Genomic DNA, 57,106 nt, shown 5'->3' with positions numbered 1-57,106 from the left:
GGTAACATCAAGAGTAGTAGATGAGGTGTGGCTTTTGGGACGGATATTATGGAGAATGAGGTGGAGGATTACTTGAGCAGGGGTATTCATGTCATGCTTATGGGCTTTGATGGGTTGCCCATTTGGGTTACGTTCATAGGTCTTCCCCTCTCGAAATATACCCTGTGCAATCTCCTCATGGTTCCAATCTCCCTTGGTCTGCTTCTCATGAAAGGCACACAACTGGTTATCTGGGAGATTGAGTGGGTTGCCTAAGTATGCATTAATTGCATTTCTATCAAAGCGGATTGTCCTTCCACGGACAAAAGTGGTGAAAGAAAAGTCTTCATCTGGGTCAGTTGGAATGGAGTTAGCATAGAACTCTCGGATTATATCATAATTCAGAAGTGTAGGAGGATTCACCAAAATTTCCCATTTCCTTGTGCAAATTATTTGAGCTATTCCCCTATACTGCCCATTCTTTTTAATTTGAAAAACTTTTTCTGACCAAAATGTCCGCTCTAGTAAGTCCTTATATCTCTGTTGTTGATAAGGACCTTTGAATCTGAGAGAGTCAAATGGTTCTTGTACCCTCGACCTCGAAGAACTTGCAACAGTCTTCTGTTTCTTGCTTGCGGCACGTGAGGAAGTGTTGGTCTTTTTCGGTCCCATTCCTACAAAACATAAGAAACACAACCAAATATACAATGCAAAACAATTAGATCAAGTAAGAATGGATTAGAAATATGTCAGAATAGGCTAAGTAAAACATAAAACAGCTTCAGATTTAAGTGAAAGAATTTTTGTTTTCTTTTTCTGTAGCTGTCATGGTGGCTTGGCCAGCACATAAGTGGCTTAGCCACGGAACTCAAAATTTTCAGGATTTTCCCTACATTAAACTGTGTTGGCATAAACATTTTGACTCACTACATTTTGGCTCAAAGCATTTGATTAGGGTGGGAACATATATATATATTCTAAAATCCATTTCAATTACCATACCTATAGCACTACTTCTGAGATACCACTAATGCCAAAAACACTACTCATCAATGTTAAATTCTGGAAGAAACACATGCTACTATTTTTATATGAATTTACCCATAGTTGTGAAACACAAAAATGACATCTTACAAACCCACTCTTCATGATATTAGTGACATGCATGATGCACAATTATATTACTCACATAATGATCAAAATATTCTCAAAAATACCCAAATTGAGAGTACACACAAGTAACATTCAGATACACACAAAACACAATCAAATTCTTTCCTTAACAAATAGGGATTGTAAAGTCCAAATAAGATCATAGTGCATGAATTAGAATCACAAGAACTGCATCACTTTGTGGATTTTTCTTCATTAAAACCCTTTTATTCAAAAATTTACAAATGGGTCATTGCAAAAGAAAGAATATAATTCAAAAATGGTTGTGATTCTAAGTTGTCCAAAGACAAAATTAAGTCACCCAACATACAATTCAACCTAATTCCTCTTTTTCTTTCGATTCTACTTCTTGTTAACAACTTGAAACAAAACACCCTAAAATTCATGCCTTTTAAAAAAATAAAAAAATAATCTTGAGTAAATAGTATAAAGACAAGTTAAGGGTGTCATACCTGATGTTGAATTTTGAATTTCACAAGAAAAATTTCACAAGTTTTAGTTGCAAATTGGACTTTTGAATGTAAATTTTGATTTTTGACAAGTTTAGTGTGAGAGAAGGTTTGAAAGGATTTGATGAGAGAGAACGTGTAATTGTTGTGGTGTGTGAGTGTTAGAACTGGTTTTGGGTAGTATAAAAGGTAGGTGAGTGAGTTAATGAGAAAGTTAGTGGCAATTAACATAGTAAGTTGCACTTTTTTTTTTTATTTTCTGATTCCATCGCTTGGCCAAGAAACATCTCGCTTAGCGAGCATAGCAGAGACCAGAATTTTTGAATTTTACATTTGTGTGAAAGCTTGCCAATGTAAAATTTAATTATGGATCCTATAATGCATTATGAAAACATAAATACTTACAAAATTGGGTTGCCTCCCAACAAGCGCTTGTTTAACGTCGTTAGCTCGACGCCTGTTTCGTTAGGGTGGCCAAAATGACACGGACAACACATCATTTTTTGTAATCCTGCTCTTTGGGAGGAATTCCATGAACTTTAGGTACAGCTGATGTGGAGTCCATATCCTCCCTAACTTTGGTTTGTTGAACAAGGCACATATCTCATCTATGACCCGATCAATCTCCACCTTGTTCACTTTCTTCCCCTTTCCTTCCATTGATTCTTCCATGCTTAGTATCCGTTCCTTTTTCTCTGTCCCCTCCATCACTTCTACATTTTCAACAGTTCTGGCCTCTTCAGTATATGGTCGTTCTTGAAGAAATTCTTCTTTGTGCGATGTGTCTATTTCTTGTGCAATTTCAAATTCACCACATCCTTCCAATGTTGTACCTTCCTCGGTTTGATCAACTCCTTCCTCAACAATCTCACAAAATTCATCATTCTCAATTGAAACATCTTCGTGCTTTTCATGAAGGAATCGATTGCTGATTTGAACATCTATGTCTGAAAGTTGCAGCTGCATTTGCTCCATTTGACATGATAAATTTTTCAATCTTTGGTTAGTATCTTGCATGTTTATCATGGATTGCTGCATGAACAAATTCAAAATATTTTCCATCTTTGATATTCGTTCCTCTTCAGAAGGATGTTGTTGATATTGTTGATATGATTCATACTCGAATGGAGTGTAGAAGTTGTTATAACCATGATCAGCCATGATTTCGTTTTTGTGACGAACCTGAAACGGAAAAAAAACTAACAAGAAACTTTTCTTTGTATACCAAAGAGGGGTTAGTGCAAACAACTATACAAAAGAGAAAAATATATACAGATTATATACAAATGCTCAAAACAATAAAAATTGTCGCAATGCTTCAAATATCTAAACGCCAGTCCCCGGCAGCGGCGCCATTTTGATGTAGTATTTTTGCATCAAACAATAGTAAGTATTTATATCGTCTCCACAGGGACTGGTGCGATATTCTAAGCCGTTCAACAATTCATATCGTTCTGAGCTAGGGTTTCGAAGTTGTTTTTGTTCATAAACTATAGAACTACAGAAAGGTAAATGGGACGAGAGTTAACAGGGAAATGGTTATGTTGGGATTAAACTTCATCAACCTATTCATATGTATTCTCGGATTAGTGTTGCAGATCCTAATTATCAATTGATATTATCACATATCGCTCGACAACATCATTCGTGTCCAAATGACGTCGTGAATTCTATTGAGTCGTTCAATCGTTGATTTCCCAAACTACTAAACGATCCACTAGTCGATTGTATCGTTGTATAGTTGATTTCCCAAACTATTCAATGATGCAAAAGCTTTAAGTTCCAATAGTCAAAGTGATTACCAAAACCTAATTCCATATCTAGAACAAGAGATTTGATAGAAGATTATTCTAACCTAGATTCAAAAGGTATTTTTCAATCACGATTCAAATCCATAAGATCAAAATGGAAAACAAGAATAACCTCAACATCAAAAGATAACTAAGAACAAACAACATCATAATCAAAGGGAATACATACTAATAGAGTTGATTACATTCAATCCCAACAAAAAGAGTTTAGCTACACATTGTCATGGTAACCTTACAAGGAGAAAAGAAGAGATGAAATGAGCAAGCCATGATGTCTCAATGATCTTGGAGATTCCCTCAATCCTTGTGCTCCTTGCTCCTTAAGTTCTCTCTGGTTTTCCCCTGCTTTTTTCTCTCCCTCAAGTGGTCTATGATATGAGATATCTCTTCTGGATTAAGGTTTGGGGCTATTTATATAATTCTGGAAAATTGCATCGTGGCTTAGCCACGCTCACTTTGCTTAGCCATACTCAGATTTCTTCCCCATTGGGTTTCTGCCACATCAGCATTGGATGTCCAAAACCGCCTTATCTCGCCTAGCCACGCATATCTCTCGCTTAGCCACGCTTCATGGCTTTGACTTTGCTTAGCCACGCTCCCATATTCAGATTTCTTTTGCTCTCTGACTTGCATTGCTTTGGCATGGCTTTGACTTTGCTTAGCCACGATGACAACATCTAATTTTCTTCACTTTCTTTGATCTTTTTCTCTTGGAAAGCAAATCCCTACATAATTGGTTGGTATTAAACATAAAAAGCATAAAGTAGTACTAATCTATTATTTTGGAGATTTTCATGAGATAATTTGTAAAACAAGTAATTAAAGTGCCTAAAATATATATGTTATTTAACTAATTTCTGGCACTTATCACCAACTAAGGTTGTTCTAGGTTCAATCTCGTTCTAAATCATTCTCTAATCAATAGTAGGCACCTAAAGGTACTCAAAGGCATCTAAGGTTCAACTCAAAAGGTCGGAACACAAAATCTAACATGCTCTCTGCCTTGGCTCGCTATGGCGAGTAAGGTTGCTCGCAATGGCGAGCAATACCAAAACACTCGCGAGGCGAAGGGGAAGGCTCGCGTGGCGAGCGATGAAGATCATCACTCGCGAGGCGAGGTTCATAGCTCGCCGTGGCGAGCGATGAATGTCGCTACGGCCAGGCTTCCTATTTTCACAAAAACTCGACGATTCACATGGTTCTAAGCTTGTTCTTGATTCCAAAGTTCGTCCTAAACATTATCTAAGGTCTAGGAACACTTTCTACATCAATTAAACCAATTCTCACCGTTTGATCATCAATTCTAAGGTTTTGACCTAGTTTTCGTTTTCTCCAATTCAATCCTTTCTCAAGGTTTTAAGCCTAATTTCGATTCATTAATTCATCTTAATCATTATCTAAGGTCTAAGGACAGTTTCTACATCTTTTTAACAAGTTTCCACCGTTTATTCATTAATTCTACAATTTTAACCTACTTTTCAATTCCTCAAAAACTCATCCTACATCATGTTAAACCTAACCATTGATTCACATACTTAATAGAATTGCAAAGTTAGTCTCACCCTTACCTTATAATCAAGAAATCGCAGCCCCTCTAGGTCTCTCCCTCTTCTCTTGGCTTTTCTCCCTTTTCTCCAAAAGCAGTCGTACGTACGTTATGTTTTTCTAAACTAGGTCTCTCCTATTTATATAAATCTTTAACCTACTTATTTTTATCTTAAATCCAAATATTAATATTCTATCCCAATATATATATATATATATATATATATAGAATGTTTCTATAACAATAATAAATAACAATTATATCTATAACAAATCACATTTATACATTCCTAAATCAAATAACATATATTATATTTTTAAATCAAATAGCATATATATATATTTCTAAATCAAATAACATATATATTATATTAATAAATATATAACATATATCATAACAAAATATCACTCATCAATATAAATCATATAAATCACACAAATCATATAAGTATATTCTAAACTCATTTAAAATAATCAAATAATTAGAGAGGGCGTTACAAAAAGATTGCGAATACGTCTCACCGAAATAAGAACAATCCCCCCAAGATTACATTTATACGTTGTCATGTCAATCAAGAGCTTTGAATCACTCTCCACAATGAGTTGTGGAATGCGGTCTCTCAAAGCCATCACCAACCCTAAATACAAGCCTCACATCTTCGCATGTAGTAAATCACACAAACCAATCTTCTTAATGTAGCCTTTAATCCAACGTCCATCTGAGTTGCAAAACAAGCCTCCGCGACCCCGAAGCCTCATTATTCCTTTTACAAGCCCCATCACTATTGAGTTTGATCCAACCCTCTGGAGGTCTCTTCTAGCCAATGTAAATAATCTCCTTATTTTGAGGATTTTGATGAAGTTGTAAAGATGTGCACTCTTCTTTTTGAAGAAATTTTTTTAAAACATTGAAATACAATAAAAAAGGAGGTTCTTCTTTATTCAAAAAAAAAAAAAGGAGGTTCTTCTGGAAGGGCGTCTATAAAAAAAAGCTATTTAAATTCATGATTTGTTTCTCATGGTTGGCGGTGCGTTATTTTCTTTTTGAATTCACAGCACTCGATGCAAAGCACACCATTGTTGAATTTATCTGTGCAGCTTCTCATTTGTGACATTGAGTCAACAAGTTCACACCAAGACAGTGCCTATAAACACAAAGGCTTCCATATGCTCATAAGCCACACACCAACATACATATCTTGTTCTCAAATACTACTTGTTTTTTCTTAATTCCCCTTTGAAACTTCATCACCAAATTATCAAATCAAACCAAACATGGGTGTATTCACATTTGAGCAAGAAACCACCTCTACAGTTGCTCCTGCTAAGCTTTACAAAGCTCTTGTCCATGACTCTGATGATATCATCCCAAAAGCTGTTGATGCCATCAAGAGTGTTGAAACCGTCGAGGGAAATGGTGGTGCCGGCACCATCAAGAAGCTCACTTTCGTTGAGGGTTAGTAAACACATTTTCTATACAAAATGTATCATATGTTTTTTTATGTTATTGATGAAGCAACATATATGTCTGCAGGAGGACAAACCTTGTATGTGTTGCACCAAATTGATGCAATTGATGAAGCAAACTTGGGATATAACTATAGTATAGTTGGAGGAGTCGGGTTGCCAGAGACAGTCGAAAAGATATCATTTGAAGCGAAATTGGTTGAAGGCTCAAATGGAGGGTCTGTTGGAAAGACGACAGTTAAATACCAAACCAAAGGAGATGCTAAGCCAATTGAAAAGGAGGTTGAGGAAGGCAAAGCCAAGGGGGATGCTCTTTTCAAGGCCATTGAGGGTTATGTTTTGGCCAATCCTAATTACAACTAATCCATCCTCCAATTTACCAAGTGCTTGCTAGTTGTTTTTGTGTCTTCTTAATCTTCCAATGTAATAAAGTTTTTTCTTGTCAGTTTCTTTTCTTACTTTTGAACTGGGAGATTTGTGATGTTTATGTTGTATCTCACTTCATCAATGAATAAATTAATACAAATGAAATCACTATCCAAATAATATTTATGTTGTTGTTAAGTTTTTTTTCTTTGATTGGATGTTGTTGTTAAGCTTATTTACTTGGTTTATAAAATATATGATCTTCAGAGCAAAATCCATTATCGGTTGTGTTTACTCAAATTTGAAAAAGTTCGGCTCTGAAAAAAGTTGTGACTTTCTCTTGGAAGCTACTCCGTTATAGGATCCCTTCGAGGACCAATCTCTCTAGGAGGCACTCTTTACCACCGGATACCTCTCTCAATTGTGTGTTAAGTGACAGGACCCTTTAGTCTTCCTTTTCCACGCACTTATTTCCTTTTTGCGAGGTGTCTAAGAAGGTTTGGACTGAGGTATTGAATTGGCTCGGCCTTAACTACCAAATGCCACCAGATCTGTTCCTCCATTGGCAGTAGTGGTGGAATGTGGCTTAGCATGAGGAAAATCGGTTACACACCATCCTTGCTGCTTCTTTCTAGCAACATTAATTTTGCATAAAATTTATTTCTGTGACTGTGTGATAATTTTTAAGTTAAATTTGTTCCTAACTCAGATGATTGTGATGATAATGTCAAGTAATAGAGAATTTTGTAGCATAAAAGAATCACAAGTTCTGAAGTGAATTCCCTGATTATGAACGTAGCCTTAAACTTTTCAAACTCAAAACTCATAGTTAGTATAATTGCAGACTATTTTAATTTGAGATGTGATTTTGATTTTGATACTGGATGCATTGTTTCAATTGTTGTATTCAACAATCTCTCGTCACATTTAAAACTGATAATGAAAATTTGCAGCAGAAAATAAGTGGTGAGTCACGCACGGGAGTGGTGTGTAAGAGTCAGTCACAAGGTGCTACTGCATATTCCCTCAACAAAAAAAAAAGGGGTGGTACTGCATATAAGTCCCGCATCGGGTAATGAAGAAAGAAACTGAGTGACAGTTGATATAAAAGCAGAAGCCAGCTCTTCTTTCAACTCATACCTTTCTCGGCCTTTTGGCTAAGATCAAGTGTAGTATCTGTTCTTATCAGTTTAATATCTGATATGTGACCCAATGGGTCACACGATATTAAATTACTTTTTTGAGGGGGAGAAGCCACTTCAATAGCTTGCTATTAGGCTTCTCATGTGTCGCTTGTGCGTTGCACTATTGCATGAGTCAGGTACACCCCACCAATTCTAGTTTAATTTTTGTATTTTTAATTATGTTGAAGATAGCTATATTTTTAATTTTTCCCTGGCTCTCCATGTTTAGATGGTCAGTTGACTATATTTAGATGCTTTGATTTACGAAGAGCCTTAAAATCCATGTTGATGTATAACGTTTTTATCTTGGTAAAAATTATGCATTTTCTTTCTTGTTTAACGATTTATGTTGAGACCTTTTTAATAAAAATACTATTTGGGCTTTTTTTTACACGAGAAAAGGAAAAGAGGATCTACTTTAATAGCTTTTAACTTTGCTAGCACATCTGCGTAAGCATTCTCTCGTGAAAGGCGTGATGCAGAGCTATTGTCCAATCTTTTTTCATGAAATCTCTTATAATCTCTAGCTCATTAGCATAATGATGAAACTGAGATGTTTCCTCTATGACAAGTTGAACCACATGCAAGGAATATGAGAAACACATTACTTTTTTTAAATCCAGCTTGCCAACACAGTCTGATGCCCACTAAAAGCGCTTGTTTTTCCGCATGAAGAATATTGGACAAACCTACACTCCCATAGAAACCAAATTGAAAGGTTCCATCATGGTTAAGCACCAAGCCGCTAAACCCTCCATTCCTTGGATTAGTATAAGCACTTCCATCTACATTGAGAATCATGGCATCCTCATCCCCTTTATTCCAACACACCTCACGAATTGTTCGATGGGAGTGGGAGGTTGGACTTCCCAATGCCTGCTTGGAAACTTGTAGCTGAGTAAAGATAGATGTTATGATCTAGTACTTCATAGGAGTTGTTCCCTTAAAAATAAATTTGTTGCGAGAGATCCAAATATTCCACATTATCAATGGAGCTAAGATACCCACTTCATCCACTAATGTCGCTAGGATCTTTGAAGTATTGTCTAGAACAACCTTGTGACAAATTGATAGAACACCCACAATTAGTCCAAATTTCAACCGAGCATGGACGTAACATTAGACAATAAAAAATAGTTTCATCTTCACCGTAGAAAGGGCAAGTAGGCGTTAAAAGGACTTTTCGATGACACAAGATACTTCTAATAGGGAGAGAATTGTGGCATGTTTGCCATAAGAAAAATTATACACCAAGATTCTTGAGAAATTCATTATGAAGTTGAGATAAAAACCAAATATAATCAATTGACAAAAAAATAAAAGTTAAATATATTTTTATTCTAAAAAATTTCTTGGACTCTGAGTTTCCACATTAGTTTCTATAAAAATTTAAAATAAATAGAGTTTTTATTAAAATGCTAGTAAGAATGTACACTCTGTGTTTTTTGAAGGCAAAATGTACGTTCTATGTGTTATGATAGAAGTATCTTGCGTAAAAAAAAAAAAAAAAAAAAAAACTCATGTCTTAGTTTCTAAGTCCAATTATTATTTTTTGTTTTTGACAATAAGTCCAAATTTATGTTATGTTGGTTTCTTTATATTTTTATGCGTATAAAAATAATCATTAATTTATGTGGGAGAGATATTCATAATATTTTGAATATTAGAGGAGTAAAGTCCAAGAAAGTCTTAAAACTAAATATATTTTAAGGTCATGTTAACTGGTATTCCTGAGACACTGGTTAAGGAATCCAAAAAAAAAAAAAAGTTTTAATATAAAAGTAAATCTCCCTATGTTCCTTTATATGCGTCAACCAAGGCAGAGCATAACTAGCTCTCTTTTTCCCTTTCTACCCTTAATACTATCGTTAGTGTAACTTTTCCTTGGTACTCAACGTTCAACATAGATGTTACTCCAAATGCATTGCTTTTATCAATCAACCGCTCAACATAAATGCATGGCTCACGTTTTTTTGACAAAAGCATGGGAAGCCCAAAAGCCAAATCCCAAAACAAACTATCATTAGGTAAATGATTATGCAAGAACATTGAAATTATGTATTAATTAAAAACATTAGGGTCTTAAACCTCCCTAATGATCCACTACGTGATTAATCATTGAAATTAACCATAATTTTAATTCTTGATCTCCCCTAAAAAATAAAAATTTCTTGATCCGTCATTCCCTCTTAAATTTAGTCCCAAAATCATATATATGAATATAATAAGTAGTCTTCAAAGTATATGAAATCCAACTATATATATATATATATATATATATTAGTATAATCCTGCAAGGTTAACAGGTTTAAATTCACCTCTCTTAAAACTATTGTTCACTAGGTATATAACCCGTGCGTTGCACCGGTTTGATCAAAATGCTGCTTGTAATTTGCCCATGAACCATATCCAAACAATATTTTTAATTTGATCCACCAATTTTCGCACATTATCCACCCAACTTTGAAATATAATATTGTTTCTAATATTTCAAATGTACCATATTGTTGCCAATAAAACCAATTGTTCAAACTTCTTTAGGTGACTTTGTTGTAACAAAGCTCTAAAATGTTCTCTCTAATTGTTATGCATAGAACCTGAAACCAAAATTAAAAGAAAAACAACATCAATCTTGTTAAAAAAATAAATAATGTACTCTCTCTAAAAATAAAAAACAACATCAATCTTATTAAGAAAATAATGTGCTTTTTCGATATATAATGATACAAAATTAAAGAGTATCATCCAAGAGTTGATTGAAGAAAGTGATAATGATGATCCATGATTAAGATAATAACATCAAAATTTATACAATAGCCCTTAATTAGAATTATAACCAACTAATTTTCAACAGCAGTGTAGAAAAGTATTTGTTGAGAAATTGATATCAATGGAAGGCATGGTGAAAACAACTAGGAATTGAGTGAAAATGAATGTGGCATAAGTTGTGGTTATAAAGGATGATCAACGAGAATTTAAAAATTTCAATGTGTTTACAGTAAAATTTCACAATATTTTTCTTAGATAGGTAAAGTTTCAAAGTGTTTAATTTAAATTTTTCTTGATATTTCTTACTTTCTCTTGTTTGATCCTTTTGGATTTTTGGTGTTGAGAGTTTTTGAGTTTCTTGTAAGCTCCATCCAAATCTTCCTCGATCTTATGACAATTAGTTGAGAAGGAAGAATCTTTAATATCTCTTGTAAGAAACTATTCAATTAAAATATAATAAGAGTACTTTCTCTTATTACAAAGACATGAATACTTGATCAAATTAAACTAACACCTATGGATAAAGATTCTTACTTTCTCTTGTTCGATCCTTTTGGATTTTTGGTGTTGAGAGTTTTGAGTTTCTTGTCAGCTTCGTCCAAATCTTGCTCCATCTTATGACAATTAGTTGAGAAGGAAAAATCTCTAATAGTTATATGAACAACCACATGTTGGCTTGGAATAAAAATGAATAAAAAATTCATTTGTTATGCCTTTTTGATATGTTTCCTTCCACATGTTTAGTGAACTCTTATCTCATAACAATGTTAAATAAAAAATAATAATGAAAAAATACTTTAATTTCAATGAAGAAAATACAACCACCATTTCATATATGAAGTGTGTAACACCCCGTTTTCCCAATGTAAAAATTTCATGAAATAAATCAGAGTAATTCACATAAACAGAATGCCACACTTCTTTTCTTAAAATCATAAACGGAATAATTAACTAATTATCCTTCAAAATTCAATAACATAATATTTAAAAGAAGAAGAAAATGTAGAAGAGGAAGAAAAATTGAAGAAAACGAAATGTCACAACCATATTTATAGAACGAGTAGCAAAAGAAGAGGAGTAGTTTTTGGGTTAGTGTTACGGGTTTGGGCCACGGAGATATAGATCCATCATAACTAAAAGGAAATTTTCAGGCTAAATCAGATCTATCATTGTTAAAAGAAATTTTCTATTCACACCCCTTATAGATTTGATTACATCCTGAAATGACCAAACTACCGTTAGATGAAAATTTATTTCCAATTTAACCCATTAACCTCTCTCTTATATTTTATCTTAGAACACCTCCTTTGTTTATTCTCTTCTCATTCAAAACAATTCATCATCTGCATTTCACATCACGATTACTCATTTCTTTGCCACATATTGCAAAGCAAACAAGGTTAGTAAACTATGTTCTTGTTTGTTTATAGTTTCTTTCGTTCTAGGTTTCTTCATATCGATTTAATTTTTTTAAGCAAGCAAGTTTCTATAATGTGTGTTTTGAGTTCGTTGTCTTGTCTCTTAATTCCATTGAAAAGGTGAGTGTAAACTAAATTGACGTAGTCTAATGGTTTGAGCCTAAACGATCCAGCCCAATTATATTTTGGAATGTCTAGAAAAAAAAAATCCCACTTTAAAAGCACATAACTGGACCAAAAAATGAAATCCAATACCAAGAATGTTGAGATGCTCATCTTAGCATAAGATATGACAAAGGGTTGTGTTGGTTTTGAGATTCGAAAAACAGCTTAGAAAAAATTTACCATAAAAGAGATGACCAAGTTGAGTCACGACCAGATTGCTTTATTTAAGACGATTTTTGGCGCTGCTTAAAATTGTGTAAAACAGACAATCAATCAGGTCACCTTCAAGATAAAACAACTCAATTCACACTCTGTAACTATCTACTGCACTATCTTGTTGAATGGCAGAGGTGTTTGAGGGAGGAAGGAGTCCATGGCTTCCCTGACTATCTTGTTAAGAGTTATTAAAGTTAGAGTGAAAATTTGTATGTGTTGGGTGGTTTTGAAGTCACTAATATTTAATTTGAGCAATTTATAATAGAATCCACATATATAAATATTGACATAATGACTGCTATGTATCTATGAAACTCCAGCCCTTGAGGCCTTCAAGTATGAGGTCAAAAGTGAAATGACTGCTCAGAGGCATAAGTAAGAGGCCCTGAAAGCTCAAATAGGAAATATTGTTGCTTCTCAAAAGGTTATGCAAGCTCATATCAGATGGTCAATGTCAATTAGAAGCAAGATGAAATTGGGTCTGATATCAAGTCAATTATGGAGTTCTTGAAGAACAAATCATAAAATCTTATCCTTCTCCTTCTTTGTTTTGCACGTATTTTAATTTTGCACTTGCAACGAACTGTAATTATGCTTTGGACAACTATTGGTTCTGAATGAATGTTTGTTTTTGCCAATTATTGTTTCTTACATATATATTTTTTAATGACAAAAGGGGAGTAAAAGATATAATAAGTATTTAACTATGAGTCTAAAACGCAAAGAACCTAGTTTAATTTAAATTTCTTATGAGTTAAGTATTTTTTGCGTTGATTATAAAAACCTAGTTCTTAATGTGACTCTCAAAATTTTATACTTCAAAAATGTGCTTAATAGAATTAATTAACCTGACTAAGACTTTGGGAGAAATTAAAAACCTGACCCTTTGGATTATTAGAGTCAAGGGGGGAGGTTACATGTAACACCCCGTTTCCCAAAATCAATTTAATTATAAATTATAAAATCAGAGTTCCACATTAAACGGCATGTCACACTACAAAATATAAATTCTTAAATAGATTAAAACTATTAAACAACATCCTTCATTAAACTGCAGCGGAATAATCTTTAAATTAAACTCCATTATCCAAAATAATCTTGGCATTAAGCCTCAACATAAAATATTCCATCAATCATAGGGCTACAACAACATTAACCAAAATTTGATACATAGAATGAATTTAAACAATAAAATCCCATCCCACGTATCAGAGCCCTAGACACTTGAGCCACCACCAACTACTCAGGATCACCTGCAAGTTACCCATAGGAAGGGCAACATTTTCAAGCAGAAGGGGTGAGATTCACAACAAAATATAGATAAAGAATACATCAATTGAATCTAACACCCTATCATAAATCATCAACATTATTATTGTTTATATAACATCATTTTCGCATCTTATCACAATATTAATTCATACACCTCTCAACAATATATACAACTTATCACCACTCCACTAAGACTCCTCTAAACACCCATGCATGTGGTACCAAAAATCAGGGCCGTGACCCACACCGCTGTCGAATGGTTAAAGCATTCTCAACAGGACATAAGTCCTCACCACTACACCACTTTGAGTAACTAGTACTCCACCACTTTGAACGACTAAGCATTCCAGAGCCGAAGCTCTCCCACTGTTATGTTAATGCAACTAATCCCCATAGAGTATATCTACATACCAACCAACCTAGACATATACATATATATGATTCACCAACCAACTTACACCTTTAAGGGAATTTAATTAAATACAACATTCATTCAGTCAGCATCCATTCATCAAAACCAACCAAAACATCCAGGGAAATATATATCAGCATACAAGCCATGCAATAATTCAACCAAATACACAATCCAAACAACAACAGAAATTAACCAACCAAATACTGGGCAGCTCGCCTCGCGAGCTCATCTACTCGCTATGGCGAGCTCAGAAAAACAGGTACTCGCCATGGCGAGTTGGAGGCGAACTCGAGGCGAACAGAAATATGGTGCTCTCGGGAAAAATGACATTTTTCTCACTCAAACCTCAATTCTAAGCTCCCTAATCATCTTTTACACTTAAAACTTGCTCTAGTCCTCTTAAGAATCATCTAGGTACACGAAACTACCCAAAATACGGCTTATAACAACTTTTTCAAAATCCAGATTTTTACAAGGTTACTCGCCATGGCGAGCTGTATCACTCGCGAGGCGAGCGATGAAGTTGTTCACTCGCTATGGCGAGTAATGGCTACTCGCGAGGCGAGCGATGAACTTCTGTACGGGCAGAATGCAGGTTTTTCCCAAAAATCCCATTTTTTTCCTCAAATCACTCCCCAAATTAGTTTACAGATATGAAATGAAAGGTTTTATGCACCCAGAACCCATTTCTACCTTCAATTCTATGATTCCTACACCCAAAACTCCTTAATCAACAAAAACCCAATTTCTCCCAAATCCTCACATAAACCTGTTAGAACACAATCAACATTCAGAATCTATATAATTGCGGTAAACCTCACCCTTACCTTAGAATTGCAGAAAAAATACAGCAGCAAATGATTCCTAAGCTTCTCTCCCTTGCACTAGCTTTTCTCCCAAAACCAGACTGTTTTCACGTAAAACTGTTTTCTCTATTTTTCTTTCCTTTTCTCAACTCCCAAAATGTAACCTCCCACTCCCTAATTAGCAATTAACTCCCTACTAATTATGTTAATTATTTCATAACCCCCAAGATAATAATTAATCCTATTCTTATATTATTTTAATTATTTAATAAAATAATCATATAATAAATAAATATACACTACATAAATCACCAAAAATCACATAAATGACACCACACAATTAAAAATAATTAAATAAAAATTAGAGTGTTACAACTCTCCCCAAATTACTGAATTTCGTCCTCGAAATCTTACCTCAAACAAACAACTCAGGATAAGAGTCCCTCATCTTACTTTCCAGCTCCCAAGTCAAACTTTCACCAGTTGCTCCGCCCCAAACGACTCTCACCAAGGGTATTTCCTTGCCCCTCAATGCCTTTACTTTCCGATCATCGATCCTCAACGGCAAAGTCTCAACTGTGAGATTGTCCCGAATCTGTACATCATCTCTCGGAATAACATGTGAAGGATCTGCTACATACTTCCGAAGTTGTGACACGTGAAACACATCATGCAAGTTCGATAGATGTGGTGGCAAGCCAACTCTATATGCCACCGTTCCGATTCTCTCTGAAATCTGATACGGACCAATGAACTTCGGAGTCAACTTTCTCGATTTCAAAGCACGTCCTACACCCGTCATCGGAGTCACTCTTAGAAATACATGATCACCCTCTTGAAACTCAAGGGCCTTTCTCCGCTTGTCATGGTAACTCTTCTGTCGACTCTGTGACGCTTTCATCTTCTCTCTGATCATCTTGACTTTTTCTGTAGTCTCCTGAACCAAATCCGGTCACAGCACAACACTTTCTCCTGACTCAAACCAACACAACGGAGTCCTGCACCTTCGACCATACAAAGCTTCGAATGGTGCCATTCCTATACTCGAGTGATAACTGTTGTTGTAGGTGAACTCTATCAATGGTAGGTGACTATCCCAAGCTCCACCCTGTTCAAGCACACACACTCTCAACAAGTCTTCCAATGATTGGATCGTTCTCTCCGACTGACCATCTGTCTGAGGATGATAAGCCGAACTCAGCCTCAACTTCGAACCCAAAGCGTCCTGTAAACTCTTCCAGAACCTAGAAGTGAACCTCGGATCCCTATCCGACACAATACTCGAAGGAACTCCATGTAGCTTCACAACACTATGTATATAAATCTCAGCCAACTGAGCTACCGGATAACTAATGTTGATAGGAATAAAATGTGCCGACTTCGTCAACCTATCAACCACAACCCAAATCGAATCATGTCCCCTCGGAGTGTTTGGTAAACTCGTCACAAAATCCATAGAAATGCTATCCCATTTCCACTCCGGTACATCCAATGGTGTCAACAATCCTGCAGGTTTCTGGTGTTCAACCTTAGACTTCTGACAAGTTAAACATGCATACACAAAATGAGCAACATCTCGCTTCAACCCAGACCACCAAAACAGCTTTTTCAAATCATGATACATCTTCGTAGCTCCCGGATGAATGCTTAAGCTACTCTTATGACTTTCCTCTAGGATTAACTTTTTCATTTCTTCATTATCAGGAATACAAATTCTACCTCTGAATCTCAACACACCCTGATCATCAACCTTGAAGTCACTATCTTCAATACTATTACCAGTAACCATTAGATCAACCAACTTGACATCCACTTGCTGTGCTTCTCGAATACTATTCAGGAAATCGCTGTTAATCTTTAGCATCCCCAACTGTATGCTTTGAGGCGACAACTCACACACCAAACTCATGTCTCTAAACTGTTCCAATAAATCAAATTCTTTCATCATCATAGCAGACATATGGAGTGTCTTCCTACTCAACGCATCCGCGACTACATTAGCTTTTCCCGGATGGTAATTCAACCCAAAATCATAATCTTTTAACAGCTCAAGCCATCTCCTCTGCCTCATATTCAATTCCTTCTGGTCAAACAAATATTTCAAGCTCTTGTGGTCACTGAACACTTCAAATCTGGAACCATACAAGTAGTGTCTCCAAATTTTCAAAACAAAAACCACCGCAGCTAACTCCAAATCATGAGTGGGATAATTCTTTTCGTGCACCCTCAGTTGCCTAGAAGCATATGCTACCACCTTGCCATCTTGCATCAAAACACCTCCTAAACCCAGCTTAGACGCATCACAGTAAACAACGAATGGCTCTTCCGGCTTAGGTAAGATCAAAATAGGAGCAGTTGTCAATCTTTTCTTTAATTCATTGAAACTACCCTCACACCGAGCATCCCACACAAAGGACTTACCCTTACAGGTTAACTGAGTCAACGGCAATGCTAACTTTGAAAATCCTTCTATAAATCTGCGGTAATAACCAGCCAAACCCAAGAAGCTTCTGATTTCAGTCACCGACTTCGGAGTCTCCCATTGCGATACTGCATCAACTTTTGATGGATCAACCGCTATACCATCACCAGAAATAATATGACCAAGGAAACTCACTTCACTTAGCCAAAACTCACATTTCGACAATTTGGCATACAACCTCTTCTCTTTCAAAACTTGCAGCACAATTCTCAGATGTTCTGCATGCTCTTCTTCAGTCTTCGAATAAATCAGAATATCATCAATAAATACCACCACGAATTTATCCAGAAAAGCATGAAAAATTCGATTCATATACTCCATGAACACACCGGGCGCGTTAGTAACACCGAAAGGCATCACTTTGTATTCGTAATGACCGTATCGTGTCCTAAAAGCCGTCTTCTGCATATCTTCATCTTTCACCTTAATTTGATGGTAACCTGACCTCAAGTCAATCTTACTGAACACCTTTGCACCCACTAGCTGGTCCATCAAGTCATCAATCCTCGGAAGCGGATATCTATTCTTAATTGTAACTTTGTTCAATTGACGATAGTCAATGCACAACCTCGTACTACCATCCTTTTTCTTCACCAACAACACAGGTGCTCCCCACGGCGAAACACTGGGTCTTACAAACTTCTTATCAAGTAAATCTTCCAACTGTTTCTTCAATTCAGCTAACTCAGAAGCTGACATACGGTACGGTGCCATCGACACCGGCTTTGTTCCGGGAACAAGGTCAATTGAAAACTCCACCTCCCTTTCTGGCGGCACATCAGGAATCTCATCAGGGAACACCTCCGGAAACTCATTCACCACTGCTAGCTTGTCAATCACAGCTTGGTTTTCTAACGACAGATATGCCATTAGAGAAAACATCAGAATTCCATCACGTTCTAACTGCTTCATCTGCTTTGTAGATAAAATTTCAACTCCACTCTCTTCTTCAGCAGAAGAAAAATGCACAGTCTTGTTAAAGCAATTGATATGAACTCGGTTATACTCTAACCAATTCATCCCAAGAATAACATCCATTCCCGTCAGCGGCAAACAAACTAAGTCTACTTCAAAATCTCTACCAAACATAGAAATTGGACACCTCAAGCAAACAAGAGAAGTAGTCACTGAACCCTTAGCTGGAGTTTCAACAACCATTTCTCCTTTCATATCAGACACAATCAAACCCAGTTTATAAGCACATTCTAAAGCAATGAAACAATGAGTAGCACCAGTGTCTATAATAGCAATTAAAGGAGTACTATCAAAGAAACAAGTACCTCTGATGAGACGGTCCTCATTAGCAGTCTGTGTACCAGTCAAAGCAAAAACTTTTCCACCAACTCTAACCTTCTTCGGCTGTGTGCACTGAGTACTGATGTGGCCCTCTTCATTACAATTATAGCACACAACATCACCGCGCTTGCAATCGGCTAGCATGTGACCCTTCTGTCCACATCTGAAACACTTCTTCTCATCCTTGGTACAAACGTTACTCTTGTGACCTTTCTCGCCACACTTAAAGCACACTATCTCAGCAGGAGCATCCCTCTTACTCGGCCTCCTCTCATCATTAAGTCTCTGCTTACCCTTATCAGTCGGGGCACTATACGGTTTAGGACGATTCTGATGTCCCTTACCTCTTCGCTCACTCATCACTTTATAATGAGCTTTGGTGTCCTCCTCGTAGATCCTACAGCGACTCACCAAATCAGAGAAAATTCTAATCTGCTGGTATCCTATGGCTCTCTTGATGTCAGCTCTCAAGCCATTCTCAAACTTTATGCACTTGGAGAATTCAGCTGTCTCCGGGGCATAATGGGGATAGAACTTTGCAAGCTCCACAAATTTTGCAGCATACTCAACAACAGACATATCACCCTGCTTCAACTCCAGGAATTCAATCTCCTTCCTACCTCGAACATCTTCCGGGAAATACCTATTCAGAAATTCCCTTCTGAACACCGCCCAGGTCACTACAGCTCCATTCTGTTCCAACACTGGTAACAAACTTACCCACCAGTCGTCTGCCTCCTCAGCCAACATGTGCGTCCCGAACCGCACCTTTTGCACTTCAGAGCACTGCATGACTCTGAAAATCCTTTCCACTTCCTTCAACCATGACTGGGCACCATCTGGATCATACCTTCCTTTGAATGCCGGGGGATGATTTCTCAAAAAGGTCTCCAGCATCCTCACTTCTCCATTACCAGCTTGCGGTTGCTGTTGAACAGCTTGAGCTACAGCCTCAAGTGCAGCAGCAATAGCAGCGTCGTTTCTACCAGCCATCTTAAGATTCTACATAATGAACAACAGTTCAGAACAACAATAACAACAACACAACAACAAAACAATGTTAGAGTTGACACTCTATCCTAGGTGGCTCAACACGACTCTACTACTTGGCCGGACGGACCAACCTGCTCTGATACCAATTGTAACACCCCGTTTCCCAAAATCAATTTAATTATAAATTATAAAATCAGAGTTCCACATTAAACGGCATGTCACACTACAAAATATAAATTCTTAAATAGATTAAAACTATTAAACAACATCCTTCATTAAACTGCAGCGGAATAATCTTTAAATTAAACTCCATTATCCAAAATAATCTTGGCATTAAGCCTCAACATAAAATATTCCATCAATCATAGGGCTACAACAACATTAACCAAAATTTGATACATAGAATGAATTTAAACAATAAAATCCCATCCCACGTATCAGAGCCCTAGACACTTGAGCCACCACCAACTACTCAGGATCACCTGCAAGTTACCCATAGGAAGGGCAACATTTTCAAGCAGAAGGGGTGAGATTCACAACAAAATATAGATAAAGAATACATCAATTGAATCTAACACCCTATCATAAATCATCAACATTATTATTGTTTATATAACATCATTTTCGCATCTTATCACAATATTAATTCATACACCTCTCAACAATATATACAACTTATCACCACTCCACTAAGACTCCTCTAAACACCCATGCATGTGGTACCAAAAATCAGGGCCGTGACCCACACCGCTGTCGAATGGTTAAAGCATTCTCAACAGGACATAAGTCCTCACCACTACACCACTTTGAGTAACTAGTACTCCACCACTTTGAACGACTAAGCATTCCAGAGCCGAAGCTCTCCCACTGTTATGTTAATGCAACTAATCCCCATAGAGTATATCTACATACCAACCAACCTAGACATATACATATATATGATTCACCAACCAACTTACACCTTTAAGGGAATTTAATTAAATACAACATTCATTCAGTCAGCATCCATTCATCAAAACCAACCAAAACATCCAGGGAAATATATATCAGCATACAAGCCATGCAATAATTCAACCAAATACACAATCCAAACAACAACAGAAATTAACCAACCAAATACTGGGCAGCTCGCCTCGCGAGCTCATCTACTCGCTATGGCGAGCTCAGAAAAACAGGTACTCGCCATGGCGAGTTGGAGGCGAACTCGAGGCGAACAGAAATATGGTGCTCTCGGGAAAAATGACATTTTTCTCACTCAAACCTCAATTCTAAGCTCCCTAATCATCTTTTACACTTAAAACTTGCTCTAGTCCTCTTAAGAATCATCTAGGTACACGAAACTACCCAAAATACGGCTTATAACAACTTTTTCAAAATCCAGATTTTTACAAGGTTACTCGCCATGGCGAGCTGTATCACTCGCGAGGCGAGCGATGAAGTTGTTCACTCGCTATGGCGAGTAATGGCTACTCGCGAGGCGAGCGATGAACTTCTGTACGGGCAGAATGCAGGTTTTTCCCAAAAATCCCATTTTTTTCCTCAAATCACTCCCCAAATTAGTTTACAGATATGAAATGAAAGGTTTTATGCACCCAGAACCCATTTCTACCTTCAATTCTATGATTCCTACACCCAAAACTCCTTAATCAACAAAAACCCAATTTCTCCCAAATCCTCACATAAACCTGTTAGAACACAATCAACATTCAGAATCTATATAATTGCGGTAAACCTCACCCTTACCTTAGAATTGCAGAAAAAATACAGCAGCAAATGATTCCTAAGCTTCTCTCCCTTGCACTAGCTTTTCTCCCAAAACCAGACTGTTTTCACGTAAAACTGTTTTCTCTATTTTTCTTTCCTTTTCTCAACTCCCAAAATGTAACCTCCCACTCCCTAATTAGCAATTAACTCCCTACTAATTATGTTAATTATTTCATAACCCCCAAGATAATAATTAATCCTATTCTTATATTATTTTAATTATTTAATAAAATAATCATATAATAAATAAATATACACTACATAAATCACCAAAAATCACATAAATGACACCACACAATTAAAAATAATTAAATAAAAATTAGAGTGTTACATTACAAACCTCAGACCCTGAAGTCAACAAGTTAATTAATTAATGATTTGTCTGGTGAACATGGATGAGTTGCAATAATGGCGAAAAGTGCTCTGGTGTGACGTTAACGGTTTCCGGTACGGTGGCGATGAGTCTTTGTGGTGGAATGAAAAGTGCATGCAGGCACGTTTGCACTCCAACGCTCAAGTCTGTTATGGAACTGAGAAAGAGTGTAGAAAGTGTTGTGAAAAGTGAATAATAGGGTGAAACAATGTCACCCTTATAGAGGCACACATTGGGAATAACCGCCTCCGGGTTTTGCGGCGTGTGATTAGGAACGGTTAGAGAACACTTGTAGCGTGATCCTCGAACGGGGGCGCGCTTGTGTGTGTTGCGACGTACCAAAGTTGGTGTGTTCCCTCAGGCGCAGAGCCTTAAGGCAGTGTAAGTTAAGCCATGTGTCAATGTGTCATTGGTCTTCTGACCGGTCCATAACAGTTGCCCCTCAAGTTGTTGATGCCTTTAAGGCGCAATGACTTTTAGTTGTAAAGAGAGGCGTATGATCGGGTGCCCGCAATCGTTGGTGCCTTAGCCTGGAAGTTTTTCATTTAGGGGAAGTTGAATCCGTCTTCAAGGAGGTGGTGCTCGTGCGAGTTAGTGGGAGCAGTTGGCATTTAATGCTTCGAACTGAAATGTCTTTGGTGTGATGGCTGTTCAGTTTTTCTTTCCACGGTCCGGTTTGTGGTATGCATGTTCATCGGGGTGTAAACATTTTCGTTAGTGTGTTATGCAGATACAAACATTTTCGTTAGATAGTTGCATACAAGGATTTAAATATTGGCATTGTGCAAGTGCTTATTTTGTAACGTGGTTTTTCCATTCTCATTTATTATTATTTTTTAATTGTGAAAATGAGTTTGGTTTAGTATGAACTACTCTTAAATCCAATTTTTCTTAAAAAAAAAAACTAAAAAATGGTTTTTGAAAAAATGCAGCGAAAAATGGTAAAGATATTATCTGGTTTTAACAAAAAAAAAAAAAAAACTGTTTTAAATCCAATCTTCTCAGGCTCAATTTCTAAAGGTAGACTTGATCATCTAGTTAGAATTCTTGGTTTCAACTCTGGCAATCTTCCCTTTAATTATCTGGGGGTCCCCATTTTTAAGGGTAAGCCTAAAGCCTAGGAATATGCTCACTGCGTCCATTTGTTTTCAAATTTATGCAGGAGAAAGACAAATTCGTGTGGATGTTTCAAGCTACATAGAATTTCAGAGTTTGCTTGACCAGTCTCTTTCAATGTATCCTACGACGATGTGGATTCAGAATCCTATCTTGAATTTGTGGAGTTACTAATCGATAGCAACTCAAACGAGGTTCGACGTGACAAAATTGAATGTCCAAGAGCCAATTACGAATGGTGCTATTTGGCACGACACTCTCTTCCACACGAATTTGCGCGACCCACATATCCTACACACAACTTGCTCATTTAATTGGAGGCTTTTTCATGCTAGTTTATCCATTTTCAAAATATATTATAAGCTAAATAATAAAACAAAAAAATGTAACATAATATAAACAATATTGACATGATCACCGTCATTGTCATTATCACTGTTGTCCAAAGTGATGTATTCTGTTATCTTATGGGTCGATAAACCGTCAATTATTTGATTTAAAGTATATTATATTGTGATATTGATTTGTAGTAGCTCACAGGAAGAGATATGCTTGAGATTTATCATAAAAAAATGCAGTTGAACAAATCAAATAAGAGAGAAAGAATCTGTCGTGCAATATGAACGAAAAATCCTCTCGTGCACTTTAGCATTTTTCTTATAATAATCTTATAATGTCTTGTTAGACCATCCATAGTGGTGAGGTCTTAACCATTTAAGACTCGGTACCTATTAGGTACCCCCATTGTGGAAAAATTATTTGGGGGTCTAGTAAGACCTGGGGTCTCACTAAGGACCCCATTCTTAAGTGGACCCCACAAAACTTTTTAATAAAATAATCATTGTTTAGTTACTTTTGTTGAAATGTAAATGATAAAGAGTTATTAATGGGTCTCATTTAGACCTTTCGTTAGATGGTCTCTATTGGAGTGGTTGAGTACCTATTAGGTACTATCATTAAAAAATTATAAAAAAGTGACGTGTCAATGTGGGACCCGTTTAAGACCTCAAGATTGAGGGTCTCCATTGTGGATGCTCTTAGATGATCTTGTTACTGATATTGAGCTGCATTACAAATGATTTTGGTCTGATCTTATTATTTTGCTGCTTGTGGAATGATTGTTATGACTTATTTGTGATCGAATGCTTATTTGTGTTACGATCGAATTAGTATCTACAATGAGGTAACCCACTCGTAATCAGCCAATTAGCCACCGGTCTAAGCGTCCTAGCCAGAGCGGTTCTCGTTAAATCGGTCATGGACCAAAAACCCATGGCCGGTCCATTTCCACGATACCCTAGCTGCAACGGAACCGGTCTAGAATCACAATTCGGCCTAGGAACCACCCTTCTTAGCTGATCTGTTCGGTCTAGAATTTTTTCTCGTTCTCATGGCAACTATGTTTACTCTATATAGGTGTTTGTGTAATATAAAGTGCAAATTTAACACTTGAAAAAAAATGAAATAGAGATGAAAAAGGGATATATTATGTTTTAATTAAATCTGAAGTAAGAATCTTGATTGTCTTCATCATCATATAATTTTGATTAATCTTTATTTAGACTCTCTTTAACAAAGGCTTAATTAAGTGTGTGGATTTTGATTTTTGCACTTGCAATAATCTTGATTGTAGTTACTTGAAACTTATTAAGAAGTGTTACTTGAAATTACTTTCATTATTATAGTTATTAGATAGAATAAGAAAGGGTGAGAAGTTATAAGATATGTGAGAAGATGTTTTATATGCGAGAAGATTTTTTATATGTGACAACGTTTTTTCAAAAAGGAATTACACTTGATGAACATTAAAACCCACTTTGAAATTCATCTGAGAGTTGCATCGGATAATAGAGTTTTTGATGGCTACTTATTAGATAGAAAAATAGAGTCGTGAAACTTGTTTAGATCGTAAACATTATGAGAATATTTTTTGAATACAACTGAATTTAGTTTACAAAGAATTTAGCTAAATACTAATAAAAAATGTGCAACATATATTATATTGGTCTTGATGTGAGAACAATAAGCTCAAAAAAGTTTTGATGGAGGTTCCCCGGAGTGTCAACCTTGTTGGGATGTCGGTGTTTCCTCTTAATGTACGTCCACGCTCCCGGTTTATCCAAAAAAAAAAATTTACAAACTTTTTTTAATTTATTCATTTATTTTTATTAAATTAATTTAATGGATGATAAATAATAACAACATATATTAAGAAGGGATGGTAAGTTTTGTAACTTAAAATTACTTGCATTCTTATAATTATTAGATAGAATAAGAAAAGATGAGAAGTTATACTATATTTAAGAATATATTTTTAGAGGTGGCACATATGCATAATCATAACTTCGGAATAATGACTCAAGTTTGATGGAAAGTATGAATGTCAGTCAATTCTATAAAGAGTTAAATTTTCATGTTGCCACGTTCAAATCATCAAAACATGACTTTGTCTCTCTAATATCAGAAAGATCAAGAGCATTCCATTAGAGTTTTGAGTAGATGTGTGCTTCTACAATTAGTTACCTAGACATCGATGTTAATAACTCTTATAAGAAACTATTCAATTAAAAATATAACACACGAGCTTGGAATGAAAATGAATAAAAAATATTACATTTTTACTGTATTTTTAATATGTTCCCTTCCACATCTTTAGTAGACTCTTGATCTCATAACAATGTTAAATAAAAAAATAATAATGAAAAAAAATACTTTAATTTCAATGAAAACAACCACCTTTTCATATATGAAGTGCACTTTCAACAAAACCCTCCCTTTTCTCAAAACTTATGTATGTAAAAATCAAATAAAGGATACTCATTAGAGAATACAAAAAATTATAGAAATATATACATATATGAAGCTTAAAGAGAAAATCAAAACTATCTAAAAACGAAATGGAAGAAAAAAATTAGGTAAAATTACACAATTAGTCCTTTAATTTAATTTTAGGTAACACTCTCGTTCTTTATCTTTTTTTTGTCACGATTTAGTCTTTTATGATATAAAATGACTATATTTTATTATTTTTTATGAGATTTTTTCAATGAAATGTGATTTTCTAGGGTTGTACGATAAAGATTTGCGTTTGTCTATGAAATTGATGAATTTTTTTTGGAGTTTTTGATTATTTTTTTCATAAAAAAGGATAACTATGTTGTTATTTTATAACATAAAGGACTAAATCGTTACAAAAAAAAAAAAGATAAAGGACGAAAGTGTTACCTAAAAAAACTAAGAAGCTAGTTGAACACTCCTAAACATGCAAGCTCCGAAAATATCATCAAAAAGTAAGCTACATATATCATTAGGAGGAGACTCCACCACATAATAATTATAAGAATTCAAAGACAAACTATAATTAGCAAGTAAGTCAGCACTTCAGTTTTCATCACGTAAAGTATGAAAAACTTGGACCTGCCAATCCAAACTCAAAAGATTGCAAATACGTCTCACCGAAATAAGAACAATCCCCCCAAGATTGCATTTATACGTTGTCATGTCAATCAGGAGCTTTGAATCACTCTCCACAATGAGTTGTGGAATGCGGTCTCTCAAAGCCATCACCAACCCTAAATTCAAGCCTCACATCTTTGCATGTAGTGCATCACACAAACCAATCTTCTTAATGTAGCCTTTGATCCAACGTCCATCTGAGTTGCAAAACAAGCCTCCGCGAACAGAAGCCTCGTTATTCCTTTTACAAGCCCCATCACTATTGAGTTTGATCCAACCCTCTGGAGGTCTCTTCTAGCCAATGTAAATAATCTCCTTATTTTGAGGATTTTGATGAAGTTGTAAAGATGTGCACTCTCAAATGTGTGAGGATTTTGAAGAAATTTTTTTAAAACATTGAAATACAATAAAAAAGGAGGTTCTTCTGGAAGGGCGTCTATAATTTTAGTCCACATCAAATTAAACGCATTCGTATGTTTCTCATGGTTGGCGGTGCGTTATATTAAATTCACAGCACTCGATGCAAAGCACACCATTGTTGAATTTATCTGTGCAGCTTCTTTGAATTCCAATCCTTCAAACCAAGACAGTGCCTATAAATACAAAGGCTTCCATATGCTCATAAGCCACACACCAACATACATATCTTGTTCTCAAATACTACTTGTTTTTTCTTAATTCCCCTTTGAAACTTCACACCAAATTATCAAATCAAACCAAACATGGGTGTATTCACATTTGAGCAAGAAACCACCTCTACAGTTGCTCCTGCTAAGCTTTACAAAGCTCTTGTCCATGACTCTGATGATATCATCCCAAAAGCTGTTGATGCCATCAAGAGTGTTGAAACCGTCGAGGGAAATGGTGGTGCCGGCACCATCAAGAAGCTCACTTTCGTTGAGGGTTAGTAAACACATTTTCTATACAAAATGTATCATATGTTTTTTTATGTTATTGATGAAGCAACATATATGTCTGCAGGAGGACAAACCTTGTATGTGTTGCACCAAATTGATGCAATTGATGAAGCAAACTTGGGATATAACTATAGTATAGTTGGAGGAGTCGGGTTGCCAGAGACAGTCGAAAAGATATCATTTGAAGCGAAATTGGTTGAAGGCTCAAATGGAGGGTCTGTTGGAAAGACGACAGTTAAATACCAAACCAAAGGAGATGCTAAGCCAATTGAAAAGGAGGTTGAGGAAGGCAAAGCCAAGGGGATGCTCTTTTCAAGGCCATTGAGGGTTATGTTTTGGCCAATCCTAATTACAACTAATCCATCCTCCAATTTACCAAGTGCTTGCTAGTTGTTTTTGTGTCTTCTTAATCTTCCAATGTAATAAAGTTTTTTCTTGTCAGTTTCTTTTCTTACTTTTGAACTGGGAGATTTGTGATGTTTATGTTGTATCTCACTTCATCAATGAATAAATTAATACAAATGAAATCACTATCCAAATAATATTTATGTTGTTGTTAAGTTTTTTTTCTTTGATTGGATGTTGTTGTTAAGCTTATTTACTTGGTTTATAAAATATATGATCTTCAGAGCAAAATCCATTATCGGTTGTGTTTACTCAAATTTGAAAAAGTTCGGCTCTGAAAAAAGTTGTGACTTTCTCTTGGAAGCTACTCCGTTATAGGATCCCTTCGAGGACCAATCTCTCTAGGAGGCACTCTTTACCACCGGATACCTCTCTCAATTGTGTGTTAAGTGACAGGACCCTTTAGTCTTCCTTTTCCACGCACTTATTTCCTTTTTGCGAGGTGTCTAAGAAGGTTTGGACTGAGGTATTGAATTGGCTCGGCCTTAACTACCAAATGCCACCAGATCTGTTCCTCCATTGGCAGTAGTGGTGGAATGTGGCTTAGCATGAGGAAAATCGGTTACACACCATCCTTGCTGCTTCTTTCTAGCAACATTAATTTTGCATAAAATTTATTTCTGTGACTGTGTGATAATTTTTAAGTTAAATTTGTTCCTAACTCAGATGATTGTGATGATAATGTCAAGTAATAGAGAATTTTGTAGCATAAAAGAATCACAAGTTCTGAAGTGAATTCCCTGATTATGAACGTAGCCTTAAACTTTTCAAACTCAAAACTCATAGTTAGTATAATTGCAGACTATTTTAATTTGAGATGTGATTTTGATTTTGATACTGGATGCATTGTTTCAATTGTTGTATTCAACAATCTCTCGTCACATTTAAAACTGATAATGAAAATTTGCAGCAGAAAATAAGTGGTGAGTCACGCACGGGAGTGGTGTGTAAGAGTCAGTCACAAGGTGCTACTGCATATTCCCTCAACAAAAAAAAAAGGGGTGGTACTGCATATAAGTCCCACATCGGGTAATGAAGAAAGAAACTGAGTGACAGTTGATATAAAAGCAGAAGCCAGCTCTTCTTTCAACTCATACCTTTCTCGGCCTTTTGGCTAAGATCAAGTGTAGTATCTGTTCTTATCAGTTTAATATCTGATATGTGACCCAATGGGTCACACGATATTAAATTACTTTTTTGAGGGGGAGAAGCCACTTCAATAGCTTGCTATTAGGCTTCTCATGTGTCGCTTGTGCGTTGCACTATTGCATGAGTTAGGTACACCCCACCAATTTTAGTTTAATTTTTGTATTTTTAATTATGTTGAAGATAGCTATATTTTTAATTTTTCCCTGGCTCTATGTTTAGATGGTCAGTTGACTATATTTAGATGCTTTGATTTACGAAGATCCTTAAAATTCATGTTGATGTATAATGTTTTTATCTTCGTAAAAGTTATGCATTTTCTTTCTTCTCGTTTTATTTATGTTGAGACCTTTTTAATAAAAATACTATTTGGGCTTTTTTTTACACGAGAAAAGGAAAAGAGGATCTACTTTAATAGCTTTTAACTTTGCTAGCACATCTGCGTAAGCATTCTCTCGTGAAAGGCGTGATGCAGAGCTATTGTTCAATCTTTTTTCATGAAATCTCTTATAATCTCTAGCTCATTAGCATAATGATGAATCTGAGATGTTTCCTCTATGACAAGTTGAACCACATGCAAGGAATATGAGAAACACATTACTTTTTTTAAATCCAGCTTGCCAACACAGTCTGATGCCCACTAAAAGCGCTTGTTTTTCCGCATGAAGAATATTGGACAAACCTACACTCCCATAGAAACGAAATTGAAAGGTTCCATCATGGTTAAGCACCAAGCCGCTAAACCCTCCATTCCTTGGATTAGTATAAGCACTTCCATCTACATTGAGAATCATGGCATCCTCATCCCCTTTATTCCAACACACCTCACGAGTTGTTCGATGGGAGTGGGAGGTTGGACTTCCCAATGCCTGCTTGGAAACTTGTAGCTGAGTAAAGATAGATGTTATGATCTAGTACTTCATAGGAGTTGTTCCCTTAAAAATAAATTTGTTGCAAGAGATCCAAATATTCCACATTATCAATGGAGCTAAGATACCCACTTCATCCACTAATGTCGCTAGGATCTTTGAAGTATTGTCTAGAACAACCTTGTGACAAATTGATAGAACATCACTAAACCCACAATTAGTCCAAATTTCAACCGAGCATGGACGTAACATTAGACAATAAAAAATAGTTTCATCTTCACCGTAGAAAGGGCAAGTAGGCGTTAAAAGGACTTTTCGATGACACAAGATACTTCTAATAGGGAGAGAATTGTGGCATGTTTGCCATAAGAAAAATTATACACCAAGATTCTTGAAAAATTCATTATGAAGTTGAGATAAAAACCAAATATAATCAATTGACAAAAAAATAAAAGTTAAATATATTTTTATTCTAAAAAATTTCTTGGACTCTGAGTTTCCACATTAGTTTCTATAAAAATTCAAAATAAATAGAGTTTTTATGAAAATGCTAGTAAGAATGTACACTCTGTTTTTTGAAGGCAAAATGTACGTTCTATGTGTTATGATAGAAGTATCTTGCGTAAAAAAAAAAAAAACCTCATGTCTTAGTTTCTAAGTTCAATTATTATTTTTTGTTTTTGACAATTAAGTCCAAATTTATGTTATGTTGGTTTCTTTATATTTTTATGCGTAGAAAAATAATCTTTAATTTATGTGGGAGAGATATTCATAATATTTTGAATATTAGAGGAGTAAAGTCCAAGAAAATCTTAAAACTAAATATATTTTAAGGTCATCTTAACTGGTATTCCTGAGACACTGGTTAAGGAATCAAAAAAAAAAAAAAGTTTTAATATAAAAGTAAATATCCCTATGTTCCTTTATATGCGTCAACCAAGGCAGAGCATAACTAGCTCTCTTTTTCCCTTTCTACCCTTAATACTATCGTTAGTGTAACTTTTCCTTGGTACTCAACGTTCAACATAGATGTTACTCCAAATGCATTGCTTTTATCAATCAACCGCTCAACATAAATGCATGACTCACGTTTTTTTGACAAAAGCATGGGAAGCCCAAAAGCCAAATCCCAAAACAAACTATCATTAGGTAAATGATTATGCAAGAACATTGAAATTATGTATTAATTAAAAACATTAGGGTCTTAAACCTCCCTAATGATCCACTACGTGATTAATCATTGAAATTAACCATAATTTTAATTCTTGATCTCCCCTAAAAAATAAAAATTTCTTGATCCGTCATTCCCTCTTAAATTTAGTCTCAAAATCATATATATGAATATAATAAGTAGTCTTCAAAGTATATGAAATCCAACTATATATATATATATATATATATATATATATATATATATTAGTATAATCCTGCAAGGTTAACAGGTTTAAATTCACCTCTCTTAAAACTATTGTTCACTAGGTATATAACCCGTGCGTTGCACCGGTTTGATCAAAATGCTGCTTGTAATTTGCCCATGAACCATATCCAAACAATATTTTTAATTTGATCCACCAGTTTTCGCACATTATCCACCCAACTTTGAAATATAATATTGTTTCTAATATTTCAAATGTACCATATTGTTGCCAATAAAACCAATTGTTCAAACTTCTTTAGGTGACTTTGCTGTAACAAAGCTCTAAAATGTTCTCTCTAATTGTTATGCATAGAACCTGAAACCAAAATTAAAAGAAAAACAACATCAATCTTATTAAAAAAAAAAAATAATGTACTCTCTCTAAAAATAAAAAAACAACATCAATCTTGTTAAGAAAATAATGTGCTTTTTCGATATATAATGATACAAAATTAAAGAGTATCATCCAAGAGTTGATTGAAGAAAGTGATAATGATGATCCATGATTAAGATAATAACATCAAAATTTATACAATAGCCCTTAATTAGAATTATAACCAACTAATTTTCAACAGCAGTGTAGAAAAGTATTTGTTGAGAAATTGATATCAATGGAAGGCATGGTGAAAACAACTAGGAATTGAGTGAAAATGAATGTGGCATAAGTTGTGGTTATAAAGGATGATCAACGAGAATTTAAAAATTTCAATGTGTTTACAGTAAAATTTCACAATATTTTTTTTAGATAGGTAAAGTTTCAAAGTGTTTAATTTAAATTTTTCTTGATATTTCTTACTTTCTCTTGTTTGATCCTTTTGGATTTTTGGTGTTGAGAGTTTTTGAGTTTCTTGTAAGCTCCATCCAAATCTTCCTCCATCTTATGACAATTAGTTGAGAAGGAAGAATCTTTAATATCTCTTATAAGAAACTATTCAATTAAAATATAATAAGAGTACTTTCTCTTATTACAAAGACATGAATACTTGATCAAATTAAACTAACACCTATGGATAAAGATTCTTACTTTCTCTTGTTCGATCCTTTTGGATTTTTGGTGTTGAGAGTTTTGAGTTTCTTGTCAGCTTCGTCCAAATCTTGCTCCATCTTATGACAATTAGTTGAGAAGGAAAAATCTCTAATAGTTATATGAACAACCACATGTTGGCTTGGAATAAAAGGGAATAAAAAATTCATTTGTTATGCCTTTTTGATATGTTTCCTTCCACATGTTTAGTGAACTCTTATCTCATAACAATGTTAAATAAAAAATAATAATGAAAAAATACTTTAATTTCAATGAAGAAAATACAACCGCCATTTCATATATGAAGTGTGTAACACCCCGTTTTCCCAATGTAAAAATTTCATGAAATAAATCAGAGTAATTCACATAAACAGAATGCCACACTTCTTTTCTTAAAATCATAAACGGAATAATTAACTAATTATCCTTCAAAATTCAATAACATAATATTTAAAAGAAGAAGAAAATGTAGAAGAGGAAGAAAAATTGGAGAAAACGAAATGTCACAACCATATTTATAGAACGAGTAGGAAAAGAAGAGGAGTAGTTTTTGGGTTAGTGTTACGGGTTTGGGCCACGGAGATATAGATCCATTATAACTAAAAGGAAATTTTCAGGCTAAATCAGATCTATCATTGTTAAAAGAAATTTTCTATTCACACCCCTTATAGATTTGATTACATCCTGAAATGACCAAACTACCGTTAGATGAAAATTTATTTCCAATTTAACCCATTAACCTCTCTCTTATATTTTATCTTAGAACACCTCCTTTGTTTATTCTCTTCTCATTCAAAACAATTCATCATCTGCATTTCACATCACGATTACTCATTTCTTTGCCACATATTGCAAAGCAAACAAGGTTAGTAAACTATGTTCTTGTTTGTTTATAGTTTCTTTCGTTCTAGGTTTCTTCATATCGATTTAATTTTTTTAAGCAAGCAAGTTTCTATAATGTGTGTTTTGAGTTCGTTGTCTTGTCTCTTAATTCCATTGAAAAGGTGAGTGTAAACTAAATTGACGTAGTCTAATGGTTTGAGCCTAAACGATCCAGCCCAATTATATTTTGGAATGTCTAGAAAAAAAAAATGCCACTTTAAAAGCACATAACTGGACCAAAAAATGAAATCCAATACCAAGAATGTTGAGATGCTCATCTTAGCATAAGATATGACAAAGGGTTGTGTTGGTTTTGAGATTCGAAAAACAACTTAGAAAAAATTTACCATAAAAGAGATGACCAAGTTGAGTCACGACCAGATTGCTTTGAGCTTCATTCAAATCTTCTACCATAGTCTTTGAGCTTCTCTTTTACTTTTGATGCTCTTATACATGTTCAGACCTTGTTAAATTTTAATCTATATGGTCCTACACACTTAAACGTATATTAGCATATCCAATTGTTCTTTAATTCTTTGTTACCATCAAAACCTTAGAGGAATTGTACAAACCAATTTTGTTCCAACAAATGACACCACTCTTCAATGTCCTGAGACATCTATTTCTCTCATCACTTACCCACCTATTGATACTATTCCCTCTATTGATACAATTTCTATAGCATTACCTTCATTTGAGCCACATAAATATTCTAGCAGAACCAGACAACCTCCTCCACATATGTTAGACTATCATTGCTCCATTCACAAAAGTTTACATTAGCCTTAATAATCAGAGCTCAAGAACCAGCCAGTTACAAAGAGGCTTGCATTAGCACTGACTGACAGTATAGGCTATGGAGACTGAACTAACAACTTTTTGCAAGCTAACCATGCTTGGGATATTGTCCATTTTCCCTCTAGAATCAAACCTATTGGCAACAAATGGGTCTATAAGATTAAAATAAAATGGGACTATTGAAATATTGAAAGTCATATTAGTTGCTAAGGGAGACAATCATATTGAAAGTCATATTGAAAACCAATCACTACTTATTTCAATTTTGATATTATTGTTTAAATTTTTGAGTAACTCTAAATTCCGTACTCTGAATTTCTTTCCACTTTAGTCGTCAAATTAATACTCTTTTGACCCCGTAAAAAGATACTCCCCGAGTCAAAAACTGAGCTTCGAAGTATTGATGTTGTGTATGCTACTCATTCAAAACGAACACACTCTAATTGAAATTTTCATGTAACACATGTATGTCTGAATCTCGTATCCCTTGTTCTCCAGCTTCACCTCCTAAGAAAATCCTAAAAAGAAAATTGAAAACAAATATATTAATAGCATTTAAATGTAGATGCTTGACACAATCAATTTTAAAAAATGTATGTATTGTACCCGAAAAAGAAATGTATGTATATAATATATTAATTTAATTTTGATACATTTCCAACATAAAACTTTCTACACTGTAAAACTATTATAACTATACCTATGCGTAATTTTTGAAATAATTTTAACGAACTTTTCAATATATATGAAAAATATTTAAATCAACAAAGCATGCTGATTAAATCCATAATTATATATACCGGTGAATTTAAATATGACTTTAATCCATGTAATTATAACATTTTTTCTTTTAGTCTTTGGAAGTTTTTTTGTTTTTTTGTTTTAGATTCAATTCTTACCGTATTCGAAATCTCTTATTTTTGTCCGTAATATTACCTAATTGTCCAATGAAAGCAAAGGCTAGATAAAAGCATTAGAAGCTCATTCTTACTTCTTGAAAACTCCTTCAAATGCAAGGTTCCTATGATTACCCCAATGTGGCAGCCCTCCATATTTTATATCCCAATTTGTTCAATCTCTTTCAAAATGTCTTCATAAAGTCTAGGAGCCATTAGATCTTTGCCACGGTAATATGCGAAATCAAATTCCCTAGCATTTTTTTGGTTCCCTAAGTAAGCATTGGAAGCGGTGACATAATGCATTAGAGTTTCAATGTTTTGTTCAATTCCACATAAACCTTTTGGCTCTAAGTGAACTAGTTTTGGTATAATTTCAATAGTTTTTCACTTTAGATAAGCTAAATCTTAATGATGTATGATGGAAAGCCATCATAAATCTTAATGATTATACACCTGAAAGCTCTTGTAGCCAGTTGAATAGAACTATGGGAAGCTTCTCCAAATATGCGTCCATGTGTGCATAAATATTGACTTCTTTAACAGAAGAGAGATTACTTCCACCTATTTTCGGATGTGGAATCCCGTAAAAAGTAAACGTACAAAGGTTTGGAGTGGATAGCTCAATTTTGGCAATTTTAGATGAACTATAATCCATAGCAAAATTTACAAGTGTCTCACTTGATATGTTGATGATTTGTGTGTCCATTATCTTACAACCATGAATGATCAAACTCTTCAATTTGGTAAAGGCCGAGAAGGGCTCAACATAGTCGTTTTCACCACCGTAAAAGGTGAAATTACTTGGATCCAACATTTCTAATGCTGGAAAAATTCAAGGATTTAGGAAATATTGTCTTACGATAAAAACTCATTATAGGGTAAATCGAAAGTTGCAGAGAAGTAAGATACTGACATGAAGAAACACATTGCATAATGAGACCATTATCATTATGAACAAAGATTCAGTTGTGCAATGTGTTTCTTCATGTCAGTATCTTACATATCTGCAACTTTCGATTTACCCTAGAATGAGTTTTGTTTGTAAGACAATATTTCCTAAATCCTTGAATTTACTAGCATTAAAAATGTTGGATCTAAGCAATTTGACCTTTTACGGTGGTGAAAACGGCTATGCAGAGCCCTTCTCGGCCTTTACCAAATTGAAGAGTTTGATCATTCGTGGTTGTAAGGTAATGGACACACAAATCATCAACATATCAAGTGAGACACTTGTTAATTTTGCTATGCATTATAGTTCATCTAAAATTGCTAAAATTGAGTTATCCACTCCAAGCCTTTGTACGTTTACTTTTTTACGGGATTCCACATCAGAAAATAGGTGGAAGTAATCTCTCTTATGTTAAAGAAGTCAATATTTATGCACACATATTTGGAGAAGCTTCACATGGTTCTATTCACTGCTTGCAAGAGTTTTCAGGTATAAAATCATTAATGATGTATGATGGAAAGCCATCATATATCATTCAGAATTAGCTTATCTAAAGTGAAAAACTTTATTGAAGATATACCAAAACATACATTGAAACTCTAATGCATTATGTCACCGCTTCCAATGCTTACTTAGGGAACCAAGAAAATGTTGTAAAGTTTGATCTCGCATATTATCGTAGCAATGATCTAATGGCTCCTAGACTTTATGAAGACATTTTTGAAGAGATTGAACAAATTGAGATTTAAAATATGGAGGGCTGCCATGTTGGGGGTAATCATGGGAACCTGGCATTTGAAGGAGTTTTCTAGAAGTATAAGGAGAAGGGGAGCTCGTTAACCATTTGATTTCAATAACTTAATTATAATTAGTGTAGATCTAAGAAAATATATGTTTTTATATGAAAAGAAATGTGTATGGTATAAATGATCTAAGAAAATTAGTGTAGATCTAAGGACATATGCATATAAAAAAATGTAATAATAAAAAAATAATAAATTAGAAGATTTGATATTTATAACATACCTTTGGTACTTGATTGATGTCATCTTCATCCACTGTTATAAGAACAACAATGGGCCGATTCAAGCACATAGGTGGTATGGTAATGTTTAGATCCAGAAAGCTATCAGACAGATCTAACAACGTACATGGTCAAGTTGATTGTAAATCAAATTAAACTATTAAATCCGAATCATGTTTGACTTGTAAATATGCAGATAGAATTACAAAAGCTATTGATGTCAAATTTACGATGAAAACAAGAATTTATAAAACTGTTGAAAATATAAAAACCCAAAAGTTAAAAGAGAGGAAAACAAAACTATGTATGAAGAAGCAACAAAATAAATAATGATTTGAAAACAAGATAATGAGTAGTAAGCCTTGAAAAGAAGAATACAAAGAAGAAGAAAATGTAGAAGAGGAAGAAAATTGGGGAAAACGAAATGTCACAACCATATTTATAGAACGAGTAGCAAAAGAAGAGGAGTAGTTTTAGGATTAGTGTTACGGGTTTGGGCCACGGAGATATAGATCCATCATAACTAAAAGGAAATTTTCAGGCTAAACCAGATCTATCATTGTTAAAAGAAATTTTCTATTCACACCCCTTATAGATTTGATTACATCCTGAAATGATCAAACTACCGTTAGATGAAAATTTATTTCCAATTTAACCCATTAACCTCTCTCTTATATTTTATCTTAGAACACCTCCTTTGTTTATTCTCTTCTCATTCAAAACAATTCATCATCTGCATTTCACATCACGATTACTCATTTCTTTGCCACATATTGCAAAGCAAACAAGGTTAGTAAACTATGTTCTTGTTTGTTTATAGTTTCTTTCATTCTAGGTTTCTTCATATCGATTTAATTTTTTTAAGCAAGCAAGTTTCTATAATGTGTGTTTTGAGTTCGTTGTCTTGTCTCTTAATTCCATTGACAAAGGTGAGTGTAAACTAAATTGACGTAGTCTAATGGTTTGAGCCTAAACGGTCCAGCCCAATTATATTTTGGAATGTCTAGAAAAAAAAATCCCACTTTAAAAGCACATAATTGGACCAAAAAATGAAATCCAATACCAAGAATGTTGAGATGCTCATCTTAGCATAAGATATGGAAAAGGGTTGTGTTGGTTTTGAGATTCGAAAAACAGCTTAGAAAATTTTTACCATAAAAGAAATTACCAAGTTGAGTCACGACCAGATTGCTTTATTTAAAACGATTTTTAGCACTGCTTAAAGTTGTGCAAAACAGACAATCAATTAGGTCACCTTCAAGATAAAACAACTCAATTCACACTCTGTAACTATCTACTGCACTATCTTGTTGAATGGCAGAGGTGTTTGAGGGAGGAAGGAGTCCATGGCTTCCCTGACTATCTTGTTAAGAGTTATTAAAGTTAGAGTGAAAATTTGTATTTGTGTTGGGTGGTTTTGAAGTCACTAATATTTAATTTGAGCAATTTATAATAGAATCCACATATATAAATATTGACATAATGACTGCTATATATCTATGAAACTCCAGCCCTTGAGGCCTTCAAGTATGAGGTCAAAAGTGAAATGACTGCTCAGAGGCATAAGTAAGAGGCCCTGAAAGCTCAAATAGGAAATACTGTTGCTTCTCAGAAGGTTATGCAAGCTCATATCGGATGGTCAATGTCAATTAGAAGCAAGATGAAATTGGGTCTGATATCAAGTCAATTATGGAGTTCTTGAAGAACAAATCATAAAATCTTATCCTTCTCCTTCTTTGTTTTGCACGTATTTTAATTTTGCACTTGTAACAAACTGTAATTATGCTTTGGACAACTATTGGTTCTGAATGAATGTTTGTTTTTGCCAATTATTGTTTCTTACATATATATTTTTTAATGACAAAAGGGGAGTAAAAGATATAATAAGTATTTAACTATGAGTCTAAAACGCAAAGAACCTAGTTTAATTTAAATTTCTTATGAGTTAAGTATTTTTTGCGTTGATTATAAAAACCTAGTTCTTAATGTGACTCTCAAAATTTTATACTTCAAAAATGTGCTTAATAGAATTAATTAACCTGACTAAGACTTTGGGAGAAATTAAAAACCTGACCCTTTGGATTATTAGAGTCAAGGGGGGAGGTTACAAACCTCAGACCCTGAAGTCAACAAGTTAATTAATTAATGAGTTGTCTGGTGAACATGGATGAGTTGCAATAATGGCGAAAAGTGCTCTGGTGTGACGTTAACGGTTTCCGGTACGGTGGCGATGAGTCTTTGTGGTGGAATGAAAAGTGCATGCAGGCACGTTTGCACTCCAACGCTCAAGTCTGTTATGGAACTGAGAAAGAGTGTAGAAAGTGTTGTGAAAAGTGAATAATAGGTTGAAAAATGTCACCCTTATAGAGGCACACGTTGGGAATAACCGCCTCCGAGTTTTGCGGCGTGTGATTAGGAACGGTTAGAGAACACTTGTAGCGTGATCCTCGAACGGGGGCGCGCTTGTGTGTGTTGCGACGTACCAAAGTTGGTGTGTTCCCTCAGGCGCGGAGCCTTAAGGCAGTGTAAGTTAAGCCATGTGTCAATGTGTCATTGGTCTTCTGACCGGTCCATAACAGTTGCCCCTCAAGTTGTTGATGCCTTTAAGGCGCAATGACTTTTAGTTGTAAAGAGAGGCGTATGATCGGGTGCCCGCAATCGTTGGTGCCTTAGCCTGGAAGTTTTTCATTTAGGGGAAGTTGAATCCGTCTTCAAGGAGGTGGTGCTCGTGCGAGTTAGTGGTTGCAGTTGGCATTTAATGCTTCGAACTGAAATGTCTTTGGTGTGATGGCTGTTCAGTTTTTCTTTCCACGGTCCGGTTTGTGGTATGCATGTTCATCGGGGTGTAAACATTTTCGTTAGTGTGTTATGCAGATACAAACATTTTCGTTAGATAGTTGCATACAAGGATTTAAATATTGGCATTGTGTAAGTGCTTATTTTGTAACGTGGTTTTTCCATTCTCATTTATTATTATTTTTTAATTGTGAAAATGAGTTTGGTTTAGTATGAACTACTCTTAAATCCAATTTTTCTTAAAAAAAAACTAAAAAATGGTTTTTGAAAAAATGCAGCGAAAAATGGTAAAGATATTATCTGGTTTTAACAAAAAAAAAAAAAAATTGTTTTAAATCCAATCTTCTCAGGCTCAATTTCTAAAGGTAGACTTGATCATCTAGTTAGAATTCTTGGTTTCAACTCTGGCAATCTTCCCTTTAATTATCTGGGGGTCCCCATTTTTAAGCCTAAAGCCTAGGAATATGCTCACTGCGTACATTTGTTTTCAAATTTATGCAGGAGAAAGACAAATTCGTGTGGATGTTTCAAGCTACATAGAATTTCAGAGTTTGCTTGACCAATCTCTTTCAATGTATCCTACGACGATGTGGATTCAGAATCCTATCTTGAATTTGTGGAGTTACTAATCGATAGCAACTCAAACGAGGTTCGACGTGACAAAATTGAATGTCCAAGAGCCAATTACGAGTGGTGCTATTTGGCACGACACTCTCTTCCACACGAATTTGCGCGACCCACATATCCTACACACAACTTGCTCATTTAATTGGAGGCTTTTTCATGCTAGTTTATCCATTTTCAAAATATATTATAAGCTAAATAATAAAACAAAAAAATGTAACATAATATAAACAATATTGACATGATCACCGTCATTGTCATTATCACTGTTGTCCAAAGTGATGTATTATGTTATCCTATGGGTCGATAAACCGTCAATTATTTGATTTAAAGTATATTATATTGTGATATTGATTTGTAGTAGCTCACAGGAAGAGATATGCTTGAGATTTATCATAAAAAAATGCAGTTGAACAAATCAAATAAGAGAGAAAGAATATGTCGTGCAATATGAACGAAAAATCCTCTCGTGCACTTTAGCATTTTTCTTATAATAATCTTATAATGTCTTGTTAGACCATCCACAGTGGTGAGGTCTTAACCATTTAAGACTCGGTACCTATTAGGTACCCCCATTGTGGAAAAATTATTTGGGGGTCTCGTAAGACCTGGGGTCTCACTAAGGACCCCATTCTTAAGTGGACCCCACAAAACTTTTTAATAAAATAATCATTGTTTAGTTACTTTTGTTGAAATGTAAATGATAAAGAGTTATTAGTGGGTCTCATTTAGACCTTTCGTTAGATGGTCTCTATTGGAGTGGTTGAGTACCTATTAGATACTATCATTAAAAAATTATAAAAAAGTGACGTGTCAATGTGGGACCCGTTTAAGACCTCAAGATTGAGGGTCTCCATTGTGGATGCTCTTAGATGATCTTGTTACTGATATTGAGCTGCATTACAAATGATTTTGGTTTGATCTTATTATTTTGCTGCTAGTGGAATGATGGATATGACTTATTTGTGATCGAATGCTTATTTGTGATACGATCAAATTAGTATCCACAATGAGGTAACCCACTCGTAATTAGCCAATTAGCCACCGGTCTAAGCTTCCTAGCCAGAGCGGTTCTCGTTAAATCGGTCATGGACCAAAAACCCATGGCCGGTCCATTTCCACGATGCCCTAGCTGCAACGGAACCGGTCATAGTACGTGTTACAGTTCGGTCTAGAATCACAATTCGGCCTAGGAACCACCCTTCTTAGCTGATCTGTTCGGTCTAGAATTTGTTCTCATGGCAACTATGTTTACTCTATATAGGTGTTTGTGTAATATAAAGTGCAAATTTAACACTTGAAAAAAATGAAATAGAGATGAAAAAGGGATATATTATGTTGTAATTAAATCTGTAAGTAAGAATCTTGATTGTCTTCATCATCATATAATTTTGATTAATCTTTATTTAGACTCTCTTTAACAAAGGCTTAATTAAGTGTGTGGATTTTGATTTTTGCACTTGCAATAATCTTGATTGTAGTTACTTGAAACTTATTAAGAAGTGTTACTTGAAATTACTTTCATTATTATAGTTATTAGATAGAATAAGAAAGGGTGAGAAGTTATAAGATATGTGAGAAGATGTTTTATATGCGAGAAGATTTTTTATATGTGACAACGTTTTTTCAAAAAGGAATTACACTTGATGAACATTAAAACTCACTTCGAAATTCATCTGAGAGTTGCATCGGATAATAGAGTTTTTGTTGTCTACTTATTAGATAGAATAATAGGGTCGTGAAACTTGTTTAGATCGTAAACATTATGAGAATATTTTTTGAATACAACTGAATTTAGTTTACAAAGAATTTAGCTAAATACTAATAAAAAATGTGCAACATATATTATATTGGTCTTGATGTGAGAACAATAAGCTCAAAAAAGCTTTGATGGAGGTTTCCCGGAGTGTCAACCTTGTTGGGATGTCAGTGTTTCCTCTTAATAAAGGATACTCATATGAAGTGCACTTTTCATATATGAAGTGCACTTTCAACAAAACCCTCCCTTTTCTCAAAACTTATGTATGTGAAATCAAATAAAGGATACTCATTAGAGAATACAAAAAATTATAGAAATATATACATATACGAAGCTTAAAGAGAAAATCGAAACTATCTAAAAACGAAATGGAAGAAAAAAATTAGGCAAAATTACACAATTAGTCCTTTAATTTAATTTTAGGTAACACTCTCGTCCTTTATCTTTTTTTTGTCATAATTTAGTCTTTTATGATATAAAATGACAATATTTTATTATTTTTTATGAGATTTTTTCAATGAAATTTGATTTTCTAGGGTTGTACGATAAAGATTTGCGTTTGTGTATGAGATGGATGAATTTTTTTTGGAGTTTTTGATTATTTTTTTCATAAAAAAGGATAACTATGTTGTTATTTTATAACATAAAGGACTAAATCGTTACAAAAAAAAAAAGATAAAGGACGAAAGTGTTACCTAAAAAAACTAAGAAGCTAGTTGAACACTCCTAAACATGCAAGCTCCGAAAATATCATCAAAAAGTAAGCTAGATATCATTAGGAGGAGACTCCACCACATAATAATTATAAGAATCCAAAGACAAACTATAATTAGCAAGTCAGTCAACACTTCGGTTTTCCTCGCGTAAAGTATGAAGAACTTGGACCTGCCAATCTAAACTCAAAAGATTGCGTATACGTCTCACCGAAATAAGAACAATCCCCCCAAGATTACATTTATACGTTGTCATGTCAATCAAGAGCTTTGAATCACTCTCCACAATGAGTTGTGGAATGCGGTCTCTCAAAGCCATCACCAACCCTAAATACAAGCCCCACATCTTCGCATGTAGTAAATCACACAAACCAATCTTCTTAATGTAGCCTTTAATCCAACGTCCATCTGAGTTGCAAAACAAGCCTCCGCGACCCCGAAGCCTCATTATTCCTTTTACAAGCCCCATCACTATTGAGTTTGATCCAACCCTCTGGAGGTCTTTTCTAGCCAATGTAAATAATCTCCTTATTGAGGATTTTGATGAAGTTGTAAAGATGTGCACTCTTCTTTTTGAAGAAATTTTTTTAAAACATTGAAATACAATAAAAAAGGAGGTTCTTCTTTATTCAAAAAAAAAAAAAGGAGGTTCTTCTGGAAGGGCGTCTATAAAAAAAAGCTATTTAAATTCATGATTTGTTTCTCATGGTTGGCGGTGCGTTATTTTCTTTTTGAATTCACAGCACTCGATGCAAAGCACACCATTGTTGAATTTATCTGTGCAGCTTCTCATTTGTGACATTGAGTCAACAAGTTCACACCAAGACAGTGCCTATAAATACAAAGGCTTCCATATGCTCATAAGCCACACACCAACATACATATCTTGTTCTCAAATACTACTTGTTTTTTCTTGGGATATAACTATAGTATAGTTGGAGGAGTTGGGTTGCCAGAGACAGTCGAAAAGATATCATTTGAAGCGAAATTGGTTGAAGGCTCAAATGGAGGGTCTATTGGAAAGACGACCGTTAAATACCAAACCAAAGGAGATGCTAAGCCAATTGAAAAGGAGGTTGAGGAAGGCAAAGCCAAGGGGGATGCTCTTTTCAAGGCCATTGAGGGTTATGTTTTGGCCAATCCTAATTACAACTAATCCATCCTCCAATTTACCAAGTGCTTGCTAGTTGTTTTTGTGTCTTCTTAATCTTCCAATGTAATAAAGTTTTTTCTTGTCAGTTTCTTTTCTTACTTTTGAACTGGGAGATTTGTGATGTTTATGTTGTATCTCACTTCATCGATGAATAAATTAATACAAATGAAATCACTATCCAAATAATATTTATGTTGTTGTTAAGTTTTTTTTCTTTGATTGGATGTTGTTGTTAAGCTTATTTACTTGGTTTATAAAATATATGATCTTCAGAGCAAAATCCATTATCGGTTGTGTTTACTCAAATTTGAAAAAGTCCGGCTCCGAAAAAAGTTGTGACTTTCTCTTGGAAGCTACTCCGTGATAGGATCCCTTCGAGGACCAATCTCTCTAGGAGGCACTCTTTACCACCGGATACCTCTCTGAATTGTGTGTTAAGTGACAGGACCCTTTAATCTTCCACGCACTTATTTCTTTTTTGCGAGGTGTCTAAGAAGGTTTGGACTGAGGTATTGAATTGGCTCGGCCTTAACTACCAAATGCCACCAGATCTGTTCCTCCATTGGCAGTGGTGGAATGTGGCTTAGCATGAGGAAAATCGGTTACACACCATCATTGCTGCTTCTTTCTAGCAACATTAATTTTGCATAAAATTTATTTCTGTGACTGTGATAATTTTTAAGTTAAATCTGTTCCTAACTCAGATGATTGTGATGATAATGTCAAGTAATAGAGAATTTTGTAGCATAAAAGAATCACAAGTTCTGAAGTGAATTCCCTGATTATGAACGTAGCCTTAAACTTTTCAAACTCAAAACTCATAGTTAGTATAATTGCAGACTATTTTAATTTGAGATGTGATTTTGATTTTGATACTGGAGGCATTGTTTCAATTGTTGTATTCAACAATCTCTCGTCACATTTAAAACTGATAATGAAAGTTTGCAGCAGAAAATAAGTGGTGAGTCACGCACGGGAGTGGTAAGAGTCAGTCACAAGGTGCTACTGTATATTAATTCCCTCAACAAAAAAAAGAGGGTGGTACTGCATATAAGTTCCACATCGGGTAATGAAGAAAGAAACTGAGTGACAGTTGATATAAAAGCAGAAGCCAGCTCTTCTTTCAACTCATACCTTTCTCGGCCTTTTGGCTAAGATCAAGTGTAGTATCTGTTCTTATCAGTTTAATATCTGATATGTGACCCAATGGGTCACACGATATTAAATTACTTTTTTGAGGGGAGAAGCCACTTCAATAGCTTGCTATTAGGCTTCTCATGTGTCGCTTGTGCGTTGCACTATTGCATGAGTTAGGTACACCCCACCAATTTTAGTTTAATTTTTGTATTTTTAATTATGTTGAAGATAGCTATATTTTTAATTTTTCCCTGGCTCTATGTTTAGATGGTCAGTTGACTATATTTAGATGCTTTGATTTACGAAGATCCTTAAAATTCATGTTGATGTATAATGTTTTTATCTTCGTAAAAGTTATGCATTTTCTTTCTTCTCGTTTTATTTATGTTGAGACCTTTTTAATAAAAATACTATTTGGGCTTTTTTTTACACGAGAAAAGGAAAAGAGGATCTACTTTAATAGCTTTTAACTTTGCTAGCACATCTGCGTAAGCATTCTCTCGTGAAAGGCGTGATGCAGAGCTATTGTTCAATCTTTTTTCATGAAATCTCTTATAATCTCTAGCTCATTAGCATAATGATGAATCTGAGATGTTTCCTCTATGACAAGTTGAACCACATGCAAGGAATATGAGAAACACATTACTTTTTTTAAATCCAGCTTGCCAACACAGTCTGATGCCCACTAAAAGCGCTTGTTTTTCCGCATGAAGAATATTGGACAAACCTACACTCCCATAGAAACGAAATTGAAAGGTTCCATCATGGTTAAGCACCAAGCCGCTAAACCCTCCATTCCTTGGATTAGTATAAGCACTTCCATCTACATTGAGAATCATGGCATCCTCATCCCCTTTATTCCAACACACCTCACGAGTTGTTCGATGGGAGTGGGAGGTTGGACTTCCCAATGCCTGCTTGGAAACTTGTAGCTGAGTAAAGATAGATGTTATGATCTAGTACTTCATAGGAGTTGTTCCCTTAAAAATAAATTTGTTGTGAGAGATCCAAATATTCCACATTATCAATGGAGCTAAGATACCCACTTCATCCACTAATGTCGCTAGGATCTTTGAAGTATTGTCTAGAACAACCTTGTGACAAATTGATAGAACATCACTAAACCCACAATTAGTCCAAATTTCAACCGAGCATGAACGTAACATTAGACAATAAAAAATAGTTTCATCTTCACCGTAGAAAGGGTAAGTAGGCGTTAAAAGGACTTTTCGATGACACAAGATACTTCTAATAGGGAGAGAATTGTGGCATGTTTGCCATAAGAAAAATTATACACCAAGATTCTTGAGAAATTCATTATGAAGTTGAGATAAAAACCAAATATAATCAATTGACAAAAAAATAAAAGTTAAATATATTTTTATTCTAAAAAATTTCTTGGACTCTGAGTTTCCACATTAGTTTCTATAAAAATTCAAAATAAATAGAGTTTTTATTAAAATGCTAGTAAGAATGTACACTCTGTTTTTTGAAGGCAAAATGTATGTTCTATGTGTTATGATAGAAGTATCTTGCGTAAAAATAAAAAAATAAAAAAAATAAACCTCATGTCTTAGTTTCTAAGTCCAATTATTATTTTTTGTTTTTGACAATTAAGTCCAAATTTATGTTATGTTGGTTTCTTTATATTTTTATGCGTATAAAAATAATCTTTAATTTATGTGGGAGAGATATTCATAATATTTTGAATATTAGAGGAGTAAAGTCCAAGAAAATCTTAAAACTAAATATATTTTAAGGTCATGTTAACTGGTATTCCTGAGACACTGGTTAAGGAATAAAAAAAAAAAAAAAGTTTTAATATAAAAGTAAATATCCCTATGTTCCTTTATATGCGTCAACCAAGGCAGAGCATAACTAGCTCTCTTTTTCCCTTTCTACCCTTAATACTATCGTTAGTGTAACTTTTCCTTGATACTCAACGTTCAACATAGATGTTACTCCAAATGCATTGCTTTTATCAATCAACCGCTCAACATAAATGCATGGCTCACGTTTTTTTGACAAAAGCATGGGAAGCCCAAAAGCCAAATCCCAAAACAAACTATCATTAGGTAAATGATTATGCAAGAACATTGAAATTATGTATTAATTAAAAACATTAGGGTCTTAAACCTCCCTAATGATCCACTACGTGATTAATCAATGAAATTAACCATAATTTTAATTCTTGATCTCCCCTAAAAAATAAAAATTTCTTGATCCGTCATTCCCTCTTAAATTTAGTCCCAAAATCATATATATGAATATAATAAGTAGTCTTCAAAGTATATGAAATCCAACTATATATATATATATATATATATATATATATAGGGGTTTGCTACAATAGACCCACTCCATTTTATCAAGGTCTATTTTAGCAAGCAACACCTTTTCACTTGGACACAAAAACCCTTGCTTTTATTTTTTGGGCAAATTAAATATAAAGGGCACAAATGTACTTTTTGTTTAAATGTTAGATTTTTTATTTATTTTTTTCACAGAAACTCTTCAGGTCCCTCTCGTTCTCTTTCTTCCTTCCTTCCGTTCCCTTCTCTTTGAGTTTCATTTCCGGGGCCGACGCCACCATAGGATGTTTCAGTTCTACCTCCGATCAGAAACGCGATTGTCTTCCTTTACACCTCAAAAATGCGAATTTCTTTAACCTTCCTAGAAATGCGTCATAGCATCAACCGGTGCCGCTGCGGCATGATTCACCTCCGCCTCCTATTAGAAACGCGCATAGCTCAATTCTTTCTTTATTTCTTTTGGTATTGGCACTCTAATACAGTCAGTTGATTTTTCTCGGTGAGAACGGTGTCGGTATGCTATTTATTTTTCTGTGTGCTATTTGTTTGCGTTGCCCATCTTAGTTTGCAGGGAGGACTAGTTGTTGGTCTTTCTCAAATCAACTGTCTTTTCATTTGCATTTTTTACTTGAATTTACCCTTAGCAAGATAACATAATTAATGGCTATGTTTGCATCAATTACAGCTGCCAATTGTGAACAAGTTTTGTTGCATTTTGATCCAATGTTTTGGCAAATTGATTCCAAAACTTGCTCCTCCACCTCCTCTAATAGCTCAAAACATGAGTGGAAGTGAGTTTTAGTTTTATTGGATTGAGATTCAATTGATTGTGACATAGATAAAAAGAGGCACAATAGAAAGGAGTATACCTTTTCTTCAATACAAGATTTGCTGCATATGATTTCACAGTAGAAACACAACGTAAATCCATGGAATGTGATGAGTGGCAAACACAAGAAAATAAGAGAACAGAGAAGGAAGAAAGAAAGAGAATGAGAGGGACATAAAGAGTTTCTCATAAAAGAATAAAGAAAGAAAATCTAACCTTTAAACGGAAATAACATTTGTGCCCTTCTGATTTAATTTGTCCAAAAAATAAAAACAAGGGTCTTTGTGTCCAAATGAAAAGGTGTTGCTTGCTAAAATAGACCTTCATAAAATGGAATGGGTCTATTGTAGCAAACCCCATATATATATATATTAGTATAATCCTGCAAGGTTAACAGGTTTAAATTCACATCTCTTAAAACTATTGTTCACTAGGTATATAACCCGTGCGTTGCACCGGTTTGATCAAAATGCTGCTTGTAATTTGCCCATGAACCATATCCAAACAATATTTTTAATTTGATCCACCAATTTTCGCACATTATCCACCCAACTTTGAAATATAATATTGTTTCTAATATTTCAAATGTACCATATTGTTGCCAATAAAACCAATTGTTCAAACTTCTTTAGGTGACTTTGCTGTAACAAAGCTCTAAAATGTTCTCTCTAATTGTTATGCATAGAACTTGAAACCAAAATTAAAAGAAAAACAACATCAATCTTGTTAAAAAAAAAAAAATGTACTCTCTCTAAAAATAAAAAACAACATCAATCTTGTTAAGAAAATAATGTGCTTTTTCGATAGATAATGATACAAAATTAAAGAGTATCATCCAAGAGTTGATTGAAGAAAGTAATAATGATGATCCATGATTAAGATAATAACATCAAAATTTATACAATAGCCCTTAATTAGAATTATAACCAACTAATTTTCAACAGCAGTGTAGAAAAGTATTTGTTGAGAAATTGATATCAATGGAGGGTGGTACTGCATATAAGTCCCATATCGGGTAATGAAGAAAGAAACTAAGTGACAGTTGATATAAAAGCAGAAGCCAACTCTTCTTTCAACTCATACCTTTCTCGGCCTTTTGGCTAAGATCAAGTGTAGTATCTGTTCTTATCAGTTTAATATCTGATATGTGATCCAATGGGTCACATGATATTAAATTACTTTTTTGAGGGGGAGAAGCCACTTCAATAGCTTGCTATTAGGCTTCTCATGTGTCGCTCGTGCGTTGCACTATTGCATGAGTTAGGTACACCCCACCAATTCTAGTTTAACTTTTGTATTTTTAATTATGTTTTAGATAGTTAATTAAAATTTTCCCTGGCTCTATGTTTAGATGGTTAATTGACTATATTTACATGCTTTGTTTTACGTAGAGCCTTCAATCCATATTGATGTATAACGTTCTATAAACTAAGAATCTAAAGAGATTAATGATATAATTTTTTTAAGTTTTTGGATAAAGTTTAAGAATAAAAACATAATTTTTTGTATTCCTTTATTTTTAATAAATGTCTGTATTTATGTATAATAATTTTGTCAAAAATTAATATACGATATTATCATATTTGATTTTTATTTAAAGAATCATATTTGATTTATTCAGGTGAATTTTAAAAGACTAGTGCTAGTCACACCAAAAAAAAAACAAGTTACACCCCAGAATGACTAATATACCCTTAACTAAAATAAAAATTTTAAATTAACTAAATTTACATTAACGTAAATTGAACATAAGTAAACTTAATTTACATTAACCTAAATTGAACATAAGTAAACTTAATTTACATTAACCTAGATTGAACGTAAGTAAACTGAATTTACAAACTTAATTTACATTAACCTAGATTGAACGTAAGTAAACTGAATTTACATTAACCTAGATTAAACATAAGTAAACTTAATTTACATCAACCTAAATTGAACATAAGTAAACTTAATTTACATTAACCTAGATTGAACGTAAGTAAACTGAATTTACACTAACTTAAATTGAACATATGTAAACTTGAATTTACATTAACCTACATGCGTAAACTACACTAACCCCTTTTATATACATACACGTAAACTTAATTTACACTAACCTCTCAATTAAAATCAAATTGACAGACATATCTCATACCAAAACAAACAATAAACAAATAGAAACTCATCGAAAATGAAATTCATGAAATTCACTAACCTTTATGAATATAGTACAGATCAATAACAAAGATGTTGATTCAGATATTGGTTGCACATCTATGGTGATTTGTGGATGAAAGGGGGTAAGGGTTCAGAATGATCATAAAAGATGAATTTTTAAAAATTTACATGAAGAGGGCAATTTTGGTATTATTGTAAAATTTTAAATAAATTTTGGTGTAACTTGTTTTTTTTTTGGTGTGACAAGCACCAATCATTTTAAAAACTTGGATTTTTTTTTTAAATATAACTGGACATTTATATATGATTAATAGTTATTAATTTATGGGTTAATGGTGCTTTACCCCTGTAATATAGGTCATTTTTTATTTTCTCCCCTGTAAAATATTTTTTTTGATTTACCCCCGTAATTTTTTTTTTTTTGGAATACCTCCTAATAGGTCATAAAAAAACGAAAAAAATTCTGAAAAAAAATAAATAAAGTCGTTTTTTTATGACCTATTAAGGGGGTATTCCAAAAAAAAATAAAATTTACAGGGGATAAAACACCATTAACCCTTAATTTATTATTATAAAGTTTTTTTTGACTAAATTTATTATTATAAAGTTATAAGTGGAAATGAAAAATAAAAACAAACGAAACACGATACTTATGGGTAGATTCTTTTTAGACAAAGATAGTAGATAATGATATTATTTTCTATAGGCAAGATATATAAATGGATGATCAGATTTATTTTTTAACAAAAAATATTATCTTCTTCATATATGATTTTGTTAGTTATATCTCATTTTATAACAAGATGAATGAAAAAAAGCTTACATGTGTAGCAGTTCACAAAAGCTTCGGACAATCCAATCACTTTTTCTTAAACTAAATTATTTTGATCTTAAAATTAATGATTAAAACGAGAGAGAGAAAAAATCAGATCCACGAAACTTTAGTTAAAATGAGTCGATGTGATAAAATAAATAATTTGAAACCACGTAACAAAGCCACTTATCCAATTAAACATAACTTAGTATTTTTTTTTTAAAAAATAAGAACATAACTTAGTTGACAATCCTTAAAAAAAAAAAAAAAAACTTCAAATCTGTTTGATGGTCAGGATAAAGAGACAGAATATGATACATTAATCATATTCTGCTTAAATTTCATATTTGATGCACGAGAGAGATAAGATAAAAATAAACCATTTTCTTATTTTATCCTGATTTTCCTTTGTAATTTCTATCCAGAGTATAGGTTGGGTTATAAATTATTCTGATGGGATTATAATATCATTCCTTATTTATTATCTTGATATTCTGCTATTTTTAAAATATTGTCATTTTTAAAATAATAATAGCATGTATTTTCTATTATAATTAATAACATGCCATTTTTATAATACTTAATTAATTATGAGAGCAATTTTTCATTTAATTATAATGATATCCTGTTTGTTATCATGTTCGCATCAAACACATGATAAGATTAATGTTTATTATATCCTTATCATATCTTATCTCTATCTAGCTTTATATCATATACTACATATATCCTATCTTGACCATCAAACGGACCTTTAGTTGAAAAAGACATTGTAGTATATAAGAACGGGGGTTCGAAATTTTGAATATCTCATTTGTTTATTTTGAATGTTTAGTGATAATGCTATTTGAAAGGGAAAAAAAACCACTAATCAAATGACAATATGGTGTCAAAATTAGTTTGACATCAAATCTCATACATTCGTTTCATTTAATCCATAGACTTAAAATTAGGGATGACAAAAAAAATCTGCACCCGTGGATATCCGCGGATAAAATTCGCCACGGGCACGGAGCGGATACCTTAATGGATATCCATGGATAAAATAAACGAATTTTTAACTACCTGCTAATTAATGGATACAAATGTGGATTTAATAGTATCCACACCCGAGGAGATCCATATTCGCTATTAAACCAACTAAATTACATAAATAACCTCAATATCATTCAACTTCCTAAGAAAACACCTTAGGTATTGTGATTGTTATCAATTATTACGCTCCTTTAAAAGAAAGTGAAAGTGGTTGGGATTGTTTAAGCAAGAGCTTTGTTTTTGTTGAATATGATGAACTTTACTTATGCTTTTGTTAAATCAAAGAAATTTATTTTTATTATATGTAAGAGACTTTATTTATGTTTTTGTTGACTCAATGATCTTTGTTGTTATTGTAATGTATGAATATTCTGTTTTGCTAAAAAGAAAAGAAAATGCATGTGAAGAACCTCAAAATCTGCGAATTATCCACTAAACGGATATCCGCGCGGATATGGATAGGGTATGGATTTCATGTTTATCTAACGGAGCGGACACACGGATATCACACTATCCGCATACATGAATATCCATTTACATTCTTACTTAAAACTATCGTCAAAATAATTAAATATATACCAAATACTCTTTCTATCACCTAATTAAAAAGAATATTTATTATCATTTATTCACAATCAATTTTTCCCTTTTTTGTTTATCCCAATTTATTTCCTTCACTCATTTAATTTTTTTTTTAGGGATCTTTACTCATTTACATCTTCCAATCACTATTATAAACACAAATTTATATTTTGTATATGGTCTTTATTATAGACCACATACATAATTTAATAAGTGAATCTATAATGTTAACTTTTATTTATAATAGTGACCGGAGAAAATAAATAAAAAGCATTGGTATTTCTTTTAGTACGATATAACACCTTTTTTTTATTTTTTTTTTTGTTTTCAGAAGAAATAACTTTTGTTTTTTATAATTAAAATTTAAAAATGCCAACAGCAAAAAATTATCCAAAAAATTAATGATGCTCATCGTGTTAAGTTTGAGAGTATTTGTCTTGCTCTTTCTCTCAACAACATGTTGTTGTCTTCTGAAAAAAGGTGTTATATCGTACTAAAAAAATTGCACCAGTTAAACCAATAATGAGCATTATCAATTTATTACGCTTTTTATAAAATAATAATAATAATAATAATAATAATATGTTTCCATGAGGTTAACTCAGTTGATAAAATAATGCATAATATATATAAGGTCTGGGGAGGAGTACAAACCCTCGACACCACCAAATAAAAAAAAAGTTGTTTTAGCTTTTTTCTTTTATCTCTTTTTGACCAAATAATAATAATAATAATAATAATAATAAGAGAATATTCAATTTTGTCAAAAAATAAAAAAGAAGAGAGTATTCAATGTATATTATTCAATTTTGACGCCGCAGTTTTTTTTTTTTTTTTGAAGGAGACGCCGCGGTATTATTTGATCGTTTTTAAGTAAAAAAATAAAAAATAAATCTTGGTTTTTCACCTTTAAACCCTATTTTTGTGTTACAAGTACAGGAGCAGTAGTCTATTCTTCATCTTCTCCTTCTCCTTCACTTAACCTATTCTTAACGGCTCACCTCTTCTTTCATTACTTCTAATGGCACCAAGACGACGTCCCTTAAAGGTTGTTTTAAATTCAGATTCACCTTCATATATAGTTTTATACTATTCTCTTTTTGGTTCTCATGAGTTTAGTTCTGATTTTGATTGTTTGACAGAAAGGCGAGAGCAGGATGAACGCAGCTCTCGACGCCATGACTCCTTTAGGTTTTGATAAAAAACTCGTTCATCAAACCGTTAACAAACTACTCAAGGTTTTGTTTCCTTTTTTTTCTTCAATTAATCATCATTCTTATTAACTTTTAATTTCCTTTGATTATTTTTTTATATTAATTATTGCTTAATTTATTTTTAGGTTTATGACAGCAGCGAAGGCTGGGGTTTCATCGAAGATGGCGCTTACCATCTTCTCATCGATCAGCTTCTTGAAGCACAACAACAAACACAACAACAAGATCACCATTTTCACATCGATCAGCTTCTTGAAGCACAACAACAAGATCAGGTAACTCACTTTCTGTTACTTTTTCTTATCCTCCAAGCAACTCACACAACCTATGTTGTATAATTAAAAAAGTTATTATATTATTTAAACACGTTTTAATTTTAAAGCTCATGATATGTGGTTATTTAACCGGTGGTATAGTAGTCAGGCCCGACCCTTAGCAAGTGTAAGGCGAGCTAAATAGTTGGTTCCCAAAATTTTGGGATCTCAAATTTTTATTTTGTTAATATAAAGACCAAAGGTATTAGTTATATATCGGAAAAGATATAACAAAATAAAAATAAAAATAGGCATCTCACAATGGTTCAATGTTAAACCAAAATTTGTGTAGTCCTAGATTCAATTACTAAAATTTATGTTTTACTTAAGAATTTTAGTTTTAGTCAATTTATTTAAAATAAACATAGAAAAGCGCGGGATTGAACTTATTGGGAAAGTTTCACTTACATTCACAATTAACACAACCAATAAGCCATTATAATTCTTTTTATAAAATTTACAATTAATATGCATTTCAGGGCTCTATACTAAATGTCGAAAACTACTTTTTTTAATAGAAAACTATTATATGTATTAAACTTCTTGTCATTTGTTTGTATTAACACAAAATAAGTCCCCTTAAATAATTAGTATTTCTTTCAAAAAAATTAAGTTTAATCATGCAAGTACCAATTTATTACTTGTTTTAGATAACAAGTACCAATACACTATTTTTTAAGCAACAGGACCAATATACTTGATATCTATTTCACACTAAATAATTTATCATTATTTTTTAGACTGAAGTGCACTTTTTTTCCCCCCTAACTTTTAAAAATTTGCAATTTTAACCCCCTAAGTACAAAAACTACAATTTTAACCCCTTAAGATTTAGCCCCTTTGCAACTTTGATCCTTTTTACCAATTTTGACTAGTCAATGCATACATGGCACGCCACGTGTGTAATTATTAAATTAAAAAATACCATAAAATCATTTTTAAATCAAATAAATGAAAAATTAAATTAAATAAAATCAGAAAAAAATTAAAAATAAAATTCAAATATTAATCTTCATCTTATCATTCCAAATCCAATCCAGATTCAAATCTTACTCTGCAACTTCTCTTCTTCAAGCTTAATCACATTCTCTCTTTCTTCATTTTTTTTGTTGCTATAAAACCAAACACTTATCAAAACTTGAATTAAACTACAAAAAGATATGCTTATTTTGAGCATCACCATCTATTCCTCAGTTACCACCGATCCCTTCTCACTAACATAAATACCATCAAGAAACTTCCTGATATCCTTCTTCTTAACATGGCATTTCTGTAGGGAATTTCAAAAAGAAAATGGCATTTCTGTTCCAAAAACACAGAACAACAACATTCAGAAACCTAAACAAAGAGCAAAATGTACAACAATAAAGAATGTTCATGGACCATGTTAAGGGGTTTACATGGTGATGCTAGCGTTGATTGGAAAATGAGCATACACAAACCTCATCTTGTAGCGAAAACCCTTGGTGACACCAGTGATGAGATTCTCGACGTGGCTGAGAGCAGTCCCGTTGGCGGTGGAGGTTTTCTGGGAACCAAACCAGGCATCGATCTTGAGCTTCTTCTTGCCTTCTTCATCGGTGATGAGATCAAAATCAAGGTTAAGATGCTTGAAATCACGAACAAGCTTCCCGCGAGGTCCTTCGACTTCGATGACCTTAGCGCTAACCTTGTAAACGCGATTTTAGACCCAAACAAGCTTGAAGATTTTAGACCCAAACGCGATGACCTTAGCTTTAACCTTCGACTTCGAACAAGCTTGAAGAATTTACGGTTGTTCCGGGAAGGGTGGGTTCATTACAGGGGTTAACCAATTCATCCTCTATTACAATCAACTGAATCTGGATTGGAATGATAAGATGAAATGAAGATGAATATTAAAATATGAATTTTATTTTTAATTTTTTTCTGATTTTTTTTAATTTTTTTAATTTTATTTTTAATTTATTTAATTAAAAATGATTTTATGGTTTTTTTAATTATTTTTAATTTAATAATTACACACATGGCGTGCCCCGTAGGCATTAACCGGTCAAAATTGATAAAAAAGGATCAAAGTTGCAAAGGGGCTAAATCTTTGGGGGCCAAAATTGTAGTTTTTATACTTAGGGGGTTAAAATTGCAAGTTTTTAAAAGTTAAGGGAGGGAAAAGTGCACTTTAGCCTATTTTTTTAGTTATTGGTGTTTCTCTTTATTAAGCACCCAATTTTTAACACATCAGAACAATTATAGTGGTTAATGAAGCTCAACAAAAACTAGTTAGTTACTCCCATACAAACTTACTTTTTACTTATTACTTAGTTTATAAAGATGACTATTGTAAGCCTAACCTTGATTTTATGTTATTTGCAGTTTAAATAAATGATAATTCCTTTTAAAAAAAAATACATTTTTATATCAGGAGTCCGTATATAATATTTGAGCGGGATCTCCAATTTTTAATATTGAGCTATGCTATTTGGTGCAAAGAAACTCATGTGCAAAATTTAACGAATAACTAGCAACCAATTTTTAATATTGTTGTAATAAAGGCTAGGTAAAAAAGCAAGAGATTGTGCCTAGCTAGGTCGTTTGCTTTATCATACCTCATAGCATTTTCCTTTAATATTTGATAGTTCTGACAATGATCACAATTTACTACAGGAGGAGCAACATATCCAGGACTTAAGCTTGGTAAATGAGTTTCATCCAGAAATGAGAAGAGAGGACTTAACTAAAAAAGATTCCATGTCTAACTCCACGGGTCGTATAACACGATCTAAGAGTAATTCATCCCAGAAGTTCAACTCTTTGAGTGTAGGTTCTTCTTCTAGAGA

General features: G+C 33.8%; 3 protein-coding genes, 4 non-coding genes and 2 pseudogenes across 7 annotated transcripts in view; 6 read left to right on the top strand and 3 right to left on the bottom strand.

Annotated features, from left to right (window-relative positions):
• The window catches only part of LOC25495935 (uncharacterized), a 3,108-nt gene extending 1,351 nt beyond the window's left edge, over window positions 1-1,757 (bottom strand). The window contains exons 1-2 of the mRNA XM_013596193.3: window positions 1,605-1,757; window positions 1-653 (exon numbers count right to left, since the gene is read on the bottom strand). The exon at window positions 1-653 is cut by the window's left edge and continues 1,351 nt beyond it. Of these exons, the coding sequence (XP_013451647.1) occupies window positions 1-651 (651 nt within the window). The 5' untranslated portion in view covers window positions 652-653; window positions 1,605-1,757. The remainder of the gene's footprint in view (window positions 654-1,604) is intronic.
• A 271-nt stretch (window positions 1,758-2,028) lies between these two features.
• LOC25495934 (uncharacterized) lies at window positions 2,029-4,252 on the bottom strand. The gene has a single exon (XM_013596192.3). The coding sequence runs from the start codon at window positions 2,760-2,762 to the stop codon at window positions 2,067-2,069; it is 696 nt and encodes a 231-aa protein (XP_013451646.1). The 5' UTR covers window positions 2,763-4,252; the 3' UTR covers window positions 2,029-2,066.
• A 1,859-nt stretch (window positions 4,253-6,111) lies between these two features.
• LOC25495933 (ABA-responsive protein ABR18) lies at window positions 6,112-6,970 on the top strand. Its single transcript, XM_013596191.2, has 2 exons — window positions 6,112-6,413; window positions 6,492-6,970. The coding sequence occupies exons 1-2, from the start codon at window positions 6,233-6,235 to the stop codon at window positions 6,785-6,787; spliced, it is 477 nt and encodes a 158-aa protein (XP_013451645.1). The 5' UTR covers window positions 6,112-6,232; the 3' UTR covers window positions 6,788-6,970.
• Window positions 6,971-7,926: 956 nt separating this feature from the next.
• On the top strand, window positions 7,927-8,122 carry LOC112416149 (U2 spliceosomal RNA). The gene has a single exon (XR_003006462.2). It is a non-coding gene; the product is annotated as a U2 spliceosomal RNA (small nuclear RNA).
• A 19,026-nt stretch (window positions 8,123-27,148) lies between these two features.
• Window positions 27,149-27,974, top strand: LOC120575958 (ABA-responsive protein ABR18-like; annotated as a pseudogene).
• A 956-nt stretch (window positions 27,975-28,930) lies between these two features.
• Window positions 28,931-29,126, top strand: LOC120576212 (U2 spliceosomal RNA). The gene has a single exon (XR_005642288.1). It is a non-coding gene; the product is annotated as a U2 spliceosomal RNA (small nuclear RNA).
• Window positions 29,127-45,020: 15,894 nt separating this feature from the next.
• Window positions 45,021-45,215, top strand: LOC120576214 (U2 spliceosomal RNA). The gene has a single exon (XR_005642290.1). It is a non-coding gene; the product is annotated as a U2 spliceosomal RNA (small nuclear RNA).
• A 4,032-nt stretch (window positions 45,216-49,247) lies between these two features.
• Window positions 49,248-49,443, top strand: LOC112416148 (U2 spliceosomal RNA). Its single transcript, XR_003006461.1, has one exon. It is a non-coding gene; the product is annotated as a U2 spliceosomal RNA (small nuclear RNA).
• Window positions 49,444-55,264: 5,821 nt separating this feature from the next.
• On the bottom strand, window positions 55,265-55,974 carry LOC112422908 (60S ribosomal protein L9-like; annotated as a pseudogene).
• Window positions 55,975-57,106: the final 1,132 nt, after the last annotated feature.

Source organism: Medicago truncatula, chromosome 6, assembly GCF_003473485.1.
Source record: "Medicago truncatula cultivar Jemalong A17 chromosome 6, MtrunA17r5.0-ANR, whole genome shotgun sequence".
NCBI classification, from domain to species: domain Eukaryota; kingdom Viridiplantae; phylum Streptophyta; class Magnoliopsida; order Fabales; family Fabaceae; genus Medicago; species Medicago truncatula.
Note: the sequence above shows the minus strand (reverse complement) of the source record. Positions and strands in the feature narration are given on the sequence as shown.

Bases quoted from the DNA above. Each gene is read 5' to 3' on its own strand.
- LOC25495934 (XM_013596192.3), bottom strand. From the start codon at position 2,762: ATGGCTGATCATGGTTATAACAACTTCTACACTCCATTCGAGTATGAA.
- LOC25495933 (XM_013596191.2), top strand. From the start codon at position 6,233: ATGGGTGTATTCACATTTGAGCAAGAAACCACCTCTACAGTTGCTCCT. The intron at 6,414-6,491 runs GTTAGTAAACAC...ATATGTCTGCAG, and splicing joins GAAGCTCACTTTCGTTGAGG to GAGGACAAACCTTGTATGTG.